Below are 71835 nucleotides of genomic sequence, written 5' to 3' on the forward strand. Positions count from 1 at the left end.
TCCTTTCCTTGACCCAGACCCATCCATTCTTTGTCCTTTCTCCTGTCATGGCTACTTTCTGTAGTCAACTTGTTATAGAAGTAAATTGCAGCCATCTTGATTTTTCTACTTCCTTCATCAGATTTTAAATGTTTTCATGCATCTGAAAATGGTTACATTGAAAGATCATGGAAGGCCCAATGTTTCTATGATCCCCTATTGCATTACTAACTATCCCAATACAGTAGCTTAAAACAACACCCATTTATTTTGTTCAGCAGTCGGAACTGGACCAGGCTCAAGGGGGACAGCTTGTCTCTCTGTTCTGCAGTGTTGGGCAGTGTCCTGGAGTTTAACTGGGACAGAAGGGTTCACGTGCAAACAGCTCATTCCAATGGCTGACAAGTTTGAGCTCTCTACCAACTGGGAGCTCATCCAGGGCTATAGGCCAACAGCCCCAACTCCTCCCTGCAGGGTGTCTCCCTGGGGCTCCTTGGGATTCTTTACAAAATGGCAACTGGATTCCAAGAGCAAGCATCCAAACCTCCCAACCTACAGAAGGTGGAAGGATAGTGGAAGTTGCCAATCTCTTAAAATCCCAAGCCAGAGTCTGGCAAAAGTGTCCTTTCTGTCATGTTCTATTGCTCAGTCAGGACCCGCTGTGACTCGAGAGGACACAGATGGCATCTCTCAATGGGAGAAGTATCGAGGAATTTGCATGTAGTTTTTATTTTAAAAATATTTCTTTATTTGAGAGACAGAGAGGAGGTGGGGGTGAGGGTTGGAGTGGTTCCCATCCACTGGTTCACTCCCCCAAATGCCCACAATGGCCAGAAGAACAAAGCCGAGAGCCAGGAACTCAATCCAGATCTCCCACGTGGGTGAAAGGAGCCCCATCACTCAGTCTTCCCCACTGTCTCCCAGAGTGTGCGTTAGCAGGAAGCTGGCAACAGCAGCTGAAGCCAGGGGTGGAGCCCAGTCACCCTGATAGGGATGTGGGCATTTTAATTGCTAGGCAAACACCTGCAAACCTGCATCTATTCTTAATCTATCTTGGCCTGCTTTTTAGAAACCAATTCTTCACATTCCTCCCTTATACAAAATATACTCACTCACAAGGGTTCCAAAAGTTTCAATAAATTATGGCAATTACAGCATATATGTAAGACCTGTATAATATTTCTTTTTATTTTTTTACTTCTCTGTCCTTCTCAGTCCAAGCTTTTCCAATTCCTAAAACATTTTGTGTTATCAATTTATAATCAATTTCAATAGACAAGAAAATGTTTTTCCTAAGGGTCACCTGTGAGATTTCTGTGGTACAAGTCTTTACAGTTTCTTACAGGAACTATTAGACATTCTCTAAGTCTCCCACAATGCCTCAGGCAACAGTTTTGTTAAACTTCCCCCCACTATGTCACATGCATCATTTTTTTCTTGAACTTTTACACACTACTTTTTACACTGCCCTTCAACCTTCACCAACAGTTTCTTTGAGGCCTTCCAACTTGCACCCACCACTGAAACCCAAAGCCAGGTTCGCATGTTTTAAGTTTTAGTTCCTGTAGCACCTCACCCCCGGCACAAAATTCTGCTGCGGTTATCTAGAACAAACCAGCCCACGTGGGCATCCTAGTGGGGTCGCTTAGGAGTTCTCTCATTATGAGAATAGGTTGCAAACACAAGATCTGGAAGAGCCTGGAAATGATACAACATTGTTTCCACTTAATTCTGTTGGTCAAGCAATCACAGACCCCACCCAGTGTCAAGGAGAAGACAGACCTCTACCTCTCAATGAGGAGTGCCCAGGAATACACAGTCATCTTTCATCGGCCCTAGCAATGACGCTATTGGCTGATTTTGCTTACTGCTGTCACGACTTCTTATTGGTCCACTTCCATGTTACCTTCAGTGAGGCAGTAGTCTCAGGGAGCGCTGTGCTAGAAGACACCCCAGAACTCCTGGCGTCCACTCAGAGCTGCAGACACGTTACCACCTTGGTTCAAGCATGGCGTCAGGAACTTTGGCTCTTGCGGCTTCCGTCCCAGCCTAAACTGTCTTCCTTAGTTATGAATTTGCATGGCTGGAAAACTGGAGTAGCACTCATTGCCTTGGCCTGGCTGTTTCCTTACTGTGTGGACCACTTCCTTATGGCTTTTCTAACTTTCAAAGTGTTAGCCCTAAGACCTACTATGAACAGCTTCCAAGGTATAAAAGCAAATATTTTCTCCCAAGAGGCCTGGCACCAGGAATCAATAGGCTGTGACACAGGCAGAGGGAGAGGATGGAGCCTGAGGACGTAGTTCTCAGTGCATCATGATAGGGTGCCGTGGACCTTACTCTCTCCTGCTCTTCTGAGGACTGGAATCACGGATTTTGAAGGCAAATTGAGAATTCATCTTAGGAAAGTATTGCTGGAATCCACTGGATTTTGTTGTTTTATTTTAAAGGTTTATTTAATTTTTGAAAGGCAGAGTTACAGAGGGAGAGAGAGAGCATCTTCCATCTGCTGTTTCACTCCCCAAATGGCCACAGTGGCTTAGGCTGGGCCAGGCTGAAGTCAGGAGCCTAGAACTCCATCTGGTCTCCTAGTCGCATTATCAAGGAGCTGGATCAAAAGAGAAACATCCTGTATTCAAGCCACTGCTCCAGCCCCCGGAGCCCACTGCTTTGAGCTTTCTTCGCCTGGTGAAAACTGGTCTCAGATGGCTGAATAAGCCTTTCTTAAGAACCTGTGGCTGTCATCTGTCTGTATACCATCTGAAGATCCATGGTCAGTGTTACTAGCCTTGTGACCAATTATGCCTCTAACCAGTGTCACCATGGCCTAGAAGTCTCCCAGTCCTCCAGGCTATTGGGACATCTTATTTGAAATGCTTACACAGGAATTGACTTAAACCCTTATCTAACTTAGCTTCCCTTATGCTATTTCCTAGCACTCTCTGGGATATCTCTTGTGGTTATTGACTTCTTATATCTGCTGATGTCTCTTACACAGCTCATCGGTTTCAGTTTGTTAGTGCCAAATGGACCTATAAATTGAGTTTCAAAACATACACGCACACACACACACCAGTCTCACAAAGCAATTTTATCATCGCAGAAGTTCTCAAATCTGTCTTTAGAAATGCCTTGATCCTTTAAATGCCCTGATGCTGAGTCTACTGCCCGCCAGGATCAATTAAACATGATACTTGGGGGTAGGGCCTAGGCTTTTGATCTTTTTAAACTCCTTTAGATATCTCAAGCTCAGCTGTGCTGAAGAAACTGACATCTAGCACAGCCCTTCCCAGACATCCGTATCCATGAAAATCACTTGAGGATCTTAAATGCAGCTCCTCGGTCTGGGCCAGGCCCCAAATCCTGCATTTCCAACAAGCTTTCCAGGGATGCCCATGCTGGTAACCCCCAGACCACACCTTGACTGGCAAGGAGCAAGCAGACCTGGGGGGTGGCACTGGCCCAGCAAACATCTTATCCTGAACACCAGACAACGCTGCTGCCAGCAGCCAACTCAGAGGACATCCCGCACCTTGGTCCCAGCTCCAGGCCTCCCTTGCTTCTCTCAGCCCCCTGCCTTGGCCTTCTCAGAGCTTTCCTTCTCTGTGGAGTATCTCAGCTTAATCCTTTGTCATCAAGTGTATCTCAATCGCACCCTAACAACTTTATTCCTACCCCTAAATGCACCATCAGAAAGATTTAGTAATTCCAAGGTGAGATTCTTCGCAAAGAATGCTACCTCCAGCTTCTTAACCACCAGTTCCCAGTCTTTTCCAGTCCTAATTAATGTCTTGGCAATTTCTTTGCTGAGCCTCTCAGCCAAAAGAAGTGCAGGGCACTCCTGTTTGTTAATTAGTCAGATGGAAACAAATGAATGGCAGAGGTTCCACTGGCCTGTCTGCTTCCCTAGGATCCTTTGTTTCAGGGGACCCCTGGGAGAGTGCTGGGATATCCTAGGGCTCCACTTTGGGGACCATGGCTCCAAACTAATAATTGGCACACATGTGACTCCCAATAGAGCAATAATACCCTAAGCTGATACTGTGTCTGATCCAGATGGAGACTGAATTTGATGGAAGAGGACAGGACACCAGGACAGTACTGACCCACCATCAACCGCCCCTGGAAACTGGTGCAAGCAAAGTCAATTCTACACTCTACTCTGGCCAAGGCAGCCAATTTCCAGATTCCTCTCCCAGTGATTTCCAAAGGGCTCTGGGGGTAGAATAGCACAAGAAAAAAATTAAGGGCAGGAAATCAGTTCATCTTTGGTAATACCTTGTAAGCATGACTCATTGGTATGAGAAAACCTAGGAGCTCAACAATGATCAAAAGCTGTGTAATCTGATGATGTAAACCGTTTCCAGTAAGGAGCCCAACCCTGTAGCGTGGAGATTCTCAACCCTAGCTGTATGTTAAAAATCACTTAGCCAGCTTTCAAAACACACCAGTGCCCAGGCCCCGCCCCAGACCAAGTGAGTCAGTTCCTGGAGATACAACAAAGAGACCTCTAATTTCTAGAGCTCCTCAGGTGATTCCAAGATAAGGACAGGGTTAAGCACATGGTTTATAGGCCTACTGTGTCTGCCTTACCTAGCGCCTTCTAGAAATGCATCCTTGATCCCCATCCTAGACATACCAAATCAGTCTCTGTATTCTAACAGAGGCCCAGGTAACCTGTGCGCACTTTAAAATGTGGGAAGCTCCTCCAGCCCACACAGAATCAGAAAATGCCAGTTCATTCTGAGACATCACCACGCTCCTCTTGTGTCTTTGGGGTCCAGAGAGTGTATGGGGCTCAGTTGTGGCACCCTGTTGTGCTGGCAGGGGGGCTGTGGTGAGCCCCATAGGTCTGGTGCCCCCTCCAGCAGGACTGAGCATAATGGCAAGAGCACGGTGACGTCTGGATTTGAACTCTAGCGACTCTGTTACTTGCTCCTGGCTCTGTTCTCTTGGGGCAATTGGTTAACTTCAGGTTCTTCATCGTGAAAAGGGAATAACAATACTCAACTGGAATCCTTCGCATGGTGAGCGTTTGCTGACTTGTGTATGTACAAGGGATCTTACTCTGTGAAGTGCTGCTGTGCAGATACACAGGAGAATTGAGGTCATGCTCCACCCCCTCCACCTACACACACACACACACACAGCAGGGGCATGACTGTGAGCTTGCTCTGCCCCAGGGCACTACAAGTTGAGTCTCCTAGAATCTTACTGCCCAGTGTGGTCTGGCAGCATCAGCATCGCCTGAGAACTTGTTATAAATGTAGACCCTCTGTATTTTCAGAGCCATATTACTAGTTCAAAATGTTTATGTATAGCAAATGTAATTTTATACTAACAGATGGCTCTCCAGAATAGCTATATATGACTATACTGCTACATATAAAACAAAGGTTCCTATATCCTTATTTTGCACTATTGTTTTAATTCTCATTTCTCTAGTTACTAAGTGTTCAACATTTCCTCTATACTTCATATATTTATTATCCTTTTAAATTTCACTATGCAAAACATTTGTTTATATTCTGATTTTGAAAAATAATAAATGTTAATTGTTGATATGATTGATATAAAGAATTTTCTTATATGCTGCTTGTATATTCTAAATTAACCCCTCATTGCTTTAATCTGTCATTGGTCTGATGTTCATTGTTCATTTTGTAAGTTTACCTCTTATCCAGCATTCTAATGAACTCTTTCATAGATGTTCATGATTTGTCTTTTGGGTCAGTACTTCTAGTATTTTTCTGAGCTTTATTGTTCTGGCTCAACTATACTCAGAAAAAAATATGCTCTGCTCTTTTAGTCTACAAAGAAAGGACTTTTTCTTTTTGGAAATGTAGGCTTATAAATAACCTTTGCATTTTTAAAATACAGCTTATTTTCATGTATTTATTATATGTATGGTATTTCATCATTGATGTTAATGAATATATACGCTGTTCTCAAAGTAGTAACAAATTATGCACATACAGTGTTCTTTTGCTTTTCTTCTATATTTATATTAGATCTTTAATCAGTTTCATTTAATATTTTTAAAACATTCACTTTGATTATCTTGTCTGTCCATCACATCCCAAAATATACAATACACATTAAAAAAAAATAAAAATAAAAAAATAAATGTAGACCCTCAGGACCCACCAGGCCTACTGAATCAGAACCTGCCCACTAGCAAGATCTCCATGCAATGCTTGGGGGAACAATCCACATGGGAAACAAAACATGGCAGGTGTTAAAAATAAATGTTTATGTGATAAGCAAGCCATAGACCTGCCTTGGTGAGTAAAATCAAAACATTCTAAACACCACTGAAAGAAATCCTCTATCCTCTGTCCAACTTGCCAAACATTCAAGCTCCAGAAATTTCTCCAGAATTTTAAGCCAACAGGGACACTTGTGCAGAGTGCTGGTGATGGCGATACTGTGTTTTCGGGAGCCCAGCTGCATCACGGGGGGACACAGTTTTGATGCATGACTCAGATGAAAGATTTCAAAGCACTGCTTCCCTCAAGGACTTGTTTACAGCTCCTACATCTCCCCTCCTCCCAGGTAAAAGCGGAAGTAAAATCTTCTGTGTTGAAAAAATTACACAAAGCTCCAGTTCCCCAATGCAAGAGAGGGAGTTCCCCTTCAAACAGGTGGAGTTCTGGCTAGGTAAACAGAAGGTAAAATCGCTAGTGATTCTTCCCAAAATATTTTGTTGTTTCTTTTAAAGATTATTTATTTACTTATTTGAAAGGCACAGTGACAGAGGAGAGATAGAGAATCTTTCACCCATTGATGCACTCCCCAAATAGTCACAATGGCCAAGGCGGAAGCTGGGAACTGAGAGTTCCATCTGGGTCTCCCACATGGTTGGCAGGGGACCAAGCACTTGGGGCTACCTTCCACTGCTTTTCCAGGCACATTAGAAGGGAGCTGGATTAGAAATGGAGCACCTGGGGCCGGTGCCATGGCTCAGTAGGTTAATCCTCCGCCTACGGCGCCGGCAACCCAAATGGACGCCAGTTCTAGTCCCGGCTGCTCCTCTTCCCATCCAGCTCTCTGCTGTGGCCTGGAAAAGCAGTAGAAGATGGCCCAAGTACTTGGGCTCCTACACCTATGTGGGAGATCAGGAGGAAGCTCCTAGCTCCTAGCTCCTGGCTTCGGATTGGTGCAGCTCCAGCCATTGCGGCCATCTGGGGAGTGAACCAACGGAAGGAAGACCTTTCTCTCTGTCTCTCCTCTCACTGTCTGTAATTCTACCTCTCAAATAAATAAATAAAATCTTTAAAAAAAAAAAAGAAAAAGAAAAAGAAATGGAGCACCTGAGGATTCAAACTGTCACTCCAATATGGGATGCTGGTGTCATGGTCAGGAGCTTAACTTACTGCCCACAAAGCCAGCCCCCCAAAATGTTTTGGAAAACTGATGATAAGTCCAGTTTTATTTATTTTTTTTTTTGACAGGCAGAGTTAGACAGTGAGAGGGAGAGACAGAAAGAAAGGTCTTCCTTCTGTTGGTTCACCCCTGAAATGGCCGCTACGGCCGGCGCACCGTGCTGATCCGAAGGCGGGAGCCAGGTGCTTCTCCTGGTCTCCCATGTGGGTGCAGGGCCCAAGCACTTGGGCCATCCTCCACAGCACTCCCAGGCCACAGCAGAGAGCTGGACTGGAAGATGAGCAACCAGGACAGGACCGGCGCCCCAACCGAGACTAGAAGCCGGAGTGCCGGCGCCGCGGGCAGAGGATTAGCCAAGTGAGCCGCAGCGCCGGCCTCTTTTTCTTTTTTACATCATATCTATTTGAGAGACAGAAGGAGAGAAACAGAGAGAGAGGGAGAGAGAGAGAACTCCCATCACCTGCTTCACTCCCCGAATGACTGCAAAGCCTGAGGCAAGGCCAAAAACTCAATCTGGGTATCCCACGTGGGAGACCCAGAAGCAGCTCCTGGCTCCTGACTTCAGATCAGCCCAGCTCCAGCTGTTGAGGCCATTTGAGGAGTGAACCAGCAGATGGAAGATCTCTCTATCTCTCCTGCTCCCTCTCTGTAATTATGTCTTTCAAATAAATATATGAATCTTTTTTAAAAAAGCATTATCAATGGGGCCAGAGCTGTGGCGTAGTAGGCTAAGCTTCTGCTAGTGGCACCGGCATCCCATGTGGGCGCTGGTTCAAGTCCTGGCTGCTCCATTCCCCATCCAGCTCCCTGTTAATGCACCTGGGAAAGCAGCACAAGATGGCCCAAGTGCTTGGGCCCCTGCACCTGTGTGGAAGGCTGGAGGAAGCTCCTGGCTCCTGGCATCAGATCAGTTCAGCTCTGGCCATTGTGGCCATTTGGGGAGTGAACCAGCAGATGGAAGATCTTTCTCTCTGTCTCTCCATCTTTGTCTATAACTCTGCCTCTAAAAAAATATATAAAATCCTTTTTAAAAAAATTAAAAGCATTATCTATTGGAGTGACAGGGAGGCCCATGTGGCATAGTGGATAAGGCCACTGTCTGCAAGGCCAGTATCCCATTTGGATGATGGTTCATGTTCCAGCTGCTCCAACTCCCGATCCAGCTCCTTTCTAACGGCCTGAGAAAGCAGCAGAAGATGGCCAAATTGTTTGGGCCCCTGCCGCCTGCCACCCACACAGGAGACTTGGCTGAAGCTCCTGGCTTTGAGCTGGCCCAGCCCTGGATGTTGCAACCAACTGGGAAGTGAACCAGCAGATGGAAGACCTTTCTGTCTCTCCTCTCTCTCTCTCTCTCTCTCTGTAACTTTTTCAAATAAATAAATATTTTTAAAAACATTACTATGTTTCAGCATGAGTGTTTTTTCAGATTACACATTGGTAACTGCAGAAGTTAGTTCGGAATTCACTCACTCACTAGCCCAGTGACCTGTAAATCCCAGGCTAATGGAAGTGCATTTATGTGCCCGTTGCCTCTGCTCCTCTTGTCAGCAAGAGGCCCTGTGGGGTCGCATCTCTGCCTTGCACCTGCAGCTTCCGTCTACTCAGGTGCTCTTCCGAGGGCTCCCAAAGTGGCAGAGAAAGGTGTGAGTGGCTCAGCTTCCCCAAAGAAATGGGGAACTCTCTTCTGAGGACAACCGGAAGAATGTAGGGGGAAGTGGCACGTGGCCCTTACATTATCAGCTTTGAGAGATTTAACCTTATGGGAAGAAGCAGCCCAGGAAGTCAACACAAGCCTGGCGCTCTGATGCAAATACAGCAAACTCACAGTTATTGAGCAAGCACAGAGCAGACACAAGGCTGAGCACTTTCCACAAGGGATGTGATTTAGTTCTCACGACAAGGGTATTAGGAAAGTACTGCATTCCCATGTTTCCAGCGAAGACTGTGGGTCAGAGGGAGAGCTGGTGGCCTGAGGTCTTCAGCCAGCAAAGGAGCAGAGGTGGGCTTCCCAAGGGTCTGCCTGACTCCAGGGGAGTCACATTGAAGGGACACAGCTTGTTTCCTCATCTGGAAAAGTGCTGTCAAGACCTGATTAAAAAAAACCCAAGTGATAAGAAGTGAACCGCTGGCCCAGGGAAGAGTGGCCACTCCCATTTTTGCTGATGGTGGGAATGGGGTGGTTGGTGTTGATGGTGCAAATTTCTGGGCAGACCAGCAGCTGGCTCTAGTGCATATGGGCAAGCAGGTAGGTCACTTCCTCCAGACCCACAGAGGTCAAGTCAGTGAACACTGACCTAATGCTGGTTACAGTAAAACTCCTCATGGGGCCCCACAGAAAACACAGAATTAGTCATGGATTAACCTACACAAAGACACAAAAACTGTCCTACAAGGAACTACACCATGTCTGCCGTCACCCAAGCACAGGCCAAGGGCGGGGACAACTCAGACAGGAAAACATCACTCCCAGCTAGGGTTTGAGGAAGGGCTTCTGGGTGAAGGATGAATATGAGTCAGAATTACACAGGATGAGGAGGACTTGGACAGCAGGTGGCAAAGAAGAGAGTGTAAGCTGGTCCCAGCTAAAGGTATCACTTTGGTGGAATGAGTAGAGGACGACACTATGTCTGTGTTTGTATTTGTGTCTGTATAAAATTGTATAGTGTATTTGCTCATCTATAAGAAAATTCACTACATCACCACATTTTACACCTGTTGTTCTAAACAGACTCTCTAATCAACCCCACAAGGGGCTTTTCATCTCCACGCAAAGCCCAAGCCTAGTCACTGATAGACGAGCCGTCCGCTCTATGAGACATGGCAGTGGAGGCAAGTTCTAGTTCAGGAGTTCCCCTTCTAGTCACAACCACATCATCTGCCTGCCTAAACCCCCTCTATTCAGGCAGCTCCCTGGCTACTGCTGCAGTTGGTCTCAGCCACTCAGAAAGACCCCACAAGGGCAGACAAATCAAATCCTCTCTGGTTTGTCCCCCATGCCCCTGCCATCTCCATCCCATTCCTGAAACAAAGCTGATGCTCCCGGGTGCTTACTGCCTTGCCCTGTCATCTCTGCCCCTCCATGGTACTCAACATCATCCAGCCACTGTCTGAAGTGGAGAGATCCATGTCACCTGGTGTTGCTGATGGCAATGGCCACTGGTGAGAGGTACAGAAAAGAGGCTATCACTACTACTGCTACTACTACCACCATCACTATTGATGATGATGATGGGCCAGTGTTGTGGCACACCAGGTTTGCATTCATCCCATATTGGAGGGCTAGTTTGAGTCCCAGCTGCTCCATTTCCAGTCCATCTCCCTGCTAATGCACCTGGGAAGGCAGAAGAAGATGGCCCAAGTACTTGGGCCCCTGTCACCATGCAAAATGAGATTTGGATAAGAGGGCAGAGGGCAGGCCATCTGTTCCCACACAACTCTGAGCTCCTCCTCTGCAGGAGGCCCCTCAGACTGTCAGGGCTCCACCAGGATGCCGGCTGCTCTGCGCTCACCTCTAACTCAGCACTAGCTGGAGAGATCCACACCAATGTCACGGTGTGGACACCCACACCGCCAACGCCAATCAAAGCCCACCTGAGCCTTCCCTTTTTCTACCAACAAACTTTACCGTTCCTCTGCCTGCCGTTGAGTCTTTGCCAAACACCTGTGATGGTGCTGACTCCTTAGCCCAGCAAGCTCTCAATAAATAGCCACTGTTTCCACTTGAGTGGTCTTCGGGGTTCCTTTTTCTACAGAGAACAGCAAATGAGAAAGTGTTGCCTACATCCAGCAAGCCCGTGGATTTTGGTTTTGGTGTCATTTGTCCCTTCTTCAGAGTGTATGCAGTTTGGGCTATGGAAAGTGGGTGTGATTAATTACAAAGTTCCAGGCCGAAATAAATTCATGGAAAGTGATGAGCTCAGTGCCTGTGTGTTTATAGCTTTCCTAAACATGTTCAACCTCACCTGGGTGCTTCCATATCCTAGCATTGGGCCAGGCAGTACCAGTTATCTCCTCCAGGGTAGTGCCAGGCTCTAAAGTCAATGATGCATGCGTGTGGGGGCTGGGCGAACTCCAGGGAAGCTGATCCAGCTGCACGTGCAAAGAGGAAAGGTTCATGGGGGTTCGGTGTCCAAGGGACATGGCAAGGCACGGCCCGGCAAGTCCTCACTGGGGGAAGGTGGGGTAGCAGTGCGAGCAGAGAAAGGAGGCAAAGGATCTGGAGCAGGGAGCAGGCAGAGCCAGTTTCTGGGAGGCCCAGAGGCAGGTTTCAGGCTCTCTGTGACTCACCTGCATTTAGGTCGAATGAGGGCAAGATCCAAATCCAAAGCAGGGTTGGCTGCTGGGCAGATAATCAAACAGGCCCTGACAGGCACAAAGTAGAGGGAAACAGGAGGCCTGTATGGGTTTGGGTTTCCCAGATGCATGTAGCTGATCTTGGAGATGGGAGGTGTGATCCTCGCCCACACAGAAATTGTCATCTGCAACTGGGAAAGCCAGAAGAAGGATCCTGGGTCTGGAAGTCGGTATCTCCTTTCATTCTGCATCTTTGGAAAGGCAGCCTCTGTGTCATCTTAAGACTAAAAGCTGGTGCTGTGGCGTAGCGGGTAAAGCCGCGTCTGCAGTGCTGGCATACCATATGGGCACTTGTTCAAGTCCCCACTGCTCCACTTCTGATCCAGCTCTCTGCTATGGCCTGGGAAAGCAGTAGAAGATGGCCCAAGTCCTTGGGTCTCTGCACCTACATGGGAGACTGGGAAGGAGCTCCTGGCTCCTGGCTTTGGATCGGCACAGCTCCGGCTGTTGTGGCTAGCTGGGGAGTGAACCAGCGGATAGAAGACCTCTCTCTCTCTTCCTCTCTGGCTTTCCTCCTCTCTCTGTGTAACTCTGACTTTCAAATAAATAAATAAATCCTTAAAAAAAAAAAAAGACTAAAAGCCAGCCATTTACCCAAACCTCAACTATGCCCTTCCTTTTTCATACAATGAGCTATGCAATTGCTTTCTAACAGAAAACCTTGATAGTTACATTAACCCAATTCCTTATTTGCTGTATTTTGGTATAGAGTTCAAAATACCATGGGTAATATAAAAAAATTATAATATTAAATAATAAAAATAAATATAAATTTATTAAAATAAAAATTCATAAATAACAAGATTTAAAATTTTAGTTGCCTTTTTTCACTATTCTTCAGAGACTGTTCAGTCAACACGACTAGACTTATACTGCTTTAACTTATACTTGTCTGTTCTGATTAGGCATGTCTCGTAAACTGAATTTGTCTTGTTTACATTCATTTTTATTTGGAGAGCTCCGCAGCTGACCGTTCTTGACTGGCAGTGGCATTTAGCCACCGATCTATCTGTGTTTTGGGGGACTCCTTAACTCAATGATGCCTCCTTGACGGTAGTTCAGAGTGGGCTCCAATGAGATCGCAAACATACCCATCTGCTACTGACTATGAGACTGACTTGATCTGACTCTCTAGGGACCAAGCTTAACAATGCAGTAGTATTCTGCAGTCTCATTTATCTGATTCAGGAAATGAGTAGATCGCTGAGCTAAAGCCAGCCCAGTCTCACTTATCTGAAACCACACGGCTTTGCATCTCACAGTTTCAGTTAGTTATTGGCTGCCAACCACGATCTGAAAATATTAAATGAAAAACTCCAGGAACAAACAAATCATAAGTTTATTTGGTGCACCATTCCAAGCAATACAAGCTGAAATCTTATGCTGTTGCTTGCTGTCCTGCCTGGTGTGCAAATCGTCCCTCTGTCCATGCTGTGTACACTGCCCACCCAGTAGTCACTCCGTATCCATCTGTTATCAGAAAGACCATCAGGGTAGCACAGTGCTTGTGTTCAAGTCACACTTACTCTACACAACTATGGCCCCAAAGTGTGGGAGTAGTGATGCTGGCAAGTCAGATATGCCAAATAAAAGCCTTTAAGTAAAGGATGAATGTTCTCCACTTAATAAAGAAAAAACAAACGTCATATGATGAGATGGCTAAAATCTACCATAAGCTAAGGTTCTTAATCTCTTACTGTGCCTAATTTACCATTGGTATGTCACAGTTGGTAAACACAGCAGGACCAAACATAGTAGTTTCTATAGGGTCCTGTGCTACCCACTGTTTCAGGCATCCACTTGGGGGTCTTGGAAGGTACCCCATGGTTAAGGACACCTGCTATATTTGAAAGGATCTACTCATATATTTATTGGTAAGGGACCATCCTTGATATAGGCATGGGGCCCCAATCCTATTTACTATGAAAACAAATTGCCACTTTGCCTAATCTACATCCCATACAGAAGCATCTGTCTCTCTCAATCCTGCAGAACCCCAAATAAAAGGCTTGTACTGAGCTTAGATTGCAAGCAGCAGGCCAGACTCTCCCTTCGGCAAAGCAGTGCCATCTCCCATCTCTGCTAGCCCTGGGTGAGGGACAGATTGAGAAGTGACCAGCACACATCCACACTTCCCCTGCATCTGAAACAGTCCTGCCCTCCTCCTCCAGCCTCTGCAGGTCATACGTGGTCTGTGTCCCAAGCTACATCTGGCCTTGACCTAATAATCTACTGTCTCACAAAAATGGTTCCGTGCATTTCCAGCTTGCAATGATCACTAGCTGCTTCCTGACTGCACCAAGGCCCAATCATAGTTGTGTTATTTTCAGCCATCCATTGCAGGAAAGCAGCCTGGTGTCAGTGGAGACTGCGTAAGCTGTGAGTAACCACAGCACAATTACAGCGGCTTCGACGTGTAGTAAGTGTGCCAGGTTCACACGATGAGGAGTCTGCCGGTGGGCAGCACGGGGCTGGGAGGCAGCTTTGTGCTGTCACCAGACTCCTCCTCTCCATTCTCCTTAATTCCAGGTGGGGTTCACTTTGTGGCTCTTGTGCGAAGTCTGAAGTGAGATTTAAGGCAGGCTTTTCAATGTGGGCATGTGGTTATGAAGAGGTAATAAATCATGCAGGAAGTTCCTGGAATGAACACTAAAGTTATTTGCAAGCTTCCTGGACAAGGGTTTCCGGAAATCATGGAGTTGTGTTGATGTGAACATGAAGCTAGGTAGGGTTCTCACTTCCTATTCAGCATTTTAACTTCAACCACGTTAAGACAAATAGGGAAGGGCTAAGGGCTTTCTGACATGTGGCTTCGTCTGGAAGGTAAGACCAGCCCCAGGGATGCCTGCATCACCATGGCTATGTCTGTGCCTTGTGACCATCCCATGGGGAAGCTGAACCCACAGCCCTCTCTTACCATAGTTCACCTCTGGGCCACACACAGAGACACACACTCAGGCATCCTGGGTCTGAGCTGACTCTGGCAGCCCACTCACCTGTCCTTTCACCAACCACAGGTAGCCAGTCCTTCCTTTTCCATTGTGTTTCCAGGGAGCAGTCAGAGGCCAGACCAGCAGGCCCTGACCACAGATATAAGTATCCATCTGCCTGAGGGGCCCTGCCACTGACCCTGTACTGAGTGAGTCCCACAGTCCCTTCTGGGAAGATGGTGGTGCTGATGGGCAGGACACCCCACGCATCAACAGCTCCCTCTCAAACTCTCCTCTTGGGGCTTCCCCAACTCTACCCTGGAGCCCTCTGGACCCTCACTGTGGGCAAGAGCTCAAGACCCCCAACACTGCTTCTCAGACCCTCAAGATGGCAAATCTTCCCAAGTCTATCTCAAAACCTATTTAGATATCGATGTTGTTAGAGTCATTTCCACAATGTGTTGCAGAAAATGAACCCCAGGCCTCACTCCAGGTTTCACAAAGGCATGTCTGTGTTGTGACATCGGCTCTGCACCCGAAGTGAAGGTTCACAAAGGATGGTACAGGGAAAATGTTCTCAGCCAGTAAGGCTTGTCACCACTTTCAATGGGATGTTGGGATGTACGGGGAGAGGGTAGTGTTTCCCAGTGTTGACCAGAAAGAACTCTTTGCACCAGAGTTAGTTGGGTGTTTTTTTTTTTCTTAATTTTATTTAAGGTATGCAAATTTCATGTATTTCATATCTACAGATTCAGGAACATAGTGAGATTTTGCACCTTATCCTCCCTCCTGCCCAGCCTCCCAGCCTTCTTTCTCCTCCCTCTCCTATTCCCATTTTCGTTTTTTACAAAGATCTATTTTCAGTTAACTTTGTATTCATAAGATTGACCCTATACTAAGTAAAGAGTTCAACAAACAGTATAAAGAAAAAGAAAAAGAAAAAAAAACTGTTCCTCAACAATAGACAAGAGCTGTTAAAGATCATCGCATCTCAAAGTGTCTTTTCACTCCATAGTTACCTTTGAGATGCTCTATTCGTTACCACAGATCAGGGAGAACATAAGGTATTTGTCTTTTGGATACTGGTTTATTTCACTAAATATAAAATCCTGGAGCATCTCAGTCAGAATCTCAAGATTCATAGCCCGAGGATCTTTTTAAGAAACTCCTCAAGTTATTCTTTTTTTTTTTTTTTTTTTTTTTGACAGGCAGAGTGGACAGTGTGTGTGTGAGAGAGAGAGAGGGAGAGAAAGGTCTTCCTTTGCCATTGGTTCACCCCCAATGGCTGCTGCACCACGCTGATCTGAAGCCAGGAGCCAGGTGCTTCTCCTGGTCTCTCATGCGGGTGCAGGGCCCAAGCACTTGGGCCATCCTCCACTGCACTCCCTGGCCACAGCAGAGAGCTGGCCTGGAAGAGGGGCAACCGGGACAGAATCTGGCACCCCGACCGGGACTAGAACCCGGTGTGCCAGCGCCACAGGCGGAGGATTGAGCCGCAGCACCAGCCCAGGTTATTCTTAAATCACTGGAATTTTAGAATGTGGGGACCATGCAAACAGCTCTGAACCAGGAGTCTGAACATCTGTAACTCTGCCACGAACACTCTATGTCTCTGCAGTCAAGTCACTTGATGGCTCCGAGTCTATTTTCTCATCTCCAAAATGGGCAAAGCTATCCCCACCCTGCCTTCCTCATAGTGCTAGGCCAATGGTCTTAGTCCCTTTTCTGTTGCTAATAACACAACACCACAGCCTGGGTAAGTTCTAAAGAAAAGAGATTCGGGCCCACAGTCCTGGTCTAAGGCCAAGGGGCTGTGCACAGTGATCCCTTCTTACTGGCAGAGTTCCCAGGGGTGTAGGGCAGCACAGGGCAAGACACAGGGAGTGTTCACACATGCCTTCTTCTTTCTTCCCTCCCTTCTTCTAAAACCAATCATGGGCTCCACCCTGATCACCGTGGCTAATCTTAATCACCTCCCAAAGGATGGACCTCTAAACACTACAACTGGATTAAGCTTCCACCCTCTTAGTATCACACATGAGGAGTAAAACCCAACTTTGTGAGATTTAGAGAGCTCAAACCATAGCATCGATGCAACAGTCACCCAACACTTTGCAAATTTGCTTTGCAGGACAGAAATCACTATGGCCGTGATCATCTGACAAACAGCTTCCTCTGTACCTTTTTTTAAAAGAGAGAGAGAGAGAGAGAGAGAGAGATTCCATCTGCTGGTTCACTGCCTAAATGCCCACAGCTGGGCTGGGCCAAAGGAAGGAGCCAGGAGTCTCCCACATGGGTTGCAGGCTCCAACTACTTGAGCCATCACCTGCTGCTTCCCCGGGTGCAAATCAGCAAGAAGCTGGCATTGGGAGCAGAGACAAGACACACAGGCACTGTGGTGTGGGATGTGGGCTCCCCCAGCAGCATCTTGACAACAAACAAATACCCACCTCTAGAAGGGACTTTCTTACTAAAAGTTTGCTAAGGTAATAATAATAATAATAATGTTACTTTTGCCATAAAAAAATCAAGTAGCCTTTTGTGGAAAAGCCAACCATCACACATTGCAGCCCTCTGATGGAAACTAAACTGTTTCAGGAATAAATATTGGAAATGGCAGACAGGCTGTGGCCTCTTGTTCTCTAGAGCAGGAGCAGCAAACATCTCTGTAAAAAGTCAAGGTCGTGTATTTCCCACCACGGGCTCTGTTGTTACAGCAAAGACAACCAGTGAGCGTGGCTACGCTATCTAGACAAATAAACAGGCAGTCAGCTGATTTCACCTGTGGGCTGTAGCTTACCCAACCCTGTTCTAAAACAAGGACCTTACAGGTAGCTGCTTATGTGAGCTTTGTGGCCCATGCTTGCCTTCTCTTCTCAATCCTGTGCTGAGTGACTTCACGCCTGTAGTTTAAAATCAGTTGTGTTGGCCGGCGCCATGGCTTAACAGGCTAATCCTCCACCTTGCGGCGCCGGCACACCGGGTTCTAGTCCCGGTTGGGGCGCCGGATTCTATCCCGGTTGCCCCTCTTCCAGGCCAGCTCTCTGCTATGGCCCGGGAAGGCAGTGGAGGATGGCCCAGGTGCTTGGGCCTGCACCCCATGGGAGACCAGGAGAAGCACCTGCTTCTGCCTTCGGATTGGCGCGGTATGCTGGCTGCAATGCACTGGCCGTGGCGGCCATTGGAGGGTGAACCAACGGCAAAAGAAAGACCTTTCGCTCTGTCTCTCTCTCTCACTATCCACTCTGCCTGTCAAAAAAAAAAAAAAAAAATCAGTGTGTTGGGAGCAGTTACACAATTGGAACGGGCAAACACTGCTGAGTATCAGAGCTCTGTGCACCCCACCACCCCAAGCGCACCAGCTGTTACACACGTGCTAGCACACCACCGGGCGTGTCCACCAGGAGAGGGCTGGAGGGTGGGGATTTGGTGTGGCCAGACATTCCCCTGGGAATATGGGAAGCAACTACTAGATGTCAGTGCCTGTTTTATTTAGTCCTTGCAAATTGTCTAATGTTGTGTACCATTTCATAACGCACACTTCAAGATGTGACCTCAGTTTTGGTAAATTGATTGGGATAACCGGGATCAAAAAACATGTGGAAGGGCAGGCATGTGGCTTGGTGGGACACCCACATCCCACATCAGAGTGCCTGGGTTCGAGTCACTTGCACACTGGTACCTCTTCCACTTCCAGAGTCCTGCAAGTCATACTCTGATAGTAAAGGAAGAAGATCATCATTTAAAGAGCAGTCCTACATTTGTTGCTTTCTTTCCTCCCTCCTTCCTTTTCCCCCTCCTTTTTTCTTCATTCATAAAAATATTATCACATGTCTTCATGTGCCATCCCCTATGGTAGGTTCTCCAGATATGCCAGAGCAAGACATCCATGAAACTCACATTCTAGTAGAAGGCACAGAAAATTAACATAACAAGTAAGCAAATTATAAAGCCCTGTATGACAACTAATATGGCCAGGTAAAGAGAAGCAGGTGGTGCTGGGGTGGGGAGTGGGCTGCAGCATTAACAAGATGTCACACGTGCGTGACCGGGTCCATTCTGACTTCTGAGCATACATTCACCAGCACACTTGTGTTTTTGCAGGGAGCTGGGACATCTGGGATCCTAGTAGAGCCTCATAAGAAGCCTGGGAGGTCCAGCACCACCACCACCCCCATTGTGGTACATCACCAGATTGGAAGGAGGTAGGGCAGGATGGAGCCTGTGCCATGCCTGTCCCTATCTGGCCAGCAGATCAGCTTCTTCAAGGCCATGATCAGCAGCAAGCCTCAGCTCTTTTCCATTGATTTTGAATAGAGCCAGAGTCCTCACTGCCATGGAAAAGCCCTGACTCAGAGACTGGTTTGAGTGGTTGTTTCTAAGTTGGGAGAAAGGTTCATGATGCTATAAAGAATATCTGACCTCCCTTATGAAGCATCATTGTCATGTGGACATATTTAAGATTTATTTTATTTATTCGAAAGAGTGGCACAGAGAGGGAATGATGCAAAGAGAGATCATCCATCTGCTGATTCACTTTTCAAATGGCCACAACAGCTGAGGCAAGGGCCAAACCAAAGCCAGGAGCCCACAACTCTATCTGAGTCTCCCATGTAGATGCAGGAACCCAAGTACTTGAGCCATCATCCACTGCTTTCCCAGGCCCATTAGCAGGGGACTGGATTGGAAGCAGAGCGGCAGGGGCTCCAACTGGCACTTGTGGGCTCCACAAGCAGAGATTTAACCCAGTGTGCCACAATGCCCACACCATGTGGACACATTTTAAAAGGCTCAAAATGCTATAGACTTTATACCACAGAACTTGGGTTGATCAGGATCAGAAGCAGCTGACCTTGCTGGAGCACTTCCCATGGGAATGGTCCCACCTGGCACTTGTCATCGCTCCTAGTTTACAGCTGAGGTTTATCTGCCTCCCCAGCATCTGTACCCCTTGCTCCTGGGACTCGTTTTGCAATTCTACTTTGAAGAACCTCATTGGCTTCCTTGAATACGGTATGGAGGGAGGAATGTCGACCAAAGAGTGCTGTCTTTAACTGAACATGAAGTAGACACAGGACCCAAACTAGGGCATCATTGGCTTAGCTCTTCTCCAACTGAGGAGTGGGGTCAAAGCTTCCCGGGTCCTGCCTCTGCTGATCGTCAGGCATTTGTGACCCTGGGACTTCAGCATGCCCATCCCCTTGGCAAGCCACTCGTGTTGTGGGCAGAGCAATGCGGGTCCTTATCTCCAGACCTCACATGGTAGGGGGAGACTTTGCAGCACGACTGAAGTTGAGCATCTTGAGATGGGGATGACCCTGGATTACCCAAGCAGACTTGGTGTGAATTACATGAGTCCTGGTAAGTCAAAGAGAAAGGCAGGGGGTCCGTGTTGTGGCACAGTGGGTAAAGCCAACACCTACTACACTGGCATCCCATATGGGCACCAGCTGCTCCACTTCCAATCCAGCTTCCTGCTAATGGCCTGAGAAAGCAGTGGAAGATGGCCCAAGTGCTTGGGCCCCTGCCACCCATGTGGGAGACCTGGATGAAGCTCCTGGCTCCTGGCTCCTGGCTTTGGCCTGGCCCACTCCCCAGCCCCACTGTGGCCATCTGGGGAGTGAACCAGTGGGTGGAAGATCTTTCTCTCTCTCTCTCTCTCTAGCTCTTTCAAATAAATAAGTAAATCTTTAAAAAAAAAAAAGAAAGAAAGAAAGAAAGAAAAGAAAAGAGAAAGGCAGGAAGGTCACAGCCAAATGGAAGTTGGAAAAGGCATGAAGATTGCTGTTCCCCAGGGGTCTCCAGAAGGAACACCGCCATGCTGACATTTCAGCCCCACAATTTTAGCCCCATGCGCTCCATTTTGGGGCTCTGACCTCCAGCACAGTAAAGCACTGCTTTAAACCACTAAATGGATGGTACTCTGTCTCAGCAGCATCAGACATGAGTCCACCCGGTTTCCTTCCAGAGAGTTCCTTTCTGTTTTAGCCCACTTCTGACTTATGCAAGCTAGAAGCTATTGCTACTGCTTGTAGCTGAAGAGACGCGACGGATAGACGACGAACTCCAAGCTTCATTCTCCACCCCTTGCCCTGCTTCCAGGTCTGAGTCCCTGGGCTGCCAGGCTGCCTGACCCCATTTTCAAGGCCCTGACCTTGCTCAGTGATGGGACTCTGCCCTTGTGGTCAGCCCTTCCACCCACCTGCTGCTGACTGCCTGCTCTCCTGGTCTCCTGGCTGTCACTTGACCCAGATTGCTTCTCTCTGCATCTCCCCCACTTGTCAGGTCACTTGCTCCGTGTCTGGGACCCACCCACTTATCATCTGACTACCTGATGACTCACTGGCGCTTTTTCCCTTGCATGCCGTATGCTCAGCATACACTCAGCCACTTCTGGGCACTTCTGCCTCACAGTCAATTCCCTGAGCACCCGCCATTTGGGGAATGAACCAGCGGATGGTAGATTTTGTGCTCTCTCTCTCGCTCGCTCGCTCTCTCTGTCTCTCTCTCTCTCTCTCCTCCCCATTCAAATAAATTAATAAATTTTTTTTAAAGAAATGAAACCCACAGACACAGAGGTTAACCAGAGATTTTGCCTTTTACAGCTTTTTTTATTATTATTTGATAGGCAGAGTTAGTGAAAGAGAGAGACAGAGAGAAAGGTCTTCCTTCCGTTGGTTCACCCCTCAAATGGCCGCTAGAGCCGGAGCTATGCCGATTCGAAGCCAGGAGCCAGGTGCTTCTCCTGGTCTCCCATGCGGGTGCAGGGGCCCAAGCACTTGGGCCATCCTCCACTGCACTCCCGGGCCACAGCAGAGAGTTGGACCGGAAGAGAAACAACCAGGACTAGAACCCAGCACCCATATGGGATGCTGGCGCCGCAGGTGGAGGATTAACCAAGTGAGCCATGGCGCCGGCCCCACCTTTTATAGCTTTATAAAAAGAAACTCCACATGTTTCTTCATTCCTAATTTCTTTGTCAATATCACGGGTTCAGAAAAGCAGGAGGTGCACAGGAACCACCCAGGGTGGGCAGCTGACTCCAGTGTGCTACGGGAGCCCACATCAGCCTTGTAGAAGACGAAGGGCCGCTGTGCTTGCTCCTTCTCGGCGGCTAGGTCTATGAGCTTCTTCTCCTGTGAGATAAGAGATTATTCAATAGCACAGGCCAGAAGAGGGAGAAAAGTGCCACACACGTCCCAGGCTGAGCCCCAGAGAACACGAAAGGGCAGGGGGCAGGTAGCTTTGGTATTTAAGCCTTGGCATTGGTATTTAAGGGGTGATAAGTAACCATGCCTTCTCTGACATGCCCCCTTTGCCTGAATTAAAAATAAACACAGAGAGAACACGAGCTGCAGGAATCAGATACATACCACAATATCAGCTTTATATTTTTAAAAAGATAGATTAGAAAATACAGCTTGGATCCAAAGCCAACACTGGGCTCGCTAAGATTCATCCCCTCAGGAGAGAGATTGCTCCCATCTGGGACTCCGTGTGCAGACCAGACACTCGGCCCCAATACCTGCCTCACAACCTCCACCCCTGTGTGGCAGGTCTGGGTCCTCCCCATGTGTGCTGCCTGCTCCAAGGAAAGCTAGGGCAGGAGACACAGCTCATCCCAGACTTTGATCCAGAGAGGAAGATGGACTGCTAGTGCCTTCCGGGCTCCTCCTTGGAGCCTCCCCACTGTGTGGAGCTGCCTCCTTCCCCAGGAGGCTAGAACCCGAAGGGAGGGCACTGCTATCTTAGGGGCAGAGATAAGAATTTGCAAGGAAAGCCAGAGGCACTGAGGCTCTTAGCCTTCCCCTTCCACGTTAGGGTCTCCGAGGGAACAGGAAACTGGCTGGAAGCTCACCTTCAGCTGGACGGTTGGATACATTTTCCCTCGGGTCTTGACACAGCAAAGGCAGCGCTCTCCTTTAGAGACCGCCAAGAGAATCGGGCTCCCTTTCTCAGGAGGGGCTGAGTGATGGTATGAGGCTAAAACAAAGAAGGTCTCTGGGAAGGAAGCAGCCAGGAAAAGTTAGTTCTCTGTGAAGGGAAAAGCCCCTCCTCTCTGCTGGTTAAAGTTCCCTTCTGTTGTCTTGGCCCAAGCTCCCTCTTCTTAACAACCCAGCCCCCTGGCTCCTTCCTTCTAGAACAACTCCCCTCTGATCTGGTCATTTTGACAGACCCTCCTTCTGACTCCCCAGGGTCCCTGGAGTCCTCCTTGCCATTGCCACCACCTGCTGGAGCCAGCTGTGGTCCATCATAGAGCTGAGCCCATGTACAGGGAGGCCAGACCTGGCCGGGGTTTAGGTGGGGGGATCAGAAAACTCAGCAGGACGAGGAGTTACCTGGAAGTATGTATGTCTTATGTGGGATTGCTTTGAGGGTCTCACAGTCCAGAACCAACACTTTTTGATCTCCATCACGAATGCTGAATTTCTCTGGCTCTTTGAATTTCACCAACGACTCTAGATCAATAGAACCAATATTGACACTTCATAACAGCTATTTTAGGCTTTAGGACAAGTTATTAAATATTCAAGCCTGGATACCCTCATCTATGAAATGAGGGTAATAAAGGACTTAAACACTTTTTTCAAGCAGCCTGAGCTTATAACATGTCTGCGCTATAGGAAAGGCTCAGTATGCGTTACTCATTGTTCTTCTAAACCTTTCCTGAACATCATGCTATCAGCAATGCCTGGGGTGGAACAAACTGTGCTTTCTGGGATGGGAAAGCGACAACGGAAGGCGGAGAGTGGGAACTGAGGCAGCAGGCACCCAGGAGCCCAGCACGGAGCAAACCTCAGCTAGGGGGACCTGCGCTGTGAATCTGTACAGATCTACCATCTGCAGTGTCTGCATTCCATACGGGTGCTGGTTCCAGTCACAGCTGCTCCACCTCTGATCCAGCTCCCTGCTAATTCCCTAGGAAAGCATCAGAAGATGGCCCAAGGTGTTGGGCCCCTGCACGCACATGGGAGATCTGGAAGCTCCTGGCTGCTGGCTTCAGCCTGGCACAACAATGGCTGCTGTGACCATCTAGGGAGTGAACCAAGGGATGGAAGATCTCCTTCTTTGTGTTCTTCTCTCTTTCTGTAACACTGCCTTTTGAATAATAAATATTTTTAAATAAAAGGTGATACTCTTTTAAAAATAAAAATTTAAAAAAACCTGAGCTGGCACTGAAGAGGCTCCTTTGAAAAGAGCCTGTATGAGACAAAAGGACCATCTACAATAGTGGCAGTGGGCTCCCGGGAACCTGCTTCAGGCTACTCCTGCCTGGAGTGGGTCCTGCACAGGAAGCCCACCCTACTGTCTCTGATGGGGCAGGAAACCTGTCCCTCAGCCAGGAGTCCAGGCACTTCTCTGATGGGTGGGCAGGAGCCTCCACGCCAGGTCAAGACTGCCAGCGGTGGGTGGCCGCAAAACGTCAAACATGATCCTGTGAGACGACAGCAGCCACCGCCCTGTGTGATGCTTCAACACAACACAAGACTATGACAGGCGACTGTCATGTAGAAGACATCCCAAGGGCTCATTGTTATCCCACACATAACCACGCCCTCTGCCAGGGTGGGCTGTGCTCCTGGGCTCCTGGTGCCAGAGAACAGGGAGGAGCTTCCTGCGATACCAGCTCTCCTGCCACCTCTTCTGGGCAGGCCTCCTCAGCCCCTCTGCATGGGGTGGCTTCCTCTCTGGCTGCTGCACACTGCCCTGAGCGCTTGTACCTGCACACAGGTGTCAGTGTCCTTGTCTCATCACCCTTGTAAGCTCCTGGGAGCAGCTCCCTTGTCTGACTCGGGGTGACCCTCCACAGCCCCCCAGGGTGCCCCAAGCATCAGGACACTGGGGGTGGCTATGGGATGGACACTGGCCCTGGTGAGATCCTCAGTAACACAAGGAGGTGGGGTCAGATGAGATGCGAGGTTCTCAACCCTGGCTTGTATCAGCATCTCCTCAGAAGCTTTCTGGGCTCCAGCCCCAGACGTTCTGATTCACGGGGCAGGTGCAGGTTGGTTAGAGCCATTGGCTTGGATTAACCCTGAGCCTTTCCATTTCCCACACTGTCCTGTGCAGTGAATCCCCTCAGGTTGTGGTTCCGAAGGTCAGGCTGGGGTTGAGGTCTTGCCTTTCCAAGCAGCTCCAGGAGCTATTGCTGCTGCTGCTGTGAGGACACAGGCGAGGGCGTGCCCAGGGCGTCAGTGTTTCTCCACTTGGCTGCCCACTGGGCACCACCTGGTGGGTGACATTTTGAGACCTTGGTGCCTGGACCCCTCATCCCTGAGATTCTGATTCCACTGCTCTACCATTTTATTTTTTCTACCTCTTAACTCTTACTTTGTCTTTTCCCTCCTTCTATTTCTGTTTCCCTCCTGGCACAGCCCGACCCTGGCCCTCCTCATCTCATACACCGGCCAGTATAGGATCCTCTTCAGTGGTATTCTTGCTTGCCATCCTTGACCCCCAAGCTTCTCAATGTCACTGTGTAGGTGTGAGTGTTTTAGGTGCTGGCATTTATATGCTACAGGGAAGTGATTCTCAACCCACAGCAGCAGCGGTAGCATCAGTAACAGTAGCAGCAGGAACAGCGGGGACACCAACGACCACAGCAACAACACACAGCAACAGTTCACTGGAAAATCTAAATGCCAGCACGGCAGCAGCAACAGTAGCACAGGGACACGCAGTAGCAACAGCAGCAAGAGCAACAGCTCTTGAAGCAGGCTCCTGCCACACTACTTGAGAGTTGCCGTGACCCTCACCACCCTGGTCTCTTGTGTCCTCACTGCCATTTTGCTGGTAGGGGCAGGGGGTCTCGGTGTTGATGCACTGACCTGAGGCAGAGCTGTGACTCAGACCAAGGTCCCCCTGACTCTGTCCTGAGCTGAGGAGCGTGATGCTGTCTTTACTGTTTTGCGAGGACAGTTTAGTGAGAGCAACTTTAAATTTTCACCTTTCAATGTCGTCGCTTACACCCTGTGTCACCTGGGGCAGGTCCCTGCTCCTCTTCACCTCAGTTTGCACACCTGAACAGTGGTGATGTTAACCACTTCCTCTGGGCAGTTGCACAGTACAGATGGCAGTGGGCAAGGAAGGTTCTGGTTTCATCATTGTGGACCCTCTCTGAGCCGTCTATGGCGTGGATATTGCTAGGAGCATCCCTTGCTGATCACTCTCCTGTGTTTCATCCTTGCAACAAAGAACTCAGGTTGACCAGCCTTTTGGCAGTGGCCAAAGAGTAGTCTGCACCTGAATTACCTACCCTCTCTGCAAGGCAAAGGCCCACCCGGGACTCATATCTCCCATAGACTCTGCTGAAAATGTGCCTCCACTTAGGAAAAGCCCCCTCCTCTCCAGCACCATTAGTTGTCACCAGTCTGGATTCTCCCATCCTCTAAGAGGCCCCAGCAGCACCATCCCCCAGTCCTCCCCCTCTATACCTTAGCTGCTCCAATACTTCACCAGGGCCTTACTTGAGTGAACAGAGTCCACAGAGGGGAAGCTCGGGCCTGGCTCTTGGGGGCTTCCAGCCGGGTCTGCAATCAGAGACAGTGAGGTTAGCATATGCTGGCAGGTTTTCCCAGGGATTAGGGGGTTCTAATTCCTAATTCTAATTAAGGAATTAATTAGTTAGTTAATTAACTAGTTAATTCCTTAACTACTTAATTCCTTAGTTCTTCTGTGTGTGTGCTGAGATAATACAGCAGATAGACAGTAGACATGACATTGAAAACAGTCTTCTTGATCTCAAATGTCAGGAAATAGAGGTGAAATTGTCAAAGGTGGGCTCTGGCTCATTTTGGTCCCCTCCCCCAGGTTGGCAAGAGAAGATGCATTAAGAAGATATAAAACCTTCCAGTGGGGCATCAGCAAGTCAAAGCCTGAAGCTTTAGTGGGAGCTGGGCCATTGCCTGCTATCTGGTGTCCTGGCACCTATGGCAACACTTTCTTTTCCCTCCTAGGGTTCCTCTGGTCTGACCCATTTACCAGGAAGTTGGTTTTTTTTTTTTTTTTAGCATACTTGCTTAATTTATTCATTAGCCTTCTTTTGACAACAGAATTCTACATAAACATACACACAAAATTATAACACAATGGCCTCAGCACCCTCTTACTTAGCATTTCTTTAAATTAGAGTACATGAATAAAAAATTCAGAAGACATATACTTCTGTGTATCTCACACACCTATTCAAGTTGTACCACATTCTTTGCAAGACAGACAATTCACCTGAATCGAGATATAGTCAGCAGAAGTAAAAAAATCATATAAACATTAGGGAATACTCAGTGTATATTTCATGAGCCACTGTAAATCAAAGTCATCATCATTTATTCCATTTTCAGACATTACGGTCTCTCATACCTTATACAAGGTATAGTCCTAGACCAGAAACTTTAGTATCATTCCAAAGAATATATAGATATTTATATACATATTTCTGTGAAAATAATGTTTAAAAGTTTTACTACAGAAAATCTGGCTTCAACATGGAAGCATTTTTCCTTTTCAAGATTGTACACCTGCATGGAAGAAGGCGCTTTCCTTTACATTTAGTTCTTCATAATAGCAAAATAAACTTCTTATACATTGCATTTGACAAAGAAAATTAAGATGTAAATTTCCATGTAACATTTTGTATTGTGAACTGACATCTCTAAACATATTGAAGATAGACTGGTGATGATTAAATATAATACAATTTGATCACTTTCATTAGAACAGTGTTATGCTTAACAATTTGTTAAACCAAATGTATGTTAAAAGAATAAGTGGTAGCCGGTGCCGCGGCTCACTAGGCTAATCCTCCGCCTTGCGGCGCCGGCACACCGGGTTCTAGTCCCGGTCGGGGCACCGATCCTGTCCCGGTTGTCCCTCTTCCAGGCCAGCTCTCTGCTGTGGCCAGGGAGTGCAGTGGAGGATGGCCCAGGTCCTTGGGCCCTGCACCCCATGGGAGACCAGGATAAGCACCTGGCTCCTGGCTTCGGATCAGCGCGGTGCGCCAGACGCAGCGCGCTACCGCGGCGGCCATTGGAGGGTGAACCAACGGCAAAAGGAAGACCTTTCTGTCCGTCTCTCTTTCTCACTGTCCAATCTGCCTGTCAAAAATTAAAAAAAAAAAAGAATAAGTGGTGTTAACTACTATTAAGATTCAAAGGGCATTATAATTATCATTAAAATATACATTAATTTTCTTGCTATATTTGTTTCTATCATGCATTTCTTTCTAAAGCTAAAGCCACATGCAGGAAAAACAAATGGCATCTTCAAACTCATTCAACAGCTTGCTATTTTATGTGGTATGTAAATAAAAAAAATCCTTTATTTAATTTTATGCACAGTATTTATTCATTATTTTCTTTTTCTGGAAGGAATTCAGCTTTCAAGGTCAAAATTAGTATGTGTTTACACACGAGGACATTTTCTTACAGTCATTACTACCTGCAAATTCATTCTTCAGTAATAACGTACCTTCAGATTTCATTAGAAGACACTACATGTCTTTTAAGAGTCCTATGAGTAAAATTTAAAAAGGGACGTGAGCACAGGTTGTGGTGACTAAGTCCCCACTCCCACGTCTTACAAGAAATCTTGCTGCTTCAAAACATCAACACAACATCACAGGACTGGTTCTTGTTTGATCATAATATGGACAAGAAAAATGTATTCCTATTCCTTCTGATATTAACAGTTGGACTGATTTTATTTTTACTTTTCTTTAAAAAATACATAGTGGTAGGTAGGAAGTCAGATATGAGCTTACATGTATGTGACAAAGGCCTAAAGAGAAAACATCTATTGTTAGGTAGGAAGTCAGTTATGAGCTTATGTGTGTGTGACAGGCCTAAACAGAAGACATCTATATGCATCTGCATCTCAAAGTCATCCTAACAATGTTTCAGGGGAAGCCCAGATTTCGCATCCTGCCTGCCCTGCCCCCTTTTACCTGATAACCTGCCAGGTGGCGGCCCTCACCCCTCCTGCTTCCTGCCTGATAAATCTTCCACAATCTCCCAGGTGCAGCCCAGCATCTGCATCTCAAACACCCTGCTCCCTTCCTCAGGTCTGATAATATTTGCATCCATAAAGTCCTTTGTTTCAGACCTTCCACAGGAAGAAGCTTCTTAACATTTACATCCATTAAGTCTTTCTTTCCAGGTGGAAGCATGTGAAGACAAAGACCTACTTCTTTAAAAACCCCAGCCTAATTGCAGACTGGGCACTCTCTCTCAGGTCCTGTCTGGAGAGGTGCCCATCCGTTTTTACGGATGTCCCTACCTTAATAAACTTTGCTACTTTTACCTTCCACTACTCTCTGTCTCACGCCTGAATTCTTTCTTGCGCGAAGACAAGAACCCTGCAATTTCTCCGGTAACAGTTCTAATGCTAAATTCTTGGTCTTCAGTATCTCATGGTGCTAGAAGCTCAGACGTATGACAGAAACTTATAACATAGACTAACCACAAAGTACCAGATGTTTTTGCCATTTGTGATCTTGCAATAAAAATGCGCCAGATCAGAATCACCAGAATGGTATTGAAGCCATAACGTATATTCCACAATTTGTTCAGATGCTTTCTAGCAACAGGGAGGCCAGGCATTTCTTCATTCAACACGTATTTCTTAGTTCCCATGCAGTAGTTCTCTATATACCCAGCCCAATGTAACTGCCGTACATCAATATTGAAGGTCTTTCTGTCTTCAGGATTTAGTTGCTTCATTAACATATTCACATTGTCAGTATTCCAAACCCAAGAATTACTTGTGAAAGATTCAAGAAAGACCATAGCTTTGTGAAGACGAGTTATTGTTTTTGTCATCCTTGGGCTTCTTCCAGTCATCCTGAGGAAGATACCAAACAGCAATGCTGGGGCCTTGTGGCTTACAGCAATCCAGTAATGATATAAAAGGTGATTGGAGGTTAGATTTACACTGGGCCATCTGAAGGCCTGTTCGAGAGGATTCCTCCTGAAAGTGGAAGTCACATGGTATTCAACTATGCCCCAGTGGAATGGATTAGTGCTGCCTGTTGTGCAGTTGTATACCATGATGTTTCTTGGTCTATTAACTCCGGAATACCAGGCTGCTGCAAGACTCATGTTGACAACTACATCTACAGGAACAAGATCTGCAAGGGCACTGTTGGAGGCACGCATTGTTCAAAGAATTCCTTTCCCTGCCGCAATGAAGAGACCACTTGGTCCATTAAAGTTATCAATCCATCCTGGAAAAGGTTCTTTCCAACTGGCACCAACAATCGCCACGTTTAGCTTTGCTCCTTCTTGTTGTACAACATATTCTGCCAATGCTTTCATGTATATGTATGTATTAGGTCTATCTCCTATCAGTTTTGGTGTGATATCAGTTACTAGGCCATCATCCATCCACTCTAAAGAATCAATCAGCTTCTTGGGGTCTAGAGGGGGTGGATATACTACTTCATCAATATGCTTTCGATTGCAGTAGGCATATGCTGTTGATACATGCATGAACACCTCCAAGTTCTTCATTTGTTGTGCAAGGAGAATAAGCTGTCTTGTAGCAGTCACATTTAACTGAACAGCATCTCTTAAATTTTCATTAAACCTTACGGTGGCTGCACAGTGAAATATAAAATTGGTAGAGTCTACGATGACCTCTTCATCTTCCTCTCTAAGAGCCAGTTTAGGTTGAGTAAGTTCACTGTTGATTGCTATTATTTTCTCTCTAAAATCTGGATTTTCACCTCTCAATCTTGGATCAAACAGCTCCAGTGAGCAGAACATTCTTGCCTTCACAGTATTCTGGGATTGAGACCATTTTGACCCTAGACGCAGAGGCTCGGGCCTCACTTTCCCTCTGGTTGTCCAGCGATGGCTGCTCGCTCTCCTTACTCACTCTTCCACCGCCCCCGACCAGCTTATACGAGGAAGTTTTAAAGCTCACCTCATCAGCAAGGAGGAACTGGGGCCCTGCATAGCACCTAGCAGAGTCCTGCATCAAGAATTAGACTTTGGTCAATGTGAGTTTTTCCAAGAATCTCACCTCCTGGGCAGCCCTGGGGCTCAGCCTTTTCCCCATCTTCTGAGTCCATTTTCACTCCTGAGTTCTTCTCCAAAAGGGACATTTTGGACATGAGTGAAATAATCAACAGGCGATGAGAGCGAGGAAAGGACCTGAGCAGAGAGGAAAGGAATCTGTTACAGGGTCTTCTGACCCCAGCCCCTTGGGGTGTCCAGAAGAGGCCTCCAGCTTTCCTTGTAGTCTAGAAACGCTCACTGCCTCCAGGAAGCCCTCCCAGGGCCAAACCATGCCCTTCCATCTGTTACTTTGCCAGGACAGTGCTTTCCAAACTGTGGGTCACTGTGCTAGCACATGAATCACAATATCATTTTTGTGGATCTTGACAACAACATACAAAAGTTAAATAGAATAGAAAAGTCTGAAGTATGTTGCTATAGCCATAGAGCTGGCAAACCATAGCCCCTGGGCCAAACCTCACCCACTGCCTGTGTTGTATTTAGATAAATTTTTATTATAACACAGCAATATCTTTGTTTACATATTTCTATGGCTGTTTTGGGGCTACCATAACAGAGTTACATAGCTGAGCCATCATGTGGCCAGAAAAGCCTAGAATATGATCTTAGCCTTCCCATAAGAAGTTTTGTGACTCTCTGCAGTGGCTAACCTTCACCTAAGCAGAGGAAATTTCCTTACCCTTATCATGAAATACTGACTTTCCAAAGATCCCAGGAGGCTCAAATCCTAGTCCAGTAGGGTTGACTGACATGATTTGCTCCATTTGGAGAGGTTACCATTCAAAGTACTGGGTTCCAAAAATCTCTGTCCAGGAACCAGTACATTCTAGACTATGAAATAAGCTCTCTCAACCTTCCAAGAAGGTGCTAACATTATCAGAGTTTGCAGGTGTCCTAAGCCAGTGTCTGTCTGCTTATTGGAAGGAGCCCTCTTGGGAGATAGCAGGCTTCTATTGAGGCTGAGAGCCTAAGATCTAGGCAGGTCTCAGAGATTATACTTAGAAAGACATGTTTCTAATGGGGAGAAAAGCAAGGCAGATGGTCACAAGCTACTCCAGTTCCCACTCCATGTCATTTGGCCTTACAATGCCAAAGGTGAGGACCACTTACCTGAGCCAGGAATCCCAGTGGTCTGTAGCTCCGTTGAAAATATGTGGAACTCTGTCTTCTCTCTTCCTTAATCTTAAGAGTCTTGAGCTGGTCCTCATTTTATAAAAATAATCAGTGTGGGAGTGGCTATGCAAATGTATTGGCAGCATTTCTTTAGCCAATAAGAAATAGCATCTTGGGTTATCAGATATCACTCATCACTTGCTGTTGCCCATACCAAGAATAAAACAAATTCCATGGGCTAATATCACCATACCACGGCTGTGTCATATCTATTCCACATACTTCAAGGTTCGTGAGATAGAACCAGTCTAGTCTGATAGAGAAGATGTAGGTAACAGACACTAGTAAAGGAAAGAGCAGACATGGGCCAGGCCAGCCAGTGAGCATGGAAAAGTTGGGAAATTCCTTATTCTCATGAAGGTTCTTGCCCTAATTCCAGAGTTCAGGTGAGTTTCCACATCCTAGAGAAAAATGCTCCTTTCCTATCTTTTCCCAAGCATCTTCCAGGATACTACTGATCCAGCCCTGTACCTCTCCTCTGTACCCTCTTCTTCAGAAATGACATGCAAAACACCCTTAAGGAACTGTCCTTGAGCAAGCCCACCAAGCACCAGTCTCTGTCTGTGGCCTATTGGCTATTTACTGTCATCTTCCTCCATTGCATTGCTTGTGCTTGGGCAGGTAAAATCAGAGGAGAACCCACATAACACAATGAAGATAAAGAACAAGAACAGCAACAACCATATGAGTCAGCCACAGAGCCCTCACTGTGCCAGGCCTGGGCTCGGTCCATTTCTATCTTTACTTCAAACAAGCTTTTGAGGATCTAGTAAGGTGGTATAGTCCTCCCTTCTTTACAGACAAAACACAGTACAATTTAGAAGTTAATCAACTTACTCAGGATCGCATTCCTGGTTATTGGAAGGACAAGATGGTAGTTCAGGCCCTTCAGAGCTTGTCACATCCCCATCACTTAATCATGACTGAAGATAGGGGTCTCATTTTCTAGCCTTTCTCCATGAATACATTTATGTAACATGCAAACACAGACATGTGTTTGACAAGGTATAATGTAATGTAAAGCAAATTCCTACTTTGTATCTTTCCTTTTCTACCCAGCGTGATATCTGCAACATCACTCCATTGCATCAATACTTTTCTACAAGACCATTTTTAATTTTAGGTATTCATGATTTGTCTAAAGACCTGAAAAATGTAATTCCCTCAGTGGCCAGAATAAAGCCCCCTAATTTGCCCATTAAATTCCTAATAAAGAGAGAACATCTTGATCAGGGATGAGATGGTGAAGGAAAAGACAAAGTTGAAATAAAGTCAAAGTGGCCACTACATCACTGTCTAGGCAGGCAGTGATGTGACCAGAGGGCACTTCTCTTCTGCTGATTCTGGAATAAGGATGTAGGGACTAGGAGGGTGGGGTGGGGTGGGGTAAGGGAAGCCCAGTATCACTCTCAGGATAAGGAAGAAGTAGACTCATAGGGAGGTGCCAGGTTGGGATGGCACAAAGTAGATTTGCCGAGATCATGCCCAAGTGGTTCCAAAGACTGAGGGAAATGAGAGAGAAGAGTTACGTCCACAGTTATGTCTATAGGGTGGTCTGACTCAGGGTAAACTCTTGCCTTTATAGCCTCAAGAAAACTTCTGTAAGTTTGATTATCCATACCAATATTGATACACAAGGACACTGTTTACTTGTGGGAGGTTGAGGAAGAGGACAAGGGACAGCTAATACTGTCACATATGAATGGATCCTAATCTAACAAAGCACCAATTTTAAACATTTGGGTTATTTTCACTTTTACACTACCATGAATACTCTGTGTGGGTATATGTGTATGAAACTCTGCATTTGACATACACACACATGCATGCACACAAATATACACTGTGTGGGTATTTATAAATTCTGTGCCTAATATGCTATTATGCCTTCGGATAATTCTTAGATATGTAATTGCTGGCTCAAAAAATATGTATGTTTTATTTAAATATTTTTAAAATTTTTGTCTTACAGTGATCTTTAAGAACTCTAATTTATTGGACAATGTTCTCTCTTTTCTAATTACTCACTAACTGAGACACTATTGAGACTTTGCTTTTGTGTGTGTGTGTGTGTGTGTTTGTGTATGTAAACGTTGTGTTTTGGGTATATTGGTGGGAGGAGCATGTAATAGTATGTGTGGTTTTTTTTAGTGTGATGGTTTTCTTGGGCTGCTCTGTGCATTTTGTATGCATTAGTAGTATATGTTTAATGTGAGTTTTGGGCATTGTGTGTATGTTGTATGGGTTGTGGCTTTCTGTATTGCCACACGATGTGTGTGCTGTGGGAGGTAAAAGCCTTTTCCTTTATATGTGCACGGCAACTGCAGGGCTCGGCAGGACCCGGGATCTGCCCTGGATTTAAAGGTAGGACCTCCCTTCCTTCAAGGCAGAACAGAAGCTGCAGCAGGCTTTCCATTCTGCACTTCAAGCCAGCCTCCCGAGCCCGGGTGGCAGAAGTGCCAAGAGACACCCCGCAGTCCTTTTAGGAGAATTTTTCAAAACAGATTCTGCTGTGCAACTGCTCTCCCAAGGAGTCCTGCCATTCTCACAGCTGCTCTTGCAGTGTTTCTGAAAAGATGAGATCACTGAGTGATGCCAACTTTAAATGGTAGTGAGACCCAGAAACACGGGAGCCTGACAGGTGTAAAGAGGCAGCACAGGCCCCAGAAATCCTTCTTATCAGACTCCTACCCCTGTGCCCTCCTCCACCCTCACTGGGTTGGGTGGGGCTGCTGTCCCTCCAGGGCCAAGGTAGCCTGCATCTCCCAGTCTCCAACCACTCTTCCTTGGGCATTTGCCACCCTGCCCTTGCATACCTTTAACTTCCGGCAGCTCTAGGTCTTCTTCCCTCACCCACAGATTCATTTCAGGGACCTACTCCCATGTAATTGGTGCTGATCATCTGCCATGGGCTCCGGCTGTTTAACAAGGATGAGGGAAGCTCTCTGAAGAGAATGTTTCAGAATTATCGTTCCCCAACTTCTAAGCATACTCCACCCCTTGGCTAGGATTCATTTTACTTATTCATTTATTTGTAAGGAAGACATACATACAGAGGGAGGGAGAGAGAGAGCGAGACAGGGGAATCTCTTCTATCCAGGGTTCACTCCCTAAATGTCCACAAGAGCTGAATCTGGGCCAGGTCAAAGTCAGGAGCCCAGAATTCAATCCAGTTCTCACATGTGGGTGGCAGAAACACAAGTACTTGAGCCATCACCTGCTGCCTCCCAATAAATGCATTAGCAGGAAGCTAGAATTAGAGGCAGAGCCTAGATTCAAACCCAGGCACTCCAATATGGGATGTGGGCATATTAAACACTGCATCAAATGCCCACCCTTGATTGTACTTTAAGAGTTTTTTTGTGGGCCTGGTGCTGCGGCACTGTGGGTAAAAGCCCTGGTCTGTAGCACTGGCATCCCATATGGGTGCCAATTTTAATCCCAGCTGCTCTATTTCCAATCCTGCTCCCTGCTAATGCACCTGGGAAGACAGTGGAGGATGGCCCAAGTACTTGGGCCCCTGCACCCATGTGGGAGATCTGGAAGAAACTCCTGGCTCCTGGCTTTGGATTGGCTCAGCTCCAGCCATTGTGGCCACTTGGGGAGAGAACCAATGGATAGAAGAGCTGTCTCTCTCTCTACCACTCTCTATAACTCTTTCAAGTAAATAAAATAGATATTTAAGAAAATAGACTTTATTTTGTGCAAAGACCTTTTTCATGCCACATTTACTCCAGTGGCTTGAGTCACAGCTGCCAGTCTCTGTGGCATGGCTGAGTAAAGGGGAAGCCCCATGATTGTCCCAAAGAAACATGGACCATAGCAGAGCAGAATTCAAAAGCTTCCCTGCCACCACTGTCTCTCATTAATCACTGGTCCATCTGCAAACTGCAGATCTAGGCAACATCCCCTGCCCTGCCTTTTATCTCAAGGTGAGTTCCTGGAATTCATACTTCTCTTTGCTTCTCCAGTTTCTCCAGAGTTGGTTTTGGGGGAAGAGTCAGCCTGTGCTAGATCACCATCGCAGCCAGCTGTGTTTTATTGACAGCGTTGAGGGGAGCCAAGTATAGGCCTTCCTGGTAGAAACAATAGATTTGGGTCCTGGATCCAGAGCAACACAAGCTCAGAGTAAGGAGAAGGAAAGACTTGGGGTGGACATGTAAGCACACAGGAGAGTCCCCAGGGGTTCAGAGACCAAAGCTCCGCAGCTTTTCTTGCTGGGACCTGGATGAGAGAGGGTGACGGGTGAGAGGACAAGAGTGGAGGTGGCACAATCAGCCTGACAACATGGCAAGAGGGGAGAATCGTCAGTGGAAACTTTAAAATCTTGGAGGAAATTTCTAGTTTCCATTCATGGAGAGGAAATGAAAGTTAAGGCTCAATTGTATCACATACCTAATTCCTGTGTTTAGCATCTTTTATGGCTCTAGTGTCATTTTGTTACATTCTAAAATCATTGCTTTTTTCTTCGCATTGGGAATTATTCTCGGGGCTAGAGTTGCTGCCTGTTTGTTTGGGCCACCTCTTAAACCCCACTAGCTCTTCCGCTCTTGCTGCCTGCTGTCTTCCTCATCTACAGGAAATGTGGGGCAAAGCAGGGATGAGGGAAAAGACACCGCAATTCATGGGTTGAGATTCTGCACTCCCTAAGAGCATCATAAAAGTCAGATGAGTGAGTTTGCATACAGGAAAGGAAGAGTATTAGCATTTAATTCAAAAGAGCATAAGCCCAGAGCTCCTGCTAAAAAATAATGCAAAGTAGGCCTGCGCCATGGCTTAACAGGCTAATCCTCCACCTTGTGGCGCCGGTACACCGGGTTCTAGTCCCGGTTGGGGCGCCGGATTCTATCCCAGTTGCCCCTCTTCCAGGCCAGCTCTCTGCTATGGCCAGGGAAGGCAGTGGAGGATGGCCCAAGTCCTTGGGCCCTGCACCCCATGGGAGACCAGGAAAAGCACCTGGCTCCTGCCATCAGATCAGCGCGGTGCGCCGGCCGCAGCGCGCCTACCGCAGCGGTCATTGGAGGGTGAACCAACGGCAAAAGGAAGACCTTTCTCTCTGTCTCTCTCTCACCATCCACTCTGCCTGTCAAAATAATAATAATAATAATAATAATAATAATAATAATGCAAAGTGTGAGGAAAAGGCAACAGAGCAAATATAGTAGAATGCCAAAAAGTATTAGATTAAACCAAAAAAAGATTTTAAAAAGAGCAAAAAACCCCAAAGAATGAAATTTCAACCACAAATCGCTAATTACACTAAATATTCTTACTATCCAAAGACTGGGTCAACAATATATGGTGTATCCACACAATGGAATGAAACTCAGCAATAAAAAGTAACAAAATACTAATGTAGGCTACAGCATGGATGAATTAGAAAAATACTAAGCTGAATGAAAGAAGCCAGACACAAAAATAGTATGCAATATACAAATCCATTTATATGAAAATTCAAAACTGATTCATACCAATAGGAATCAGATCAGTGGCTGTCAGGAGGAGGGAGAGAGAAGACAGATTGTAAGGAGCATGAGAGAGAACTCCCTGGGAAAATGGAAATGTTCTAGATTGGCTTGGGAGCATGGGCTTTAAGCGACCTATATATGTGTCAAAACTCACCAAACTATACAGACATATGTAGGAGTACTCATCCAAAATGAGAACAGTGGTGCATGTAAATTAAAACTCAAAGCTGATTTTTTATTAAAAAAAAGTTCTATAACAGAAAAACTAAAATTGCTTTAAGATAACATCTCATGAACTAGGTTTGCTTAATCTAGCATGCCTTACTTTATTGGATCATGAAACATTTCTAGGACTTTTAATATGCTCCTAGTGTTAGCAGACCAAAAAAAAAAAAAAAAGAAACCAATGTTTTAATTACTACTAATCCCCAAGAATTCACTAAATGCCTATTGCACTTGTCAATCACATTGTCTCTGAATTCATCATTAGCCAGTATCCCCAGGCTGATGTCCAGTCTCACCCTTGTGGCTTCTGCCCTCTCAGTGGAGCTCCTGGAGTCAGGTCACATATCTGTTGAACGGCACAGGACAAGCAAGGTTTCATGCCTGGGAACCTTCCAGGTGCTCTTCTGACCATGGTCAAGAAGCTGGCAACCCATTGGCAGTGGCCGAGACTGCTCCAGCTCAAAAAGTGAATTTGTTAAATGAGATAGGTGGAGACCTCCAGACCCAGGACAGGCGGGGGCTGCACTATGCCCCTCACAAGCAAGAAACAGCTATAGAAGAGATAATGATTCCATACCCTTCAACATCCCTTAGGATTAATGGAATAGAATCTCTGAGGGCAGAATGATGTAGGCAGGCAGATAGGATAAAACTGATAGATTTGTGAGCTAGTCGACCATGCCTTCACAATGCCCCCTGTGTGATCTCATGCCCCTACCTGACCCCCTGATTCCACCTGTATGCCCACCTGCCAATCAGGCTATGTAATCACTCCCCTTTGGAAGTGGATAAAAGGCCTGGAACACTGTAGGCCCACCCCTTTTTCTCCATCTTTGCCCTTATTGCCCTTGCTGCTCCCCGCCTTCAGGGTGTGTGGCCTTCGGACCACGTGGCCTTCGGGCTGCCCTCTCTCTGCCTTTGCTTCGCTACCCATGCTAAGCTGCTTATAGCTGCTCATAACCAAATGCTTATTGCACATGGCTTCAGGCCTGCTCTCTGCTTGGTAAGGATCTAGACTTTCCTTTCTCCCTTAGATAGAGCCGTCACTCTCCTATGCATTTCTCTCGCTGAATAAAATATTTAAAACTTGTTTAAAAAGTGGCCACCCTGGAAACCCTTAGACAATACAAGAGTGAGGCTAGCAGAGGGAGAAGGATATGCACAACACCGAGTACTATAGCAGCTGCCCTTGGAGTCAGAATCTTCCTCACACTATGTGCACTGTTCAACAACCCCTGGAGGAAAAGATTTCCATCATTCCTGCTCAGGCATGCAAACAGAGAAATAACTGGTGTGACACAGAGGGTAAGCTACAGGTGTTGAAATTTAAAGTTGCTCTCACTAAACTGTCCTCACAAAACAGTAAAGACAGCATCACGCCCCTCAGCTCAGGACAGAGTCAGGGGGACCTTGGTCTGAGTCACAGCTCTGCCTCAGGTCAGTGCATCAACGCTGAGACCCCCTGCCCCTACCAGCAAAATGGCAGTGAGGACACAAGAGACCAGGGTGGTGAGGGTCACGGCAACTCTCAAGTAGTGTGGCAGGAGCCTGCTTCAAGAGCTGTTGCTCTTGCTGCTGCTGCTACTGCGTGTCCCTGTGCTACTGTTGCTGCTGCCGTGCTGCCATTTAGATCAACAGTTAACTGTTGCTGTGTGTTGTTGCTGTGGTCGTTGGTGTCCCCGCTGTTCCTGCTGCTACTGTTACTGATGCTACCGCTGCTGCTGTGGGTTGAGAATCACTTCCCTGTAGCATATAAATGCCAGCACCTAAAACACTCACACCTACACAGTGACATTGAGAAGCTTGGGGGTCAAGGATGGCAAGCAAGAATACCACTGAAGAGGATCCTACACTGGCCGGTGTGTGAGATGAGGAGGGCCAGGGTCGGGCTGTGCCAGGAGGGAAACAGAAATAGAAGGAGGGAAAAGACAAAGTAAGAGTTAAGAGGTAGAAAAAATAAAATGGTAGAGCAAGAAGTGACATTGGTTAGAAACAGCATGTTCTGGCCTCACCCTAGACCAGTGGAATCAGAATCTCAGGGATGAGGGGTCCAGGCACCAAGGTCTCAAAATGTCACCCACCAGGTGGTGCCCAGTGGGCAGCCAGGTGGAGAAACACTGACGCCCTGGGCATGCCCTCGCCTGTGTCCTCACAGCAGCAGCAGCAATAGCTCCTGGAGCTGCTTGGAAAGGCAAGACCTCAACCCCAGCCTGACCTTCGGAACCACAACCTGCAGGGGATTCACTGCACAGGACAGTGTGGGAAATGGAAAGGCTCAGGGTTAATCCAAGCCAATGGCTCTAACCAACCTGCACCTGCCCCGTGAATCAGAATGTCTGGGGCTGGAGCCCAGAAAGCTTCTGAGGAGATGCTGATACAAGCCAGGGTTGAGAACCTCGCATCTCATCTGACCCCACCTCCTTGTGTTACTGAGGATCTCACCAGGGCCAGTGTCCATCCCATAGCCACCCCCAGTGTCCTGATGCTTGGGGCACCCTGGGGGGCTGTGGAGGGTCACCCCGAGTCAGACAAGGGAGCTGCTCCCAGGAGCTTACAAGGGTGATGAGACAAGGACACTGACACCTGTGTGCAGGTACAAGCGCTCAGGGCAGTGTGCAGCAGCCAGAGAGGAAGCCACCCCATGCAGAGGGGCTGAGGAGGCCTGCCCAGAAGAGGTGGCAGGAGAGCTGGTATCGCAGGAAGCTCCTCCCTGTTCTCTGGCACCAGGAGCCCAGGAGCACAGCCCACCCTGGCAGAGGGTATGGTTATGTGTGGGAGGACAATGAGCCCTGGGATGTCTTCTACATGACAGTCGCCTGTCATAGTCTTGTGTTGTGTTGAAGCATCACACAGGGCGGTGGCTGCTGTCGTCTCACAGGATCATGTTTGACATTTTGCAGCCACCCACCGCTGGCAGTCTTGACCTGGCGTGGAGGCTCCTGCCCGCCCATCAGAGAAGTGCCTGGACTCCTGGCTGAGGGACAGGTTTTCTGCCCCATCAGAGACAGTAGGGTAGGCTTCCTGTGCAGGACCCACTCCAGGCAGGAGTAGCCTGAAGCAGTTCCCAGTAGCCCATGCCCTAGGAAGCCTCTAGTCACTGTTGTAGATGGTCCTTTCTGCTTAAAGAAGCTCCTGTATCCCAGCCAGGTGCTAGCTGTGTGGCTTTTCAAAAAAGCCCCTTCAGCACCAGCTCAGTCTTGCACCAGGTGGAATATGGGTACCTTCTGCCTAATTGCCCACCCCCATTTTTCCTTTATCACTATTTTGCCCAGAAAGCACAGGTTTTTCTGCTACCACAGACACCACTGATGGCATGATATCCCTGTTAGAGGGAGCAGGAAAGAGGGTAATTACTAATAATAGCAACAATAAGAGTAAGCCATCATTTGTTATTTCTCTATGGTACAGGCACCTTCCTAATACTGATAATTGAATAATTCTATTAATCTCAGAAAGACCCTATCAGGTAGACTCTGTTACCATCCTATCCTCATTGCATGCATGAGAAACCTGAAGTTTAGAGGAGTTGCTAGTCAATGAGAGAGCTTGAACTTAAACCCAAGTCTGCATAATTGCAGAGCCCAAGTTCTGAAGCTTTGGCAGTGTCTACAGTGACAAGGACCAAGGATAAAGCCAACACCCACTATGGCTGACTGTGAGTGGCTTCGAGAAAAGCTTTTCCCCAGTGTTCTAGCTAAATGCCTGTCACTCAAAGAGTGGAAGGATTTTTCCCCAGGTTTCTGATGAAACTCCCAGCCTAATGCAAAGAGGGAGGAAACTAGCCTTTTCCCCCACCCTCATCGTCTCCTGGGCACAGAAGATAAGGAGCTCTGCCATGGGGCTCTGCCCTTTGACTTGAGGCAGATGAGTCTCTCTGGTCACTGCTCTTCTGTGAGGGCTGTAAATTAGCTCAGGACTGGCTTTCTGGAGGGCCTCACCCAACGAGAGGCCAGTAATTCTCAGGCTGATCCTGGTCTTCAGAACAACAGACTCTGGGAATAAAAATGACGAGCAAAAGCAGACACCATGTCTAGTAGAAGACAGAGCTGTCCATCAAAGGGTCACACAGCAGATGTAAAGTTACCTGTAGGACAAGAGGTATGATGTACAGATGCCCAGCACTGAAGGCTTATAACAAGGGATTAGATTAGATTAGATGAGCTGAGATCTGCAGAGGACACGAGGATTAAGTAGCTCAAGAAGGGAGGAAGTAAGCTTTCCTCTCCTCAGGAGTGACAACCAGCTGCTGTTACTAATGTTAGAGCAGGCAAAGACAGAGCTAAAGCAGCGCAGTGAGGACCCCTTGAGAACCGCTGCATCTCCATCCCTGAAGGTTAGCCATCAGACACCTCACCTCTGCACCTTTAAACCACATCCTCCTCACTCTTGAGAGTGAAAGGATCACTGCCCAGAGGCACAGAGAGCCAGAGCACCCATCTTTCTTCCTCCACACCCCATCAGCTAGCACCCAGGAAGCGAGTATCCTGTCATAGCAAATGAAGCCAATTGTTCATAGAGTCTACTAGCAAGATATAGCTTTGGGCATACCCGGCACATTCTACCACTCTGAACTCCCTCCCTGGACATTTTAGAAGCTAAGCTAACTCCCGGTCTTTAACTGCACAAAGCTTGATCTCTTTGTGCTCCTCCACACAGTGTCCATCCCCCTCCCCATTTCCACAGCGTTCTCATCTGGAAAGAATGGCAGAGAAAGGCAGGTGTCTTATTCCTATTCCTTCATGTACCCAAGGGTTGTGTGCAGTCCAGCAAAGTAGAGCTAGGAGGTGAGGGAGTCATGTGCTCTTCTTAGTATTTAAAACAGTCAAGAAAATGTATACATTCAACCACATTAATGGATTCCCAGTTAACCTCAGATCAGGTCCCTCTGCTTTTAAGTCTAATTGTCTCAACTCCATCATGTGAACTGATGATCTTGTTTGGGGCAGAAATCATGATTGACCATTGTGTGGTTTTTAACACATGATTTAATACATAAACTAATTCTTGCCTAACAAATATAGTTTATTTATAAAACCATGTCAAAAATTATGGTGGGGCTGGAGGGGTGAAAGCATAATTAAAAAAGTTAACAGGGCCAGTGTTGTGTCACAGCAGATTAAGCCACTACTGGCATCTCATATGATCACCAGTTTGAGTCCCAGCTGCTCCACTTCTGATCCAGCTCCCTGCTAATGTGTCTGGACAAGCAGCAGAAGATGGCCCGAGTGTTTAGACCCCTGATACCCACGTGGGAGACCCAGTTGCAATTCCTGGCTCTTGACTTCAGGCAGGCCTAGCCCTTAACTTCAGCCAGGCCTAGCCCTGGCCATTATGGCCATTTGGAAAGTGAACTAACTGATGGAAGAATCATTCTCTCTCTCTCTCTCACTCTCTCTCTCTCTCCCTCCCTCTCTCCCCCACTCCCTCCCTTTCTCCCTACTCCTCCAACCCTGCTTTATTTTTAAAATACATTATAAAAAATTGTAGATGACCCAAAAGTTTGTTTTAGAAAAAACTTAATACCAAGAACATACAAACACCTGTTTCATGAACCATCACATCAATGGCACCATGACCTGTTATTAACTTTTGGAAAACTCCACTGGACATTCACTAAAAAATGAGCAGGGAAAAAGGCAAATAATGTCTTGTATTGTTATAAAAATAGTTTTAACTTCATGAATTTCCAGACGCTGCCTTAGACTAATTTTCCTACATCATACATTGTCCTCTGCACCACTCTTTCCCTAACAATTATACACACTCACACACACACACATACACAAACGGGCGGCCTCCCTCCTTGGCATCTCTGCCATACTGAGAGGAGGAGTCTTGACATTGGCTTGCAGACAATTAAGTCCCACATAACCTGACAATGAATGACCATTAGACAAGGACTGGGCTTAAGATTCCTAAGCTCTGGCTGTCTGGAACAAAGTATGAAAGGTTTTTGAAGTATGTAAGCAAGATCACAAGATTTGGGTGGGAAAAAATGCACCCTCAGGAATTCTGGAAACAGATGAAACAATGAGCAGAAATAAATGCTTGACCAATCATACATCACCTTTGAGAATGGCAATGACAAGACACACTTAGCTGGCCCAGTTGCGTATCTAAGATTCAGATATGCCACCCTTGAATACAAGTTTATTTGGCCCACACAATGTTGTCTTTAAATACAAATTAGTTTTGAACATTAGAATCCTGGAGATTTCACACAGAAATCCAGATGTCTATCCTCTTGTGTTGAAAAAGAAGGATATCTGGCAATACCAGAGCTTCTTGCTCAGAGGCTGGAACAGAACGGTGAGTGCTGCCTTCAGATGAGGCTTAGGTTGTCTCTCTCAGCCCAGCCCACTTCTGGCAATTACACTTGGTGTTATTCACAAGTACTTTAAAAAGTTTGTGGGGTCTTTAAAAAAAAAAAAAAATGAGGCCAGCACTGTGGCGCAGCAGATTAACGCCCTGGCCTGAAGCGCCAGCATCCCATATGGGTGCCGGTTTGAGGCCCAGCTGCTCCACTTCCAATCCAGCTCTCTGCTGTGGCCTGGAAAAGCAGTGGAAGATGGCCTGATTTCTTGGGCCCCTGCACACGCGTGGGAGACCTGGAGGAAGCTCCTGGCTCCCGGCTGCGGATCGGTGCAGCTCTGGCCGTTGTGATCACCTGGGGAATGAATCATCGATGGAAGACCTCTCTCTGCCTCTTCTCTCTTTGTGTAACTCTGATTTTCAAATAAATAAATAAATCCTTAAAAAGAAATTTTGTGGGGAAAATGGAATTAAGATAGGCTTATTTTGATTCAAAAGTGTTTTTAAATTATGTATAGATTTCATAATATGTATTTTCCATGAATATTTGAAGACCTGTCATGTATTCATGGAGGTAACCTTTTGCATTTGTTTGATTCATGAATCTTAAAGGCCTCTCCTTTTCTTTAAGCCATATTGACTTGACTAGACTCACTTCATTTATTTAGAAGTCAGGTTTACTACAACTTCTACTACCTAGAACCTAAACTGGAATCTGAAGAGCTATGAAGATTTCCAAGAAGCCAAGAGAGTTCGCATGTATTTATGCTGAGTAAATGTACCATACTTGACTAATTTACTTCTATTTCATACACAATTCTAAAAATTTTTATCAGATTTTTTGGTCAAAAAGGAAAGTAATCAGACACAAAAAGCGTTTAAATTTTCATACAGAAAGTGAAATCTCCCACAAAGAAACTGCACCACAAGAAATTTTAAAATTCTTAAGACCAAAAGCTTTCTCCCTATGACAGGGAGCAAAGGGAGGATCTCTGCTCTCACCATTGCTATTTAAGATAGTACCAGAAATTCTAGGCACTGTAGCAAGGCAAGAAAGAGAAATAAAAGAAACACAGATTGGAAAGGAAGAGAAATAACTGTCCCAATATGCAGACAACATGATTATCTACATAAAAAGAAAACTCAAGTAAATTTGAGAAACAAAAATGACAAGAAAAAGATCATCCAAGAACTAATGAGAGTTTAGTAAGGTTGTAGGATTCAAGAACAAAGATCAAGACAGAAAAATTGTATTTCCAGTCACTTGAATTAGTAGAATAAAAAACAAATATCATCTATAATTGCTCCAAGGAAAATGAATTATTGAAATATACACAAAACAAAACATATATAGAATCCTTAAAATGAAAATTAAAAAACACTGATGACAGAAATCAAAGCAAAAGCCTATGTACTTGGAGAGATATGCTGTGTTCATAGATCAGAAGACACTCCCTCTGATTTGACATAGAAGTGTAATGAAATTTCTATCAAAATAGAAAGTTCATTCTAAAATTTATGTGTAAAAGTCCTGGAATATCCAATACAATTTTGAAAAAGAAGAAGAAAGCAAGAGGAAATACTCTCCCTAGCACTAGGATTTACTATCTGTCTATGATAACAAAAACTGATACATAGAAAAATGGACCAGCATAAACAACTAAGAAATATGCCCACAAAAATAAGCCAAATTTTTTTTCAACAAAAGAGCAAAAGCAATTCAATGGAAGACAGAGATCCTTTAAAAAAAAAAAAAATGATACTACAGTAATTGAACATAGGCCAAAACAAAAACAAAACAAAACAAAACAAAAATAGCCTCAAGGTATCTACAACAGTTCATTCAAACTGGATCCTGGACTTAAATGTAGAACAAACTCTAAAACTTTCAGGAAAAAAATTAAGGAAAATTTTTTGTACCAGGGCTAGGCAAAGAGTTTTTAGAATCAATACTAAACATGTGATCACTGGGGCCAATGCTATGGTGCAATGGGTCAATCCTCTTTCCTATGGCACCAGCATCCCATATGGGCACCGGTTCTAGTCCCAGCTGCTCCTCTTCAGATCCAGCTCTCTGCAATGGTCTGGGAAAGCAGTAGATGGCGCAAGCGCTTGGGTCCCTAAATCCATGTGGGAGACCCAGAAGAAGCTCCTGGCTCCTGGCTTTGGATTGGTTCAGCTCTGGCCTGGCCACTGTGGTCATTTGGGGAGTGGACCAGTGGATGGAAGAACTTTCTCTCTGTCTCTCCCTCTCACTGTCTATAAATCTCTCTCTCAAATGAATAAATAAAATCTTTTTTTAAAAAATGTGTGATCATTGGGAGGAAAAAATGATAATTTGGACATCAAAATTAAAATATTTGAATTTCAAAGACTTAAAAGGATGAAAAATAATTACAAAGTACTTTTTTTGACAGGCAGAGTGGACAGTGAGAGAGAGAGAGAGAGAGACAGAGAGAAAGGTCTTCCTTTGCCATTGGTTCACCCTCCAATGGCCGCTGCGGCCAGCGCGCTATGGCCGGCGCACTGTGCTGATCCAAAGCCAGGAGCCAGGTGCTTCCCCTGGACTCCCATGTGGGTGCAGGGCCCAAGGACCTGGGCCATCCTCCACTGCACTCCCGGGCCACAGCAGAGAGCTGGCCTGGAAGAGGAGCAACCAGGACAACAGAATCCGGCGCCCTGACTGGGACTAGAACCTGGTATGCCGGCGCTGCAGGCGGAGGATTAGCCTATTGAGCCGCGGCGCCGGCCATACAAAGTATTTTCAAACCACATATCTGACAATAGACTGATATCTGAAATATATAAAGAGCATTTTTAAAAGTTTACCTACTACTTTATTTTTAATTATTTAAAAGGCAGAGAGAAAGAGAAATCTTCATCTGCTGGTTCACTTCCCACATGCCTAAGGCAAACAGGACTGCACCAGGCCAAAGCCAGGAGCCAGGAACTTCTAGGTTTCCCATGTGTATGGCAGAGACCCAATATTCAAGCCATCATCTGCTTCCTCCTTTGTTTCCTGGCGGGCTGTTGTAATCTGTACCCGCAGCTTCCTCTGTAGGGAATCCAGTAGTGCAGAAGAGACACACAGTGGGATACATCCACCAGATCCTGTGCTGAACATCTCACACTAAACGCAAGGCACTCATTAGACATGACTGAGTACAACACAACCTGAGATCCCAAGGGTCCAGAGAACACACACTTAGCTGGGGAGACCCAAAGTGGGCTGTGTGGCTGAGAAAGTGACAACAGGAGAAAGTGGCCAAAGGAAGTCTAGAAGTTTCATCACACCAGCACACAGACCAGCCCTTCCTCCTCTATCAGGAAACGCTGTGTCTCCTCCTACTGTCAGGTGGGTGAGAACCAGCACAGAAGTGCTTCGCTCCCTGGCCTTTGCCCAGGAGGCCCGTAGTGGCCAGCAGCTGAAGGCTGTTTGGCTGCTAACTCACCCCTTGGTTTCAATGGGAAACCTAATTCCATCTGGCCTTTTTCCAAGCACTAACATCCTCATTTCCTCAATTCCTTATGCGTTACCTCCCCTTTATACAGTAGCTAGCCAGAGGGCCTGGATCCAATGTAAATAAAAATGATTCTTTGTCATATTTCAATCTGACTCTTAAATGATTACAGTATTTCACAGTGGCCTTTAGAAACAACCTCTAGGGGAATATTATTTTCATCTAAGAGTATTGAAATTTAAAGATATGACCAGGGTCTGGGTATTTCTGTTTAAAAGGTAAGAAGGAATAAGACATAAAATAGAAAAAAATATGTTAACTGTGATTGCTTTTTTTAACCCTTGTTACTGTTAACATTCGAGAGACACAAAGAGAGAAGGAGATGGACAGACAAGAGAGAGCTCCTATCCACTGGTTCACTTCCCGAATGCCCACAATGGCTGAGGTTGGGCTGGGCTGAAGCTGAGAGGTGGGAGCACAATCCAGGTCAACCACATGGGTGGCAGGAACCCAACTACTGGAGCCATCGCTGCCGCCTTCCAGGGTCTCCACTGGCAGGAAGCCGGAGCTATGAGCCAGAACTGGGAATCAACTCAAGTGTTCACGTGTCCTCACTGCTCGGCCAATGCCCACCCAGGGTTGCTTTGGAAAGGTGGGGTTAATGATTATTTCCTCCCACTGTTCAGTCTAATTCTCTGCCAAGGTCTTGCATCACCTTGATAACCAGGGTCTCTGATAAACTACCCCTGCCAAGTAGAGACTGACCCTTAGCTAGGGAAGTCAACTCAACAAAAGGTGAGGGCAATCAGGCAAGACACAGGCCCACTGCCAACTGTCTGGGGGTGAGGCCTGGGCTTCTCTGGGTAGCAAACAAAACAGGAAGAACAGAGAACTCTAGGACTCGAGATTTCCTGCAGGAAGACTGGAGTATGAGGACCCAGAAAGCCGAATGAATACTGGCACCCTGGGGTCTCTTGACAACTGGGCAAAGACTTGCAGCAAATCATCTCTGAACCCCACCTGCCGGAAAGGGGAGTGTCTGTGATCACTTACAGTGTGGGCTCCGGATCTAGAGAAGGCACTGGGCAGTTCATTCATCTAAAGTCTCTTTACTTGGTACATGCCAGGTGCTCAGCTGGTACCAGAGACACAACACCTGCTCTCACAGCACTCACAGTCGGGGGGCGGGCAGGTGAGGGGAGAGGAAAATAGAGAGTCTTTTAGGCAGAGGGGATGGCAAAGGCAAGCCACAGAGCTAAGAGAGAGGCCAGGTGGTTCTGAGTAGGACTAGTGGCTCCATCTGGCAGATCCTCAGTACTGGGTTGGAGAGGAGATAAGGCTGAGAGGCCAGCACAGAGCATTCTGGACATGGATGCCACATCATGCCTCAAGGTCAGGGTCCTTCAGGCAGGGCAGCATTGCGTCAAGTTTTTCTTTTTATAATATTCCCTAATGAGGGAGCATGAAAGATGGGCCTGGGCAGAGAAGGGTGAGCCAGGAGACCAGTTGGAAGGCTGAGCCATAGCCAAGGGAAATGAAGAACACCTGAACTTACAGAGAAGCAGGTGGCTTCCTGGGGTCCTTATGGGGTGGAATCAAGGCAGTTGATACAGATCTTCCCTTCCACATAGACTGAAGTAAGCCACCAGCCCCAAGACAAAGGTAGAGGGGGCATAAAGCAAGACTGGGATGGGCTCAAGGTGAATGAACCCTGCAGAAGTCAGAGCTTGGGATACAGAATGTGCAACTGATTGTACTCACAAATGTGCAGCAAACATTTACGTGGCACTTCTAGGTGCGCTTACTTAGAGAAAAATAATACACAAGCATTGTAAATTCACTAGATTCCAGATTTTGACCAGATTGTTAAAATACAAAATAAAGGGGCTGGCACAATGGCTCACTTGGCTAATCCTCCGCCTGCGGTGCCAGCATCCCATATGGGTGCTGGGTTCTAGTCCCGGTTGCTCCTCTTCCAGGCCAGCTCTCTGCTGTGGCCCGGGAGTGCAGTGGAGGATGGCCCAAGTGCTTGGGCCCTGCACCCGCATGGGAGCCCAGGAGAAGCACCTGGCTCCTGGCTTCAGATTGGGGTAGCTCCAGCCGTAGTGGCCATTTGGGGGTGAACCAACGGAAGGAAGACCTTTCTCTCTGTTTCTCACTGTCTAACTCTATCTGTGAAAAAAAATACAAAATACAAAATAAAAATCAAAGAAAGAAATGAAGAGAAGGATAGGTATGAGCCCAAAATATCCCATCATGCGGACATGCTAAAATTTGCTTAGCTATTACCCTAGCATAAGGCGTGTGAGACAAGTTCAAGGATTCTCCATCATAAATACTAACACAACCCGCCACCACCACCACCACCCCCAGCAGGCGCTGTGGTGCAGTGGGTTAACACCCTGGCCTGAAGCGCTGGCATCCCATATGGGTGCCAGCTCTAGTCCCGGCTGCTCCACTTCCCATCCAGCTCTCTGCTATGGCCTGGGATAGCAGTGGAAGATGGCCCAAGTCCTTGGGCCCCTGCACCCAAATGGGAGACCCAGAAGAAGCTCCTGGCTCCTGGCTTCCGGTCAGTGCAATTCTGGCCGTTGCAGCCAATTGGGGAGTGAACCAGCAGATGGAAAACCTCTCTCTCTCTCTCTCTCTCTGCCTCTCCTCTCTCTGTATAACTCTGACTTTCAAGTAAAATAAATAAATCTTAAAAAAAAAAAAAAAAAAAACACTGGCCCCTGATGAATCTAATACAAGAGCACTTGAAAAAATTCATGGAAAATGGAATTAAAAGGTAAGTTTATTCTGGTGCAAAAACATTTGGAAATCCCAGCATATGAAGGGAGCACCAAAAAATTCATGAAGAATCCCTTTCATGAATGCACTATGCATGGATTTCAAAAATTTTTTGCACCAAAATAAATTTAACTTTTAATTTCATTTTTTACAAACTTTTTTCTAAAATATTTATTTATTTGAGAGGTAGAGACAGAAAGAGAGAGAGGTCTTCCATCTGCTGGTTCACTCCCAAAATGGCTGCAATGACCCAGGCTGGGCAAGGCCGAAGCCAGGAGCTTCTTCCAGTTCTCCCACATGGGTGCAGGGGCCCAAGCATTTGGGCCATGCTCCACTGCTTTCCCAGGAGCATTAGCAGGGAGCTGGATCACAAGTAGAGCAGCTGGGACTTGAATTGGTGCCCATGTGGGATGCCAGCACTCACGCCAAGCCCCTTCATGAACTTTTTGAAGTACGCTCATATACCCTGAAGGCTTCCTGGGCCTTTGTTCTGCAGTCATCTCTCTTAGGATTTTGCAAACCAAATCCAAATATTTAAAAGACCAGTATTCAAAATCATGCAAATCAGGACACAAAAGAAAGATGTTGAAGGGACCAGATATTACACACTATTAAAGAAGGCAATGGGGATTGAAGGATGGGAGGAATCTGTAACCTCTATGCTTATACGTTTCTGAATTTTCTCCAGGATTCTTAATTGCTTTTAAAATACAGGAACAAGCAAACACTACGCTTATGAGAAACCAATTTCGTGAGGAGGAGAGGAAGTCTCCAAGGTATTTTTCCGGATGTTTTGCTTCCATGAATGTGAGTTAACAGAAGATGCAATAATAAGAACAGCAAAACGTACAATTCTTGCAAAATCAAGGAAATCCACTGTCGACACCCCTTGACTTCCCAGGCCAGTGTCACAACTGAAAACACATGTGGTTTTTATGTGTCACAAATTAGAATGACATGGTGAGAAAAGACGAAATGCTCTCATGGTCAGCATGGACCAGTGTTCAGAGTTTGAGGCAGGAAGAAGAGGCAGTTTCTGTGACCACAGCAGAAAGAGCTTTAAGTCTTTAATGAGTAACATTCAAATGATGCTTTTCCCCTTATAACGTCATCTGGCCAATTCTATGAGAAAGCCAAGGACTTATATACAAAATACTTAAGGAATAAAAACTATTAGATTTTTCAAACAGGCAAAAGACTAAAGCAAACACTTGACAAGAAAAGATATATAAATGGTCAGTAGGCACACAATTAGATGACCAGCATCACTGGTCACCCGGAAAAGAAAACTAGAACTACAATGAGATGCCTCTACCCACTTAAACGTATAAAAATCAAACAAAAAGTATAGGTAAAGATATGGAGCGACTTCAACTCTCACACAGTGCTGAGGAAATACAAAATGACATAACCAAGGTATAGAACTGTGTGGCAGTTTCTTGCAAAGTTAAATATATCCAAGGGTCTTGAAGAAGTTAGTGGAAAATGGAATGAAAAGATAAGTGTATTTTGGTGCAAAAATTTTTCAAACCATGCATAGTTTTTCATCATACATATTTTCTATGAGCTTTTTCATGACCCATGGTACTTACAATATGACCAGCAATTCTGTTCCTAGCTATTTAGCCAAGAGAAATGAAAACATGAGTCTACAGAAAGACTTACACGGGGCCGGCACTGTGGCATAGCAAATTAAGCCACCACCTGTAGTGCCGGCATCCTATATGGGCGCCGGTTCGAGACTCGGCTGCTCCACTTCCAATCCAGATCTCTGCTACGGCTTAGGAAAACAGTAGAAAATGGCCCAAGTCTTTGGGCTCCTGCACCCAAGGAGCTCCTGGCTCTTGGCTTCAGATCGGTGCAGCTCCAGCCGTTACAGCCATCTGGGGAGTGAACCAACGGATGAAAGACCTCTCTCTCACTCTCCCTCTCTGCCTCTCCTCTCTCTGTGTAACTCTGACTTTCAAATAAATAAATAAATCTTAAAAAAAAAAAAGACTTATACATGAATGTTCACAGTAGCTCTATTTGTAATCGCCAAAGGCTGAAAACAAATCAAACGTCCACCATTAAATGGATATACACATCACGGCATATTTATAGAATGGAAAATTACTCAACAACACACTGAAATTAACTACCGGCAAACACCAAAACGTAAACTTGTCTCAGAAAAGGAAGCCAGAAACCAAAGGCTATTCCATAGACGGTTCCATCTGTATGAGATTATAGAATGGACCAATTGAAGCTGCAGTGATGAAAAGTAGACCATTGCTTACTTGAGGACAGGGTGGGAAGTTGACTACTCACAGACATAAGGGAGTTTGGAGAATGGGGGTGTTGTCAGAAATATTCTACTATTTGACTGGGGTATCTGTTTTTTACAAGTCGTATAGCTGCCAAAAGTTACCAAGCTCTAAACATGAATGAGTGCTTTATTGTAGGTAACTTATACCTCAATGAAGTTGACTTTCAAAGAAAATAATATGGCTAAATAAAGCAGTGTATAGGTATATACATATCAAGCAAGGGAAAGGGTTTCACCCAGGAGGATGCCAGCCAGCTAACGCCATAGCTATCCTGGGGTCAGCTAACGCCATAGCTATCCTGGGATCAGAGGATACATTTAGGGATGAGGACCTTTTCTTCTTGGACTACAGACCTTTCCTTGGACTTTTGCTACTACAAAGTCCGTGTTGTTTGACTTCTGTGGAATTAAAAAAAAGAAAACAAGGCTGGCACCGTGGCTCACTAGGCTAATCCTCTGCCTGCAGCGCCGGCACCCCAGGTTCTAGTCCCGGCTGGGGCATCAGATTCTGTCCCGGTTGCTCCTCTTCCAGTCCAGCTCTCTGCTGTGGCCCGGGAAGGCAGTGGAGGATGGCCCAAGTGCTTGGGCCCTGCACCCCATGGGAGACCAGGAGAAGCACCTGGCTCCTCGCTTCGGCTCGGCGCAGTGCGCTGGCTGTAGCGGCAGTGGAGGATGGCCCAAGTGCTTGGGCCCTGCACCCCATGGGAGACCAGGAGAAGCACCTGGCTCCTCGCTTTGGCTCGGCGCAGTGCGCTGGCTGTAGCGGCCATTTGGGGGGTGAACCAACGGAAGGAAGACCTTTCTCTCTGTCTCTCTTTCTAACTCTGCCTGTCAAAAAAATAAATAAATAAAATAAAAAAACCTGAGACAGAAAGAGAAGGAGGAGGAAGAGGAGATGGAACTTCAGGGATTTTCTGGGGAGCACCAGGAAAAGACAGGATTCAAGCCCAAGCTTTCTACCCACGTCCCAAGAAGGGGCTCAAAGGATGATATTTTTCATCCTCTGACGCTCACTTGACAGCAGGCAAAACCACATCCAGCCTAGAGACTTCTAGCCTGTGGAAACTATTGCCAAATTGCAATGAAAGTACTTCATGCTATAGCTTCAAATTATGAATAACAATTCATATGAATAACAATATTTAACAAAATATTTATGACTTTTAATCATTAGCATCTTCTCAGGAATGGCGAGAGAGCGAGCTCTCTGTCTGCTCCCTTACCCTCAGCTGTGACAGACTCACAGACTTACCTGTCTCAGTATAGCCATTAAGCGCACCTGAGCCCACACCTCATTTCTTCCTGCTCATGTCAGGGTTTGGTCCTTGAGAAGTCTAGAAAACTATAACCTAGAACACCCCCCCCCCAAAAGAAAAAATCCTGCAACTCACCTCCAAAAACATAAATCATGGAAAATTTCACATCAACCATCTTTTAATACCCACAGAATATACACATCTTAAAAAAATGTATTTTAGGCCGGTGCCGTGGCTCAACAGGCTAATCCTCCGCCTTGCGGCGCCGGCACACCGGGTTCTAGTCCCGGTCAGGGCACCGATCCTGTCCCGGTTGCCCCTCTTCCAGGCCAGCTCTCTGCTGTGGCCAGGGAGTGCAGTGGAGGACAGCCCAAGTGTTTGGGCTCTGCACCCCATGGGAGACCAGGAGAAGCACCTGGCTCCTGCCATCGGAACAGCGCGGTGCGCTGGCCACAACGCGCTACCGCGGCGGCCATTGGAGGGTAAACCAACGGCAAAAGGAAGACCTTTCTCTCTGTCTCTCTCTCACTGTCCACTCTGCCTGTCAAAAATAAAAATTAAAAAAAAATGTATTTTAAGGGCTGGCATGTTTGAATGCCAGACCGAGTCCCAGCTGCTCAATTTCTGATCGAGCTCCCCACTAATGTGACTGGGAAAGTAGAGGAATATGAACCTAAGTGCTTGGACCCCCACTACCACATGGGAGACCCAGATGAAGTTCCTGGCTCCTGGCATCAACCTGGCCCAGCCCAGGCTGTTGCGGCCTTCTGGGAAAAGAAGCAGCAGTTGGAAAATCTCTCCTTCTCTATCTCTGTCTCTCTCTCTCTCAGTAGACATTCTACCTTTCAAATAAACAAATCTTATAAAAAAATTTTTTAAAGAATTAAAACATAGTTTAGTATTTAGAATAGTGCCTGGCACATATAAACACTAATTGTAGAAACAATGAATTGGGGCTGCCGCCTGCAGTGCTGGCATCCCATATGGATGCCAGTTCAAGTCCCAGCTGCTCCACTTCCAATCCAGCTCTCTGCTATGGCCTGGGGAAGCAGTAAGGATGGGCCAAGTCCTTGAGCCCCTGCACTTACGTGGGAGATCCAGAAGAAGCTCCTGACTCCTGGCTTTGGATTGGTGCAGCTCTGGCCATTGTGGCCAATAGGGAGTGAACCAGCAGATAGAAGACCTTTCTCTTTCTCACTCACTCTCTCTGCTCTCTATAACTCTGCCTTTCAACTAAATAAATAAAGCTTTTATAAAAAGAAAAGAAACAATGAATTGACATGGAGATGAAACACAAATGCCACATTTCTTTTAACATACTTTTCTCCCTCTATTTCTTCATTCAGTTTAGTTTTGTTTTGCTAAAGTTTATCACAGATCCTAGTTTAGTAAATTCACTTCGAATCCCCCCTGAAATGAGCACAGGGTGCCACTAGGTGGCAGGAGTCTCGTGCTCATTGTCAGGGCTCTGGTGGGACTGCCTTGCGGGCTGGGCAGGCAGCTCTCTGAGCCACAGTTTTCTAGTAAACGTAGGGTCTGTTTGTTAAAGCCCCTAAAGATAACAGAGTATACTTCAGAAAAAAAACTTCATGGCAAACATTTTAAAAGATCTTTGCACTTGAGGTTCTGGACACAAAGCAGTTGTGTACCAGCCCCAGGGAGCCTTGCTCTGCTGTGATTCCACACTTGCCCTTCTTAAGTCAATCTAGCAGGGAAGATTTCTCTCTCCTGTTGCTTCCTCTTGGTTCATCTATCTCTGGGGAGAAAAGCTAGGGATCTTCAAAAAGTTCATGGAAAATGTGTATTATGAAAAATACATGCATGGACTTCCAAAAAAAGAAAAGTTTACAACCAAAATACACTTATTTTTTAAATTCTGTTTCCATGAACATTTTGAATCCCTCTTGGAGCTGAGAGAACGGCAATCAGTAGCCCTAATCTGTGAATGGGGAGCAGACAGATAAGGCAGCAGGATAAAGTCTAAGGAATTAACCCAGATTTCCCCTCAGCACACATCCACTTACTGTCTTTCACCAATGCTCTCCAGTGCCAGCCTCTCAAAACTGCTCCAGGCTTAGAGATTTCAGGAGAACCAAGTGACAGCATGGATGTGACAGGTGGCAAAGGCTCTGCTTAAACTTCAGCCAGGCTCTAGGCCCATACATGCACATCCTCATAAAAGCCAATCTTACAAGAACTCCCTCTGCCTGCAGTTCCTGCCAACCCATATGTCCCGGCTACTCGTCTTCTGATCCAGCTCTCTGCTATGGCCTGGGAAAGCAGTGGAAGATGTCCCAAGTGCTTGGGCCCCTGCACCCACGTGGGAGACCAGGAAGAAGCTCCTGGCTTCAGAATAGCCCAGCTTCAGCCGTTGAGGCCATTTGGGGAGTGAACCAGTGGCTGGAAGACCTCTCTCTCTCTCTCTCTTTCCCTCCCTCCCTCTCTACCTCTCTACCTCTCTCTGTCTGTAACTCTGCCTCTCAAATAAATAAGTAAAACCTTAAAAAAAATTTTTTTAAATTCCTCTACCCTGCATATCAGCTGGTCCCTGAAGTGTAATCAGGGTCCTCGTCCTCCATCACCCCAGGTGATGTCTACAGCAAGGGTCCTGATAGGTCAGCGCAGCCAGCGCCCCCAACCCCACATGTTTACTCTCAGAAATCTGCCACCAGCAGATCTGCACGCTGCTCCTTGGTTGTCAGTTCCCATTCACTCATGTTGAGTCCCTTTCTACACTGAGCTCTCCTTCCCCCTAGTGCAGTCGTCCCAGATCAGCCCACTTCTGGCTGATCATTGACACATGGAAATTTTTATTCCATGGGCAATTTTTCCCAAGAGTAATTTCAGTTCCATGTGATACTTGCCTTACCTCCACCTATATTCCTCCCAGTTGTGAATCCACGTATAAGAGCCAAACAACGCTTTCCAAGAGCAGGCTGCCCGGGATGGATCAGAGGCTCTGTGGGAGAAGAGGGCCAAGGAGAGCCCTGGTGGCTGCCACCCACTCCTCTTCTAAGCTGAGCTCCTGGATGGGGAGATGACAAACACCCAGAGGCTCTGAGAGAGCCAAAGGTGGAAAGGACATGTGCCTTGCTTCCAGAAGATGCCCAAAGAAGCTGCAAGCCTCACACAGCCTAGAAACTTCAGCAAGAAAGGCCAGAACAGATGCATTCAGTGCAAGACACAGCCGCTCAGCTTCCTATGTCTCTGGAAAACTCGGGATATCTGGAAGTTGCCCTTACTCCAAATGTCAACAGGGAGAAAAGCCCATGGGCCTGGAAGCTGCTTGTCCAGGCAAGGAGGAGGACACAAACTGTCCTGTAGTGGAAACCATGGGAGCAAGGTCAATGGCCACAGATCAGATGGCCAGTGGCAGGGCCACCGTGACCCACTGCCCCCTCCCCACCAATGGCTACATGGACCCTTCCATGTCTGCAAGAATGGGAGGAGAAAAGGGCGGAAGGGTGTGACATGATGTGACCTAAAAAGATTGCAAAAATGATGAATCGCCTGAGTTTACCTGAAACAGACAGGATTAAGCTTTCTGCCACAAGACCAAATGAAGGCATCAGTGGAGATTAAGGAGAGTTACAGGGAATAAAGGAGAGTTAAATGTGTACTCCCCTGAGTGTGTGGTCTATGAAATGTGTTTACTACACAGGAGATGACCAGAACCTGGGTTCCGCTGTGGGACTCAGGTCTGAGCTGTGGGCTGACTCCTGCTTGTGGAGTGGTACAAAAGGCAGCGAAGTCACCGACTCAAGGCAGGAGCTGCGAAGGCTGAAAGGAGTGGTGAGCCCTAGAAGCGAGCTCCAAGATCATGCCATCGTTTTATAAGCTTACATGTCTGTGAGACAGATGGAATAAGCCTCATTTTGCTTGTACTCAAAGCAGTAAAATGGTCTCTCTGAAGTTGCTCAGCCAGTGGGGAATGGAGTTCAAACATGACTCCAACATTTCTTGTCTTCAACTTATTTTTATTTGGAAAGACAAAGAGACAGACAGAAATCTCCTATTTGTTGCCCCAATTCCTGCAATAACCAGAACAAAGCTGGGAGCCAGGAACCCCATCCAGGTCTCCCATGCCGTGTTGGAGACATAGCTACTTGAGCCATCACTGCTGCCTCCCAGGGTGCACAGTAGCAGGAGGCTGGAATCAGAAGCAGAGCCAGGACTCAAACCCAGGCACTCTGATATGGGATGTGGACACCCCACGTGGCATGTTAACCACCATGCCAATCCAGCAATTCTGAATTCTGATTTGGAATCACTGATTCTTTTTACTATATCTCATTACTATTTTGATGTCTGAAGCATTTAACTTTCTTCAGTTAAATAATAATTTAGACATAAGAACTACTGTCTCATCTTATTTCTTGGTCATATTTTCAGTGCTCTAAGCCATGATTAATTTTGACTTTTCATGAGTTAGCCAAGGGCACTGACACCCAACAACATCCTTCCAGAAATACTTTTCCATTGCTCTATTTGTGGATATTCACTGTTCAATACGGTGGTCACTTGCCACTTGTGATTATTAAGCATCCAAAACGTGACTCATCAGAGTTGAAAAGTAAAGAGCAGAATACATACTAGGTCTCAGAGATGGGACATGCAATAATATATCACCAGTAATTTTTATATTGACTAGTAATTTTATATTGGTAACATTGTGGATAGTTTTGGTTCAATGAAATATATTGAAATTGATTTTACCTAGCTCTTTTTATTTTTATTTTTTTTGTGTACACTGGAAATTTTTATATTACAGATAAGAATTACATTGGTGTTTTCCAATTAAGTTTCTATCAGGCCTGCTCTCTAAAACTAATTTGATGTCTACTTTTATACAAGTCTTCATGGTTCATTTTCCATGAAATTTTTGAAGACCTCTCCTCCTTCCTACCTCCAGGAATGTGGACACGTTATTTAACTCTTTGAAATCTGATTATATCTCCACAAGGAGGGAAGGATAATAACAGCAGTGCTTATTGATATTGTAAGGATAAAAAGAAGACATAATGTGTGCTTATCACAATTAAGGTCCTTAGTCCTGCTCTTGTCTGGTCAACTTCATTTTTTTAAAGACTTATTTATTTATTTGAAAGGCAGAGAGAGAGAGAGAAAGAGGTCTTCTATCCACTGGTTCACTCCCCAGATGGCCACAATGGCCAAAGCTGCACCAATTCATAGCCAGGAGCCAGGAGCCTCTGCCAGGTCTCCCACGTGGGTGCAGGGGCCCAAGGACTTGGGCCATCTTCTACTGCTTTTCCATTCCGCAGCAGAGAGCTAGATTGTAAATGGAGCAGCTGGGACTCAAATCAGCGCCCACACGGGATGCTGGCACTGCAAGCAGTAGCTCCACCCACTACACCACAGCGCCAGCCCCTGGTTCACTTTAGAAGTCACAGTTCAGGGAGACCCTTCATGGGAGCAGGGTAGCCCATTCACACACTCTAAACACCAGTGAAATGTAGAGCCAGGCTCATCTGCACAGAACAGAATATTTGTAACATTTTCGGGAGGATTTAATGGCAACAGACCCACAGCTATCATATGTCTGGATCAAGTGAGATAAGACATGTGAAAGGTGTGGCCCCTGGGACAGTGTCATGAAAGGGGAACAGTGGTTGTTGGTGAGGAGTCACCCCCAGCTTCTGGCAAATCCATCTTTCTCAGTTGTCTTTAGGGCCTGGACACCAGAGATCCCAATACCACTAAAGTCCTTTATTTCTGCTGCTTTAGGGATATCTTCTTTTTGTTAAGCAAAAATCAATAATTCTGTTTCCTGATGTTCAAAACTAGTGTCAGAAATATCTAAATAAATCAAATCCATAAAATATCTAAATTGTTGAAACTTCTGTCTTAGCAACAACAAAAACCTACAAGGCTTCATTTTTCTCTGAATAAAGAAACCTTCCTCTCTGGCCACTGAAACCATGACGTAAATGACATCCAGCTAGCATTCTGGGTGGGCCACTCTTGCATGTCAATCACTTCCCTGATTTATGAGTTTCTGTGTGTGCAACTTGTCCCCAAGTAAGACCAAAACAGCCTCTGACCCTGAGAAACCATCAGAGGCAAAGGCTTTCAACCCAAGAACCTCACACAGAGGAGACTGGAGAACCAGCCCCTGAAATTTTCTCCAGTAACTCAACAAGAGACAATATGAGTTTGCTTTGCTCTGGGCATGAGTAGTGATCTTCCTTAAATCTGTAATCAGGGCTGCCCTTTCATGGATGCCCCCAACAGCCATGGTCCTTACTTGAGTCCATCCTTACATAGTCTCACAGTTCTGTCTTGGGGCTGTCACTGATGCTCGTTAAGAAGCCTGTGTGGGGGCAATTCTTGGTGGACCGGCTGTGTGTACAGGTCCTCTCTCTCAACAGGACACCAGCTCCCCTGGGTCAGAAAATGCCTCCACTCCCCCAGCCATGCCTTTTCAATAGCACCCAACAGCATGGCGAGGAGGGAGAGCACTCTGCCCAAAACCTGGGGCTTCACTCTGAGCCGTGAAAATAAGACCCAGTTCTGGTGTCCACCTCAGTCCCTCCTACCAGAGCTCCTTGTAGCTCTTGCATAAACTGAAAGTCATAAGCCCCAGGCTCCATCTGTCATAGCAAAGAGTTTCTGTAAGATTAAACACAGATGATTCAACACTACAAAGATAACACATGGGACAGAAGGCAAGGCCAGGCAGGTTGTCTGGGCCCTCTTGGCAGGTGCCATCCCAGTTCTGCTACTCAGCCTCCCACCTGCAGTAGTGTGTCCAGCTTTGGGTACAAGGCCAGCAAATGAGGATGGGGATTACCCAACATGGAGACTCCTCCCCGTCCCAAGGAAGTGTCACCTGAGTAACAAAGGCATTCTTCCATTGGGTCACTCAAATAGCCAATGCATCTTCCTAGGGCCTGGGGCCTGAAAGAGAGTCTATTCATTCCCCCTGAAGGGGAAGAGATCACAAGACTGCACTGAAGCCAGCCTTGGCCTAGCAGATAACTGTCAGAACCTGTAGCCTGGGGCAGGTCACAGTAGAAACAGGCTCCTCAAGCTCTTTATGTACAAAGTGCAACACATTTTCCCACCTAACAGAGACAAATCTACCTCCATGAGGTCCTAGTGGCAAAAGATGAAGTGACTACCTACTTGCTAGTGTGTGTTTGCATTCCTGGGACAGCACATGCTGCACACTTGTGTTCTGGGCAGAGTACGTGGTTAGCATTGCAACAGGCCTCCCTGATCTCCTCGCCCTTTACCTGCATATCTCAGACCCTGCTACAATGAAGACCCACACGCTGGATGGGCCACTGTCTAGGATACAACAGAGAACCTTTCAGCCCTCAGCATCTGAGTGGCCTGACCCCTGGGGTGACACCAGATTCCTCTCTCAGAACCTGATCTAAGAGTCAGTGTTCCCTGCCTGGAACTTCTTCTAAAAACAAACTTGATTGAATAGCTACTTGCCTGCATGTCTATCCACCAGCCCATGTGTCTATCTGCTGCTCTAGGGCCCAAAGTGAGCCAAGAAAGTTCAGGAGCTCGGTCAGTCACCAGCATCCCTTGGACTTTATAGTCCTATAATTTTCCACCACCTCTGCCCCCACCATCACTCCCATGACCACTGCACTCACCATCATCTCACAGGCCCTCTGATGGGATTTTCTACAAGCCCATGCTTTCTAGCCTCTGGTTCCTGCCCTCACTCTTCCCCAGCAGCCAGTTCCATGGCTCATGGGCACATTCCATCCAATCAGCCAAGTTGCACGTGGCCCAAAGCAAATGGGACTAGAAAGCCCCAAAGCCTCTGGAAAGTGGTTTCCTGGGAGGATCCTTGCAGACAACCTTGAACAATGTCAAGTGGACTCCTGCTAGCCCATGCCAGTCTTCTCCCCACAGCTGACCCTAACTTTCAGGGTACCCTGAGCCCAACTAGTACATAAGAAAAGGAGAACAAGTATCCAGTGAGCCCCAGAGGAAATCTCCCTACTGAGTGCATGTATTTTTGTGAGATGGCCATGCTAACAGCTATACTGATCAACTTTAGTAATCAAGTTTCTAAAGCTATAAGTTCCATAAGCCAAAAAATATGTACTAAAATAAAAAACTATTGACAACAGTAGTATTTGGGCTTTAATATCTGTCTCTGGACAGAAATGGAACACAGAAAATATTTTTTGCACTGCTTGTTTTCTTTGTTGCTAGCAAAGATTGTTTAAAAAATTTTTGTTTAATTTGCAGGAAGAATGAAAGCCCCAGAAAGACAATTGTATGATAATGTGTGTCAGGAGAGTGGAGAAGCTGCTGAAACCTTGGGCAGCAGCCACCTCTAAGTATTCTACTTCTGAAATCAAGCTAGGATAGGACAGCAACACCTTGCCAAGCAGCATAACTTTTCACACAGTCTCTTAAGACATTCTTCTTTATACTGCTCCAGGGTCCTAAGGGGGCTATAACTATGTGGGATGACCTTGGCGCTGAGGACATGGGAGGAAATCCTGCAAGACAGGTGCAAAGGAAAGAGGGTGAACTGTGCTGGTGTAGCAGTTCATCAAGTGGGTCCACAGAGCTCTCTCTCTGATGGCCTCCCTCAACTCTCCCCACGATGTGTGCTCTTATTACTAAAATGCCTTGCTGGCTTCAATCTGGCCCAGTCACAGTTGGGGAGTGAACCAGTAGATGGAAGGTCTCTCTCCATCTGTTCCCCTCTATTTCTCTGCCTTTCAAATGAGTTTTTTAAAAATAAAATAAAGATAATCTGGGGTAGGCATTTAGAGAAGAGTTAAACCACGGCTTGGGACAGCCATATCCCCATCCGAGTAGTGGCTCCTCCTCTTCTGATCCAGCTTCCTGCTGATGCTCACCCTGGGAATGCAGCAGGTGACAACTCAAGTGCCTAGGCTCCTACCACCCATGAGGGAGACCCAGATGGGATTCCTGGCTCCTGGCTTCCTGGCCCATCCCTGGCTTTTGCAAGCATTTGAGGAACAAACAAGCAAGTGAAGATTTCTCTCTTTCTGTCTCTCTCTCAAATGAGAAAATTCAGGGTTTTTTTTTCTTCATACTATTTGTTGAATTCTTTACTAGTGTTAAGGTTAACCTTATGAGCATAAAGGAAACTGAAAATAGATCTTTGTAAAAATTAAAAGTGGGAATAGGAGAGGCAGGAGGAAAAAGAGTTGGAGAGTGGGCAGGAGGGAGGGTAGGGTGGAAAGTATCACTATGTTCCTAAATCTGTATATATGAAATTCATGAAACTTGTATACCTTAAATAAAATTTTAAAAACTGTAAAAATAAAATAAATTGCCTGGGAGCACCTTGTTCCTCTTTTTTTTTTTTTTTTTTTGACAGGCAGAGTGGACAGTGTGAGAGAGAGACAGACAGAAAGGTCTTCCTTTGCCGTTGGTTCACCCTCCAATGGCCACCATGGCCAGCGCGCTGAGGCCGGCGCACCACGCTGATCCGAAGGCAGGAGCCAGGTGCTTCTCCTGGTCTCCCATGGGGTGCAGGGCCCAAGCATTTGGGTCATCCTCCACTGCACTCCCTGGCCACAGCAGAGAGCTGGCCTGGAAGAGGGGCAACCGGGACAGAATCCGGCGCCCCGACTGGGACTAGAACCTGGTGTGCCAGCACCGCAAGGCGGAGGATTAGCCTATTGAGCCACGGCGCCGGCTTGTTCCTCATTTTTAAAAGTCAGTCTGGGTCTTAGTGAGGACCCTCATGACCACAAGGCTTAGACCCTTTTCAATCCCATTACCACCTCCTCTTTGACCTTGCTTGTTCCTGTCAAGGACAGAGCCCTCAGCTATCTCTGCCAGCTCTATTTAGATCTGCTCACCAGGGTTCAGTGACCCTTCAGGAAGATAGACCTTACTGTTTTGCTTGCTTGTTTTTAATCTGGATTCCAAAGGTTCCCCCAGTGGCACCTTACTTGAGAAAAAAATTACAACAATAATATCGATCAAGTGCTCACCAAGGCCTTATATGAAGCATCTTCTGTAGCTTATCACATTTACTCTTACACACGTTTGCACAAGGCCAAGGTTCTTTTTATTCCTCATTGCACAGACTTTTCTTCCATTGTAGAGTGCCATGTTCCAGGTAAGTCCATCCAAGTAAGCTTGCTGTCTCCTTAATGCTGTCAATCTATATTGTCTCTCAGTTACTAAGAAATACACATATTTACTCCCCATTTTCTAGAGGACTCTACATGTGAATCCCAAAGGCATATCAAATTCATCTATTCAAACTTAAATTTCTTAATTCCTCTTACAGCATCCCCTTCCCATTTCAAAGCTGATCTTCCTCCTGGGGGTGTCAGATAACATCAGTTCAGTGGGTCAACCAAGAAGTCACAGAATCATCCTCAATTTTGCATCTCCAACCCCCATCCAAATCCAATTGGTCACTAAGTCCATCCTAATTCTACGAAACAGTCATGACTCTTTCCCTTCCACTTCATCACCACCACTGCTGTCTTATGCAGGCCTCCTTCCAGTCCCCTCCCCACTACCTGTCTCCTTGCTTTGCATCTGAACAACTCTACGACAACGTTGTAAAAAATTAACTTGATAAAATGAGAACCATGGTATCACTCAGAATCCCCCATCTACTGAAAGTGTCCTTCCTAATCTGAGCCCTGCCTCCTTTCCGTTTCATCTCTCATCACTTCTCTGTGGAGCCCCTGCCCGAAGTTCTGTCGCCTGACACTCCCTGTCCCATTTCTGCCCCTGTCATCCTTCAGGACTCAGCTGCACAAGTGGCAGCTGCTCATGAATGTGCTCCCCAATGCCCCTTAGGCAGTCAGGCTTTCCTCCTGTTTCCCTGCATGTATTTCCATCACAGCATTTGCAACACTCTGTCATAATTAGTATTTTGTCTGTCTTCTCCCCACCCTCTGCCACAAAAACCTTTGAGCCCCTTGAGCTCAGACACCTTGTCTCTCTCCACTTTGTATCTCCAATGCCTCCCACAGTGTCCTTCATGTAGCAGGATCAGTAAATGCACATCCATCCTCCTTGAAGTTCACCAGCCCCGTTTCTTCTGTGCCTAGCTCAGTTCTCACTCTGGGAGCCCTTATTCCTCTCTTCCCCACCTACCCAACAGAGTGAGGCAGAGAATGGTTTGCCTCATCCACACATAGGCTTTACTGTCACAATCCAGAATAGGTCTTAAGAAATAAATCACCATGCTGTTTAGCTATTGCCAGAAACACGGGCCTCAGAATAACTTTTCTCTAAAACCAAAGCTACCATTTATGAAGATATACCAAACATTTGTTCAGTCCATAACTAAGCTAAACCACCAACTGAGATAAACATTGGTTAAAGAAATGAAAAACAGAATTCTTCAAAAACTGCATGATGAAAATTCTCTGTATATTGACCTTATTATCAAAAGTTTGCATCAACAAAATTCCTATCTTCAGTCCCGTATGTGATACGTAAATCTGTATTTAGGTAAACAATGCAGTTATAAGTTGCCCACAATAACTTCATGATGAAGGACCGCCTGCTTATGAAAAGACCCACATTATTACATTATTCCCAAAACAGATTTTGTTTTTGCACATTCCTGTTTTTTCTCAGCACCCATGGAGAAAGTTTCATGCTCTTTCACATGATTCTTCTCTGCTTTTTTTTTTTTTTTTTTTTTTGACAGGCAGAGTGGACAGTGAGAGAGACAGAGAGAAAGGTCTTCCTTTCCTGTTGCTTCACCCTCCAATGGCGCTGCGGCCGGCCCGCTGCAGCCAGCTAACAGCGCTGATCCAAAGACAGGAGCCAGGTGCTTCTCCTGGTCTCCCATGGGGTGCAGAGCCCAAGCACTTGGGCCATCCTCCACTGCACTCCCGGGCTACAGCAGGGAAGAGGCCTGGAAGAGGGGCAACCAGGACAGAATCCGGCGCCCTGACCGGGACTAGAACCCGGTATGCCTGCGCCGCAGGTGGAGGATTAGCCTATTGAGCCACAGCGCCGGCCCTTACATCCAGAGAAAAGTGATAGACACTGGGCAAATGCAGTATGGAGAAAAAAACTGGCCTGAGAAATGCAGACCGGAGAGTGTGCGGAGGAAGTGGAATTTGTCGCCAATCGTGTCCTCCAAGAGGAGTGCAGCGTGCTGTGAGAGCTGTGTGGACGCTAAGCCTCCACAGATCTTACTGGATTAAGGCTCCAAGCCCGTGGTGCTTGGCGGAGCAGCAGATGGAGGAAAGCACCTCAGGGTGCACAAATTGCCGCTGTGGGGTGTGGGATTCTGCAGAATCACTGTCAGGGTTCTCACAGCAGCTCCTTCCCATCCTGGCCCCCCGGGGGAAGTTGTGGTCAGCGCAAGCTCGTCCTACCTGCGGGACCCAAAGATCAACGACAAACAGTTGCATCCCTGCCCACAAAGCTCCATAGGTCACAGAACCACCGGGAAGCAGAGCGGTCGCTAGCTGAGCAGGGGCTGGAGGCAGCCGCCACGCTTCTCTCAGGCAGCCTGGCTGCCGCTGGGGAGCACCGGCGTTCATGGAGCTAAGCAAAGGGAAGTGGCTAGACTTCAGACATGACTCTCATCCAGTCTCCAACGAGACGTTTTTAGGACAGACAGGGAAGTTCGACTTCACCGGGGTTAGTAAACATAGGAAATTTACTTTCCTAGTTGGTCGCTAAATAAGGTTAAAGGATGATCAGCAGCAATACCTGGAGATAGAGCGAAACTGGTGATAAGAACTGGGGCCGTTGGGAGGATGCCCTCCTCCAGGTGATCCCACGAGCAGCAGCCTTAGGCCTCTGTGGCCCTCTCTGGTGCCCCGATTGGATGCTGGAAATGCCACTCAGGCTCATGTCATTGTCCCCCTCGTCTGGTTTTCCTTTACTGAAGGACCCTTATGAGGGAGAGGGACAAGAAATTAGGCCTGGGCAAATATCAGGGGCTTCTTAAGACGTTAGATGTTCCCCAGAGTCTAGCGGGCAGGACGTTCTCTGGGAAGGAAAAGTCAATCCCCTTCAGAGAACCTCTAGGCGCCCAGAGCAGAACTGCCCCTCCCCTCCGGGAAACCTCTGGGCGCGCCCAGAGCAGAGCTGCCCCTCCCTTCGGAGGGTCTCTAGGCGCACACTTATGATGTCACTGCGACCGGCCAATCCTGTAACATCTTAGCACTCTCCCTCAGCATTCTCCGGTATGCTAATTGTCCCTCCGAACCAACCAATCCCGTGCCACCTCTGCATTTTATACCAGCACTCTCCACCAGCATTCTTCGCCAGCATTCTCCCATATGCTAACGGTCCCTCTGAACTGACCAATCCTATGCATGCGTTAGGAATATGCTAATTCGTTGCCTATATAACCTGTGTAAAACTGCCGCTCAAGGCTCCTCCTCACTGCCTGAGGTAGGGGCCCGTTTGCGCAAACGTACAATAAATACCTCATGCTTTTTGCATCAGCTGGTTTGGAGTCTGGATTTTTGGGCGTCCTCTCGAGCAAGTGGGCATCTCTACTACTAAGAGGTCCTACATTTGGCGCCCAACGTGGGGCTTGAGGTCGCCCTCAGACCCATTCTCTGCAGGACCAGTTGGAGGTATAATTAAGTGTTTTCTGTCTGTTGTTTTTTGTCTTGAGTATTCTGACTGGATTCTGACTGAAGTATTCTGACTGGCCAGTATCTGACCTGACTCTGTGGGACCAGTGGGGGAGGCAGGCGTGCCCTGCAACCCCTGGTCCGTTCCGGACCAGTGGGGGAGGCAGGCGTGCCCAGCAACCCCTGGTCCGTTCCCCGGAGGACGCTCCGGGTTATGAGGGGAAACCCTCGGTCCGTTCCCCCGGGTCACGCTCCCGGGGTGGTCTGGAGGTGGGTCGGAGACCAAGTCTCCCTCCTTCCCGGGGAGGGCTGGTCAGGCAGCCGCTCCCAAAAATAGCGCAATAGCGTTCGATTTGTCCTAGCCATGTGGTTTGTCTTGCTTACTGTATATGTCTGTGCATTGGCTGTTCTTTTTGTTTGGGCTGAAATCCTTGCACGCATGGGTCAACAAATAACCACCCCTTTAAGTCTCACTCTAGATCACTGGAAGGACGTTCGAGAACGCGCGCGCCACCTCTCAGTGGAGGTTAACAGGAAACAATGGGCAAAATTCTGTTCCTCAGAGTGGCCGGCCTTCGAGGTCGGCTGGCCAAGGAACGGCACTTTTAACCTCGATATTATTTTACAGATTAAGGAGCGCGTCTTTCAGCCAGGATCCGATGGACGCCCTGATCAGGTGCCCTACATTACCACGTGGGAGGATCTTTCACGTAACCCCCCTCCCTGGATAGAACCCTTCTCCTTCCCGACGGAGCCCATACGGACCCCGATACCCCCTCCTCCTATCCCGGTTGTGCCAACCTCCTCCCTATACCCTCTGAAGGAGATTCGAGATCCAAAACCTGACAAGCCACCGGTTCTTCCGGCTGATCAGGACTTTCTGCTCTTTGACTCTCCCCCACCCTATCTTCCCAGCCAGCCTGCTCCCCCGCAGGAACCCCCACAACAACCAGAGTGGGAAGTGCAACCTTCTGCACCATCCCCTGATTCCACGAGGGCAGGGGAAGAAGTCTCAGCACCTTCCCCGCCCTCCAGCCGCCTGCGCCTCCGTCGGGGGCAGGCAGGGGGCTCGGGAAGCGTCTGGACTTCGCAGGCTTTTCCTCTTCGCTCGGTGGCTGGCCAGATGCAGTACTGGCCATTTTCTGCTTCCGATCTTTACAATTGGAAAACCCATAACCCCTCTTTCTCTCAAGACCCCCAGGCTCTGACTGGGCTGGTCGAGTCAATTTTATTGACTCATCAGCCCACCTGGGATGATTGTCAGCAGCTTCTGCAGACCCTCCTCACTACTGAGGAAAAGCAGCGCGTCTACCTTGAGGCACGGAAAAACGTCCCTGGAGCAGATGGCCGACCGACCCTACTGCCAAACGAAATCGAGGAGGCGTTTCCCTCAACCCGTCCTGATTGGGACTACACCACCGTTGCTGGTAGGGAGCGACTTCGTCTTTACCGCCAGATTCTCCTTGCGGGTCTCAGAGGGGCTGGAAAGCGCCCCACCAATTTGGCCAAGGTACGTGCAGTAGTGCAGGGGGCTGAGGAAACGCCGGCAGGCTTCCTAGAAAGATTAATGGAAGCCTACCGTATGTACACCCCGTTTGACCCCCTGGCAGAGGACCGGCAGGGAGATGTAATCATGTCCTTTATAGGACAGTCAGCGCCGGACATCCGCAATAAATTGCAGCGGCTAGAGGGGCTTCAGGGATATACTATACAAGATTTAATAAAGGAGGCAGAAAAGATTTACAACAAAAGGGAGACCCGAGAGGAGAAGGAGGAAAGGATCCGCAAGGAGCAGGAGGAAAGGGAAGACAAAAGAGACAAAAGACGTAATCGAGAGCTTAGTAAAATTTTGGCCACCGTAGTGCAGGATATAAAAAGGAGTAGACCAGGACAGAATAGGGACTTGGGAGACAAACGAAAGCCTCGGGTGGAAAGAGATCAATGTGCCTATTGTAAAGAAAGAGGACACTGGGTCAAAGACTACCCGAAGAAAACACAGGGACCAAAGAAGAGACCAGTTCCAATCCTGTCCCTGGAAGAAGACGACTAGGTGAGTCAGGGCCAGGAGCCCCCCCCTGAGCCCAGGATAACCCTTGAAGTGGGGGGCAGACCGGTAACCTTCCTGATTGACACGGGAGCCCAGCACTCGGTACTGACTTCAGAAAAAGGGCCTTTAAGCTCCAAGACTTCCTGGGTTCAGGGGGCAACTGGAGGAAAGTTATGTCGCTGGACAACCAATCGAGAGGTCCAGTTAAGTACAGGACTTGTGACACACTCGTTCTTACTAGTGCCAGACTGCCCCTACCCCCTCCTGGGCAGGGACCTACTCTCGAAGGTAGGAGCCCAAATTCACTTCCATGAGAAAGGAGCTACCATCACAGACTCAGGAGGGCGGCCCCTCCAGGTATTAACACTACGCTTGGAGGACGAACACCGATTATTCGAGAGGCCCTCATCCACCATGGCTCCCCTGGACCCCAAGTGGCTCACAGATTTTCCTCAGGCCTGGGCAGAGACTGCGGGAATAGGGTTGGCCGTCAACCGGCCTCCCTTGATCATAGATCTGAAGCCCACGGCCATTCCCGTGTCAGTTCGTCAATATCCGATGGGCAAGGAAGCTAAGGAAGGTATCCGGCCACATATCCAGAGACTGTTACACCTAGGCATTTTAAAACCTTGTCGTTCACCTTGGAACACCCCCCTACTACCAGTAAAGAAGCCTGGTACGGGTGACTACCGCCCGGTACAGGACTTGCGGGAGGTTAACAGGAGAACGGAGGATATGCATCCCACAGTGCCCAACCCCTACAATCTGCTAAGTACCTTGCCTCCGACCCACGTATGGTACACTGTGTTAGATCTAAAAGATGCATTCCTTTGTTTAAGACTGAGCCCTCAGAGCCAATCCATCTTTGCTTTTAAGTGAAAAGACCCAGAGACCGGGTTTTCAGGACAACTTACCTGGACAAGGTTGCCCCAAGGATTTAAAAACTCGCCTACCTTGTTTGATGAAGCTCTGCACCTAGATTTGGCCGACTTCTGAGTCAACCATCCGGACCTGGTCCTCCTGTAGTATGCGGACGACCTCCTCCTTGCTGCCGAAACAGAGCAGAACTGCCTAAAAGACACCTTCTCCGGATGGACTGAGGCATTCCCCACAAAATGGGAAACCGCCCAGGTGGTCGCCAAGAAGATCATAGAGGAGATCTTCCCCCAGTTCGGCTTGCCTAAGGTAATCAGGTCCGACAACGGCCCAGCGTTTGTCTCCCAGGTAAGTCAGTTGGTGGCCAAAGCATTAGGCATAAATTGGAAATTACACTGTGCCTATAGACCCCAAAGTTCAGGACAGGTAGAAAGGATGAACAGAACAATTAAAGAGACCCTAACCAAATTAGTGTTGGAGACTGGCGTTAAAAACTGGGTCCAACTCCTCCCTATGGTGTTGTTCCGGGTCCGAAACACGCCCTCTCATTGCGGGCTGACACCATACGAAATCCTTTATGGAGGGCCCCCACCAGTAGCAGGCTTGTTTGACCTTGCCAGTGACTCCGTTGCCGATGCCCCTAAGTTACAGGCCCGGTTGAGAGCGCTCCAGATCATCCAGAACCAGGTCTGGAAACCTCTTGCAGCAGCCTACCAACCCAAGACGACAACTATCCCACATCCTTTCCAAATCGGTGATGCCGTGTATGTCCGAAAACACCAATCTAAGACTCTAGAGCCCCGGTGGAAAGGCCCTTTCACTGTGCTGTTGACAACTCCCACCGCTCTCAAGGTCGACGGAATCGCTGCTTGGGTCCACGCCTCACACGTGAAGCGAGCACCACCTCCCCAGGGCCCCGAGGATCCGGATAGACCAGCCAAATGGAAGCTCCAGCGCACTCAGAACCCACTCAAGCTAAGACTTTCAAAAACTGTTTAATATTTGTGATGTTCCTGGCCTTTCCCCATTGTTTTTCCAATCCCCATGCTCCACAATTGTTAACGTGGGAAGTAATTTCCTCCACAGGACGGGTGGCCTGGTCTGCTAGTGGGTTACATACCCCCGGAGCATGGTGGCCCACCTTATACCCGGACGTATGTCAACTGGTTACTGGGTTAGATACCTGGGATGTACCTGACCAGGATAATTTGACAAAAATCCCTAAAAATAGTCTTAACTATTGGGGCGTGTATGGCTCCCAGTCCCCAGTCAGTGGGACCCAACCCAGTCCAGCAAGAACAGAGTTCCCTCCCTCCAGTGAGGCAGGCTCTCCCCAGGCCACCCCTCTTGCCAGCCACCCTTTCGCCTAGCTTGGCAAGTTTAACTCCAAACGCTTCAAGCCCCCGTACAACCGGACAGCGGCTGTTTAACCTTTTGACAGGGGCCTTTCTGGCCCTCAACCAGACCAATCTGGAGCTGACCGAGTCCTGTTGGCTATGCCTAGCCCCAGGTCCACCTTATTACGAGGGCCTCGCGGTCCCCAGGACCTGGAATGGCACTACAAAGGCAAATAATTGCCTCTTGCCCCTTTGGGCGCGTCTCACTCTTACAGAGGTGTCGGAACAAGGTACTTGTGTAGAAAATCCTCCCTTGTCCCACCGACACTTGTGCAATGTCACCCACAATGTTACTATACGAG

At 47.1% G+C, this 71835-nt stretch overlaps 1 protein-coding gene and 1 pseudogene across 1 annotated transcript; both read right to left on the reverse strand.

Annotated features, from left to right (window-relative positions):
• Window positions 1-21574: 21574 nt before the first annotated feature.
• On the reverse strand, window positions 21575-53704 carry IL37 (interleukin 37). The gene is made up of 7 exons (XM_062208872.1): window positions 53654-53704; window positions 31775-31867; window positions 30669-30799; window positions 26117-26179; window positions 22988-23107; window positions 22507-22649; window positions 21575-21784 (listed from the first exon to the last, which is right to left on the reverse strand). The coding sequence occupies exons 3-7, from the start codon at window positions 30748-30750 to the stop codon at window positions 21575-21577; spliced, it is 618 nt and encodes a 205-aa protein (XP_062064856.1). The 5' UTR covers window positions 30751-30799; window positions 31775-31867; window positions 53654-53704.
• Window positions 29046-30409, reverse strand: LOC133772971 (fatty acyl-CoA reductase 1-like; annotated as a pseudogene).
• Window positions 53705-71835: the final 18131 nt, after the last annotated feature.

This window comes from Lepus europaeus, chromosome 13 (genome assembly GCF_033115175.1).
Source record: "Lepus europaeus isolate LE1 chromosome 13, mLepTim1.pri, whole genome shotgun sequence".
Lineage (NCBI taxonomy): Eukaryota > Metazoa > Chordata > Mammalia > Lagomorpha > Leporidae > Lepus > Lepus europaeus.

Bases quoted from the DNA above. Each gene is read 5' to 3' on its own strand.
- IL37 (XM_062208872.1), bottom strand. From the start codon at position 30,750: ATGTCCCTTTTGGAGAAGAACTCAGGAGTGAAAATGGACTCAGAAGAT. The intron at 26,180-30,668 runs GTGAGATTCTTG...CTCTGATTGCAG, and splicing joins GCCCCAGGGCTGCCCAGGAG to ACCCGGCTGGAAGCCCCCAA. The intron at 23,108-26,116 runs GTAAGGCCCTGG...CTATTGATCTAG, and splicing joins TGTGGACTCTGTTCACTCAA to AGTCGTTGGTGAAATTCAAA.